This window comes from Triticum aestivum, chromosome 1B (assembly GCF_018294505.1).
Source record: "Triticum aestivum cultivar Chinese Spring chromosome 1B, IWGSC CS RefSeq v2.1, whole genome shotgun sequence".
In the NCBI taxonomy this organism is placed as follows: Eukaryota; Viridiplantae; Streptophyta; class Magnoliopsida; order Poales; family Poaceae; genus Triticum; species Triticum aestivum.
Genome location: NC_057795.1, coordinates 87,260,575 through 87,332,663, shown reverse-complemented (window position 1 = coordinate 87,332,663; position 72,089 = coordinate 87,260,575).

The following is a 72,089-nucleotide window of genomic DNA, read 5'->3' as shown; positions in this document are numbered from 1 at the left end:
CAAAAGCCGATTCCCCACCGAGCATTATTTTGAGGAAGTCCTGCAGGGCGCTCGTTTAATAGAGTCGTAGTGCTCGAAAGATGTTATGTTTGACTGACATTTATGATTTCTGAGATCGTGTTTATAATGCAATAGCTTTTTATACTTGTGCGTTCAAGTATTGAACTATCTCCTATGCGGATGTATATGTATGTATAATCTGAAAGATGGCAGTCTTTGGCTTCAGCCCCCACGCACATGGTGCAGGGGTGTTTGCAAAAAGAAAAGCGCTTTTCACACTTAATCCAACGTCTTGGTCCTTTTAAGGAGGTGATAGCGTAGCAAACTAGGCAACCGGACTATAATGCTTTATCACTTTCACTTAGCCATAGGAGCTCGAATGTGGGGCTACTATATAGCTCCTGGTGGCACCGCTCTTCTCCTAACTCGGGACGCGTATGTGCCTGACCGGGAAGCGGCCCTTCGTCAAAGCGGAGGAATTCTAAACATTCCAATGGTCGATCGAGTGGTTGACCAGTCTCTCGCTATATCATGACAGTCAGTTTTCGGCTTTCTCTACTGAGGTGCTCGCCCGGCCGAACCAGGGCACAATCGCAGTAGTTCTCCTGGTGCCGCGTTAGCCGATGATACGGAATGTAAGGCAGCAAAACACAGGAGCCGGGCAAATCCAACATTTGACCAAAGACATGATTCGGAGCTGATGCATATAAGGCCTAACTCGAGACGCCGAACACTCCCTGAGGTGTTCGGTCTTTATAATACCGGGCAGAACAATGCCCTAATCCCCTAGTGTCCAGGTACAGGCGGGAACTTCTGACGCAGCCGATGCCAAAACGCCAGTCACCTCCTCGGCTATGGTAGCAAACCAGGGGATGTGTATCAACAAGAGACAGTAAGAAAGGTTTACGCAGGGTCTTAATCTGAAAAGAATCCTTGCAACGGGTCCCTGCTGCACGTCCGCGCCTGTGTCTCCATTGTGCTGTATCCAGGACGGGTGTAGCACGTGCTTCATCTGTAAAAGAGAAGGACTTAGTTTCTAAGAAATATCGTGCAAAGGTTGTATTAAAATGAAGTATAATTATGAAGATGAAGAAAGTTCAGCTTTATTGGCTCTCATCATTTATACGCGCGGCCCTTTATAAAAAAAAGGGGGATATGTGGCTGGGAAGCCCCTTGTTAAGTTACGCCGGACTCGTCTAACCATGTCCGAGGTCTAAATGACTTGTTTTTAGGGGCTTTGACCTGCAAGGTCTGATTAGTGTGTGGCTGTCGAGGCAGTCGCACATTCTCCGTGGTCGAGGGACACTCGGAGTTTTGAGATTATGCCACGTGGACCGGGCATTTCTAAGCGTAAGAGACGCGTAATGTGGTATTGCATTAAAGCGGGCAAAAGCTTAGTGCCCCAGTACTGCTTAAGGGCTACTGCTAAATGGGGCGATGGAGAGTGAGCTTTTCGCGACGGAGGTTGTCGGATGAACCGAACACAACCTCTAGTGGTACAGAGCCTGTATAATTGGCTTAAAGGCCTGGCGTCACTCCTTTGAAGGAAGTGCTTGCTATAGTGAATTTTTGGTAGGTTCTATCCCCAGTCTGCGGACGGTCTCCTGGTATGGCAGGTGCTGCGCTGTGTGTTATCACATGAAGTGAGTTCACTGTTTTGACTTCTAGTGGGAAAGCCTTTTGTTTTCCGGAGTGCTGCTTTTGGTTTTCGTCACTTTCACTTGGCGTGTCGAGCCCCTTGTGTTCGACGTTAAGTCGGCCGGACTGCTTGAAGACCCAAAAATCTCTGTGGGTATGCTTTGCAGGCTTCTCGGAGGTACCATGTATTTGACACGGTCTATCCAGAATCTTGTTTAGGTTGGATAGCTCATCACTGTTGTCCTTTAGGGGCAGTGTTTTGTTGTTCGGCCGAGAGCTTTTGAATCCGGCGTTGACCGCCGTACTATTTGGGCCATTTTCCTTATTCCGGCGCTGATCTTTTCTGCTTCGTGATTTCCCATTTCCATCCCTGATTTCGGATGTACTCAGGTCGCTGGTGCTGCATCTAGCCAGCCAGCTGTCTTCCCCCACGCAAAAGCGGGTCATGAGGCTTGTTAGTGCGGCCATTGTTCTTGGTTTTTCTTGGCCGAGGTGTCTGGCGAGCCATTTGTCTCGGACGTTGTGTTTAAAGGCTGCTAAGGCTTCAGCGTCCGAACAGTCGACTATTTGGTTCTTTTTAGTGAGGAACCTGTTCCAGAATTTGCATGCTGAGTCTCCGGGCTGTTGAGTTATGTGACTTAAATCGTCTTCATCCGGAGGCCAGACATAAGTCCCCTGAAAATTTGCTCGAAATGCATCGTCAAGCTCCTCCCAACTTCCAATGGTATTTTCTGGGAGGCTTTTAAGCCAGTGCCGAGCTGACCCTTTGAGCTTGAGGGGTAGATATTTTATGGCATGGAGATCGTCTCCTCTGGCCATATGTATGTGTAGGATGTAATCCTCAATCCAGACTCCGGGGTCTGTTGTTCCGTCATATGCCTCTATGTTTACGGGTTTGAATCCCGCTGGAAATCCATGATCCAGTACCTCGTCGGTGAAACATAGTGGGTGTGCAGCGCCCCTGTATTTGGGTGTGCCGTTGTCTTCGAACGCTCGGCGGGTTATGTTGCTTCCTGGAGTCTTCTTTTTTGGCCCATAGATAGACCTGGCTAGGTCATACTTTTTCTGAGGATCTTTATGCTGATCGTGTGCCGGCTTGTGTGCGGCGCCTCTTGTTGCTCTTGGCCTGTCATCTGGCTGTCTATCCGGCCAGGCGGCTTCTTTCCTTTTTAACTGCGGGGGCTCTAAGGCCTCCTCGTCGAATTCGGGCAACAGCTTGCGCTTCGGGTAGCTCTTTTTCTGGTGACTAGTGCCATATTTATCTGCGGTGTTGAGTACTTTGCTCCCTCTCATTCTGAGTGCGTCCTCCGCTGTTTTAAGCTTCCGCTTTTGCTTCTTCAGGCTCCTTGCAGTGGCGACGAGCCTTTTATGAAGGTTCGTATGCTCCGATGATGTGAGATCGTTTTCGCCGGGGATTGGTTGCTTGTCCAGTTCATCATGTTCGGATGGCTGCTTGGTGGCATGTGCGTCGTCCACTGCTTCTCCCTGCTCTAGGGCCGGGTCCGCATGGGTGCCGTTTTTATCGAGGCCGGTCGTTGGTTGTTTGTTGGGGGAGTTGTCCTTTGCCACGTCCCGTTTTTCCTCATTGTCGCTTCCCTTTGGTGTATCCACCATGCATACGTCGTGAGTTGGGGTGGCTTTCCAATGCCCAGTAGGCGCTGGTTCTTGGTCGTCTCCAGCATCGTCGTCCATACCGTCGATGTCTTCGGAGTCGTAGTCTAGCATGTCGGTTAGATCGTCGACAGCGGCTACCAAGTGGGTGGTGGGTGGGCTTTGAATTTCTTCGTCGTCCGCATCCCAACTGTCCTGACCGCAGTCCGGCTAGGGCTCTCCTGATAACGAGAGATATTTTAGCGAACTCAAGATGTCGCTGAAAGGTGAGTGTTGAAAGATGTCCGCTGCGGTGAACTCCATGATTGGCGCCCAATCGGGTTCGATCGGAGGGGGCGCGGGAGGTTCGGAGTCCGGTGAGGAGTCCGGCACCTCGGAGTCACGAGCTTTATGAGGGACAAGGTCAGTGTTTGGCTCTATCGCCGTAGAGGTTGCAGCCCCCGAGGCGGTGTCTAGGCATCCGTTGTCACACCCTAGCTAGTCATGCATTAGAGTGCTGCATCATGTTTACTCTTTCATCAGAAACTTGAAATGGGGATGACAGAACCCCCAGTCCCCTCTGAAACCAACTAGGGTTTACTAAAATAATCTTCAATGAACCTGAAATGCCCTTCTAAAATGCCCATCATTTTTGCCTTGGCTCAGAACCTCTGCCAAAAGTGGTGCACATTTTCCTAGGCCATCCTAGGGTTTTGAATTAAATCATAGCTATTTGAATTTGGGCATTTAAAATAATATAAAATATTTAAATGCTCAAATATCTCCAAACTAAAATGTTTCATGTTGGAAATAATCCAACTATGGACCAGGAGTAGTTTGGTGATTTTTGGAGTTGCCTAGGTATTTTATTTAATTCAACAAAGTTGCAGATATATTAAATAAAAACAGAAAACAGAAAATAAATAAAGGGAGAAGCTTACCTGGCTCCTCCCTGTGCGGCCCAGCCCAGCCGGCCCAGCACTGTGCTGGCCCGTGCCAGCCAGCTGCTTCCCCTCGCCAGAGCAGGCAGGGAGGTGAGCATGGCGCGCCCGAGCTCGCCACGCACCACCCAGCCTCTCTGCATCGCCCTGGTCGCCGTTGCGCCGCGTGGATCGTCTTCTGGTCGTCGCCCCGACCTCGCCGACACCCTCTCACTCTCCCCCGGCTCTCCCTCGCTCTCTCTCTCTCACGGCCGAAGCTCACCGTCGCCGCCGTTCGCCTTAGCCACTGCCTCCGACCACCCCTCGCTCCCCCGACTAGCTCAGGAGCTCCGCCTCGACTCCCTCTTCCTCCCCACCGCTCCACGAGTCCCCGGAAGCCCTGCATCGCCGCCACGTCGCCGTTCCCTTCTTCGGGCTCCGATCACCGTCGCCGACGAATTCGCCGTCTCCAGCGCGTCCCCGAGCCCGTTTCGACGCCCACTGCAACCGCGGTGAGCTACGCCACCGTTTCCCCCTTCTTCCCTGCTCTCTCCCGACCCCTAGGCCCTAGCCCCACCGCGGCCGAAAGCTTCACGCCGCCGGCGATGTCGCCGTCGTGGCCACGGTCGCCGTAGCGCCCAACCGAGCTCACCATCGTGCTCCACATCTCACTAGGAGCACGTAGCACGCTCCAACCTACCCCCTAACGCCCTGCAACACCCTTCCCGTGCACGACCGAACCCCGGCGGCCGCAACCGAGCTCGCCGCCGTCGACTCCGGCCACCCCGACCCCAACGGACTCCGCCAAGAGCCGCGGGTCGTCCTCAGCTTCACTCCGGTGGCCTCCGCGGTTCATTTGGTGGCCGAAACGACCAAAACCACTATCGCCGCCGCACTGTTGGTCGCCGCCGGCCAGAACTCCGGCGAGCTGACGTGGCCTAGTTAATTAGCCACTAACCCACCACCTACTGACGCTGACAAGTGGGCCCCAGGGCTTAGTCAAAGCTAACCAGCCCGGGTCAACACGGGATTAGCCCCTGTGTCACTGACGTGTGGACCCCACACGTCAGGTTTGACCCGAGCCAGCCCTGTTGACCTGCTGATGTCACTGTGACGTCAGGCTGACGCAGTAAATGATATTTCTGGATTTAAATTAAATCAGGAAATTCCAGAATATTAATTAAACTTCAAAAATTCATAACTTTTATTCTGTAACTCCAAATTGGACAAATTATATATGAAAAATGATCAGAAAAATCCAATCTATCCATCTGTACTATTTTCATGCATGATCAAACAAGTTAAATTGATGTTTTAAACAGAACAAGAAAAGGCACTTTAAAAGGCCATATTTGAATTTGGAATTTGAATCTTTGATTCAAATTTGCTCAAACACTTCTGGCTTTAGTTGCATTAGCCCAACACACTCATATTGCCATGTTTCATGCATGCATCATATTGTTGCACATTGTTTGGTGATGCCTGTGTATCGTTATCCTTTGCGACAGGATCTGTCCCCGAGGAGTACCGTGACTACCCTAACGAAGAACCGTATCCGTGCAACGAACCATCAGGCAAGCAACCAACCATTTGATCATATCGATACAATCCCATGTTCTCGCTCCTGCTCTCTTTTACTGCATTAAGACAACGCGATTCAAACTGCTGTGTGCTACGGTAGTTGAACCCATTTCCTCTGCATGACCTGTCATTGCCACAGTAACTAGATGAAACCCACTAGCATGTGTAGGAGTTGATTGAGCCCTATGTATGTGTTGTTCCTACCTTGCTATGCCTGCTATGCTTAGAGTCGTGTCAGGTCTGGTTCATCTGGGTGATGGGCTAGAGTGAAATGATTATGTCGGTAATGAGAGTGGTGTGGTGAACACGATTTGGTAAAGGTATCGATGAGAGGCCATGTAGGAGTACATGGTGGGTTGTTTCATTGAAGCCGACCTTAAGCACTGAGATCTGTATGTGTGATTTAAGATTCAGCTACTACCATGCATTGGGCCCGAAACCAATGGACCCTCTCGACTTCTTATTCACCCTAGTTCTCCGTCCAGGAGTTGCAAGTAGTTTCTGGTGTTTGTAGCCTACTGGAGGCCGTGGACAGCGCTGACCGTAGGGGTGGGCTGTGATGCGGTAGGTACGTGGCACGGTGTACCGAATACCCGTTAGGTATCTCGGGAACCCTGTTCACATCGTTCGGGGCCGTATGGGAAACCTCGGCCGGACTCCCTGCGGATGGAACCTGAATAGGCGATAAACCTGGACTGGAGGCTTAGGTGATTAGGTAGGTCGTGGCCGACACCCACGTTGGGCTTCCGCTTGAAGGTTGCCGAGTACATGTCGTGTAAACGACGATAAGTGGTGAGAGCGTGTATGAAGAAGTACTCCCTGCAGGGTTAACATGATCTATTCGAATAGCCGCGTCCGCGGTAAAGGACTACTTGGTTGCCTATACAGTTCATAGACAAGTAAATGGAAACTGATAAAAGCCTCAAGATAAGTGTGAGTGCCGAGGATGGCTCTTCCGTAGGAAGACGGAGGTGGATCCTCGGTAGTGTATTGAAGTGGTGAATAGTGGACTCGTGTGCGCAAAACTGTTTCAAATGGAGTATCGTAGGATAGTCTAGCCAAGAGTCAAAGCTGGCTTGCTGCAATAACTCCACCAACCCTTCTTGATACTATGCATGTATGTAGGATCTGATGTAAGTCTTGCTGAGTACCTTTGTACTCATGTTGCTATAATCTACATTTTTACAGAAGACGCTGCAACCCCTTCTGATGGGTTCTATGTAGACGTTGACATCAACGAGTAGGCTAAAGACCCAGGTGGTGACCCTGAGCTTGTGAAGGACCACATAGTATAGCCAGGCTTTCCAAGCCTCTTTTATTTTACTAGTTGTCTGTACTCAGACAAGTTACTTCCGCTGTTGGCTTGTATGATTGTATGACTTGTATGTTGGGTCGTGAGACCCGTACCTTTGTGTGTATGTTATGTATGGCTCACTGAGCCTTAAATAAAGTACTTGTGTCGTAGAGTCATGTTGTGATGCTTCGTTGTATTTGCACATATCGAGCATATTGTGTGTATGATTGAAATGCTTGGTATGTGTGGGATCTGACTATCTAGTTGTTTATCTTTAGTAGCCTCTCTTACCGGGAAATGTCTCCTAGTGTTACCGCTGAGCCATGGTAGCTTGCTACTGCTCTGGAACACTTAGGCTGGCCGGCATGTGTCCTTCTTCGTTCCTGTGTCTGTCCCTTCGGGGAAATGTCACGCTTTGAGTACCGGAGTCCTGTTAGCCCGCTACAGCCCGGTTTACCGGAGTCCTGCTAGCCCAGTGCTACAGCCCGGACCCACTTGCTGATGACCGACACGTTCGAAGCTGGGTCATGGATGCCTGTCCCTGTAAGTCTGTGCCACTTTGGGTTTACGACTAGTCATGTCAGCCCGGGCTCTTTATCATATGGATGCTAGCGACACTATCATATACGTGAGCCAAAAGGCGCAAACGGTCCCGGGAAAAAGGTAAGACGACACCCGTGGGGATACCGTGCGTGAGGCCGCAAAGTGATATGAGGTGTTACCAGCTAGATCGATGTGACATCGAGTCGGGGTCCTGACAGCGTTGGCATCAGAGCCGGACTGCCTGTAGGTTCTCCAAGCCAAACTGGTCGATGTTGAGTCTAGAAATTCTTTAGTTATATGTAGGGGAATTGTTTGTGGGTTGGAACGTAAGGCTCTTTTTACTCCTTATACCTTATGACTTTCTGATCTGAGTCAGTCCATTCTTCCACCGGGGGTTAAGGAATTAGGATCTGTTCTCTCTATCAGGATCACGTGTTACTAATCAGTAGTACCTTATAAGTTTGATGGTTATCAGCCTAGTTCAGTTCTACTACCACATTATGTTGTAGGAATGGTTTCAGAACTTGATATGATGATGTTGAGTGTGTACGAAATCCTTTGTCAAATGTCTCAATATCCTTTTTGAGCATTTACAGCTGTTATGCTGCCGAAATTTTGCTAGAAATTCTAATGCCTTTGCATTATGATTATGCTTTCAGATGGCCACTCGCGACCTCAATCAAGTGGTTCGCCTGACTCGATGCCTAGATGTACCCGGCCATACTGCTAAGTTGGTCAGGGTAATGACTGAGGCTGGATACCGCTGGTATCCTGAGTACACGGTCGAAGAGCAATTCCGAGACTTTAATCAAAGCCAGTATCTCTGCACTGTCAGGATATTTCCATCTTATCCTGGATCCACTGAGCCTCTTCACTGCTCCTATGGACTCGGGGTTACTATCGAGATGGCTGTGCAGGATGCCGCCTACTCTATGATGACCATTATGCGAGTCAGATCTGGTCTATTTCGGGACTCTGATTTCCGGTATATGCCAGGATCACTTCCGGGAGCACAAGGGTATCTCCAGGCTATCTATGCTGACTCCACTCAGGAGGATTCACGGACTCGCACCACTGCTGAGATGCTCGAGGATAAGGACCGTGAAAATCGGGCCTTAAGGTTAGAGCTCTTCAATACCCGTGCCGACCACTGGGCCACTTTGACTCGGTTCGCACCGGCGGTGCAAGCTGGATATTCAGATATGCGCGATCTCTATCCAGTGAGATCTGCTCTGCCGGACGTGATGGTTTGGCGTGATGTAGGAGGCATCACCCCACCTCGCGGTCCCCGTAGGCCACCGTTTGTTGGTCCAAGGCCTCATCCTAGCCCCTATGGTCCACAAGCTCCGCGAGATCGTCTGTTTCCGGATGAACATGTTGAGCTTCCAGGCTATGGAGGTGACTTCTACGAGGACTACTACGGATCGGTCTGAGTTAGTAGTAGTATCACTAGTTCGCACTAGCTGTGTCGTCTATTGTCCTGCGTGTCTCGTGGGATATGACCTAGTTTGTACTCTTTCCGGAGATGTAGAAAAATAATGTATAGGAGCTTGGGATGCCTCCGATGAGATGTAATCCTCTTTTCACCGTATTAGTACTTTGCTTGGTCTTGTACTAAACCTGTATGGTGTGTATGACGATGGAATAAAGAAGCAGTTTCTGTATCTACCATGTCATACGGATGATCATCTTGCATTCCGAATTATTCCTTACATTATGTATCCTATGTCGGAATTTTATCATTCTGACTAAATCATTGTCTTGTTTACCTAGGATGGTCAACACGCGCGCTAACCCTGCTTCCCAAGAGCAGGCCGAAGGCAGTGAAGCCAGAAATGAACATCTGCCTCAACCTCCTTCACTAGCCGAGGTTATGATGGAAGCTGAGAGAAACAAGCGGGAGACAAACCGTTTGTTGGAGCGTATTGAACAGAACACAGCACACCATCAGAGGGCTAACGTGGTGTCACTCAGTGATTTTATCAAATTGCATCCACCCACGTTCCACCACTCCGTCGAACCTCTCGACGCTGATGACTGGCTTCGCAGTATCTCTCACAAACTGCGTTCCGCGCTGGTAGCGGAGGCTGACAAGGTCACCTTTGCTGCATATCATCTTGAAGGCCCCGCCAGTCTATGGTGGGAGAATTATGGAGCTATGCGCCCAGCGGGCCATGTCACAACTTGGGCTGAATTCAGCGAGGCTTTCCGTGAACATCACATTCCGGAGGGTCTCATGGACCGTAAGCGTGAAGAATTTTGCAATTTCACCCAAGGCCGACTTTCTGTGGATGTCTATAGCAGGGAGTTTGGTAATCTCGCACGATATGCAACTGAGGAAGTTTCTACTGACGCCAAGAAGCAAGCAAGGTTCCGTAAGGGCCTTAGTCCTGAGCTTCGCCGCGACCTCCGTCTGCATGAGTGCACATCTTTTCGAAACTTGTCAACAAAGCCATCAGTGCTGAAACTGGTCAGACTGACTATGACGCAACACGCAAGCATGGACGTGACATGGGTTCCTCATCCGGTGCTGGTCCTCAGAAGCGCCGCGTGTGGGTACCCAACACCGCCCTGCCACCCAGGTTCACACCGAGGCCATCTTTCCAGGCGCCTCGCCCCGCTCAACAGTCTGCTCCAGCCAAGCCCTATGGGGGTCCAACCAATAATGCTCCTCCACGTACCAGTTCCGTGACTTGTTTCAAGTGTGGGGAATCTGGTCACTATATGCGGGAGTGCCCCCAGACCAACCCCAATCAATCTGCTAAAGCTGTTGGCCGTGGCAAGCCGACAGGGAAAGTATTCCACGCTAAACCGGTCACCGCTTCACGTGGCCAGGTCAATTGTATCTCTGCCGAAGAAGCTCAAGAAGATCCCAACGTCGTTCTCGGTACGCTTCTTGTTAATTGCCACCCGGCATCTGTTCTTTTCGATACAGGAGCCTCTCATTCTTTTATATCTGAAAATTATGCTCGTTTGCATAACGTTGCATTCTGTGACTTGCCATCCTCCATGGTAATTCAAACTCCGGGATCCAAATGGCAAACTTCTAGAGTAAGCCATGGAAATGAAATCCAAGTCGATAGACTTGTTTTCCTCGCATCTTTGATAGCCCTTAAATCTTCAGATATTAATATCATTTTGGGTATGGACTGGATGTCAGCTCATCAAGCCAAAATTGATTGCTTCTCTAGGACCGTTCAACTCACCCATCCTTCGGGGAAGATAGTCAATGTTTTGACTCGAATAGCCAAGCGACAATTATATTCTCTTAACGCCAGCCCTTTGCCAGACCTTGAGGACGTTCCGGTAGTCCGTGACTTTCCGGATGTCTTTCCAGAGGAATTGCCAGGTGTTCCACCTGACAGGGATGTTGAGTTCGTAATAGACCTCATCCCCGGAACCGTTCCGATTGCTAGAAGACCTTACAAAATGGCACCCCTAGAACTAGCCGAGCTTAAGAAACAACTCGATGAATCCTTGAAAAAGGGTTTCATCCGCCCTAGCTCATCTCCGTGGGCTTGCCCCGTCCTATTCGTCAAGAAGAAAGATGGTACGGACCGGATGGTTGTAGATTACCGACCTGTCAATTTGGTCACAATCAAAACAAATATCCACTTCCCAGGATCAACGATCTGTATGATCAGCTCGCTGGATCCTCAGTCTTCTCCAAGATGGATTTGAGGTTGGGCTACCATCAAATCAAAATCAGAAACGGGGACATTCCTAAAACGGCCTTTGTTACTCGTTATGGCCAATACGAGTACACCGTCATGTCCTTCGGATTAACCAACGCTCCAGCCACTTTTTCTCGGTTAATGAACTCAATCTTCATGGAGTATTTGGATAAATTCGTCGTAGTTTATCTCGATGATATACTCATCTACTCCAAGAACGAGGAAGAACATGCCGAACATCTAAGGCTAGTGTTGAAGAAACTTCGAGAGCATCGCCTTTATGCCAAATTTTCTAAATGTGAATTCTGGTTATCAGAAGTGACCTATCTGGGTCATGTAATATCTGGTAAAGGTATTGCTGTTAACCCTGAGCGAGTTCAAGCCGTCCTTGATTGGACTCCACCCGAATCGGTCAAGCAAGTTCGGAGTTTTCTAGGCTTAGCGAGCTATTGCCGTCGCTTTGTCGAGAACTTCTCCAAGGTTGCTAAACCTCTAACCGAACTCCTCAAGAAAGATAAGAAGTTCGAATGGACTCCACAATGTGAGCACAGCTTTCAGGAACTGAAAAGACGCCTGACCTCTGCTCCCGTGCTGGTACCGCCAGACTTCTCCAAGGACTTTGTTATCTACTGCGACGCCTCGCGACAAGGACTAGGTTGCATTCTTATGCAAGATCGACACGTAATTGCTTACGCTTCACGGCAATTGCACCCACATGAGGAGAATTATCCTACTCATGATTTAGAACTTGCAGCCGTAGTCTATGCACTTAAGACTTGGCGACATTACCTTCTTGGTAATCGTTGCGAAATATTTACTGATCACCAAAGTCTGAAGTACATCTTCACCCAACCGGATCTGAATCTCAGGCAAAGACGTTGGGTTGAATTGATCACAGACTTCGACTTAGGAATAACCTACACCCCAGGGAAAGCCAACGTCATGGCTGATGCGCTAAGTCGTAAATCTTATTGTAACAACCTGATGTTACAACAAAGTCAACCGCTTCTCCATGAGGAATTTCGGAAGCTTAACCTTCACATTGTACCTCAAGGTTTTCTCTCCACCTTGGTGGCAAAACCTACCCTTACGGATCAAATTATCAAAGCACAGAAGGTAGATCCGGGAATCTCCCGCATCAAGAGAAACATTCAGAAAGGAGTTGCGAATTGTTTCTCCGTTAATGATCAAGGAGTCGTATACTTCGGGGATCGACTAGTGGTTCCCAAGGTGCGCAACCTGAGGCGATTGATCCTTAAGGAAGCTCATGAATCTCCTCTCACCATTCATCCCGGTAGTACTAAGATGTATCAGGACCTACGCCAGAGGTTCTGGTGGACTAGGATGAAGAGAGAAATTGCTCAGTATATTGCCAATTGCGACGTCTGTCGTCGTGTAAAAGCAGAGCATCAACGACCTGCTGGCACCCTTCAACCCTTAGCTATTCCTGAATGGAAATGGGATAAAATTGGTATGGATTTCATTACCGGTTTTCCCAGAACCAAAAGAGGGAATAATGCTATTTTCGTCGTGGTCGATCGTCTTTCCAAAGTAGCTCATTTCTTACCTGTTCGTGAGAGTATAACCGCTAGCCAACTGGCAGACTTATACATCTCCCGAATAGTGTCCCTCCATGGTGTTCCTTTGGAAATCAATTCGGATCGAGGAAGTCTTTTCACCTCTCGATTTTGGGAAAGTTTCCAAAATGCTATGGGAACTCGTCTCTCCTTTAGCACCGCTTTCCACCCTCAGTCAAGTGGTCAAGTGGAACGCGTCAACCAAATTCTAGAAGACATGCTTCGAGCCTCTGTTATCTCTTTCGGAATGGACTGGGAGAAGTGCCTTCCATTTGCCGAATTCGCTTACAACAACAGCTATCAATCTAGCTTGGGTAAAGCCCCTTTTGAAGTTCTCTATGGACGACGATGTCGAACACCCCTTAACTGGTCAGAAACCGGGGAAAGACAATTCTTTGGCCCGGATATGATTCAGGAAGCAGAAGAACAAGTTCGTATCGTTCGTGAGAAGTTGAAAACAGCCCAATCTCGTCAAAAGAGTCAATATGACCGAAAACATAAGGCTATGACTTTCGAGGTTGACGAGAAGGCTTATCTTCGGGTCACCCCTCTGAAGGGAACCCATCGTTTCGGTATCAAAGGCAAATTGGCTCCTCGTTACATTGGACCTTTTCGCATTCTTGCCAAACGAGGAGAAGTTGCCTACCAATTGGAACTACCTCCGCACCTCTCCAGAGTTCACGATGTCTTCCACGTCTCTCAACTCAGGCGTTGCTTCTCGGATCCTATCCGTGAAGTGGACCACGAAACGCTTGATCTCCAAGATAATCTTACATACCGGGAGTACCCCATTCGTATCCTCGATCAAGCCGAGCGTACCACCCGACGTCATAATATCAAGTTTCTCAAGGTTCAATGGTCGCACCATTCTGAAGATGAAGCAACTTGGGAAAGGGAGGATCGTCTTCGACTTGAATACCCCGCCTTCTTCTCGGAGGAACCCAAATCTCGGGACGAGATTCTTTTGAGTGGGGGTGAGTTGTCACACCCTAGCTAGTCATGCATTAGAGTGTTGCATCATGTTTACTCTTTCATCAGAAACTTGAAATGGGGATGACAGAACCCCCAGTCCCCTCTGTAACCAACTAGGGTTACTAAAATAATTTTCAATGAACCTGAAATGCCCTTCTAAAATGCCCATCATTTTTGCCTTGGTTCAGAACCTCTGCCAAAAGTGGTGCACATTTTCCTAGGCCATCCTAGGGTTTTGAATTAAATCATAGCTATTTGAATTTGGGCATTTAAAATAATATAAAATATTTAAATGCTCAAATATCTCCAAACTAAAATGTTTCATGTTGGAAATAATCCAACTATGGACCAGGAGTAGTTTGGTGATTTTTGGAGTTGCCTAGGTATTTTATTTAATTCAACAAAGTTGCAGATATATTAAATAAAAACAGAAAACAGAAAATAAATAAAGGGAGAAGCTTACCTGGGCTCCTCCCTGTGCGGCCCAGCCCAGCCGGCCCAGCACTGTGCTGGCCCGTGCCAGCCAGCTGCTTCCCCTCGCCAGAGCAGGCAGGGAGGTGAGCATGGCGCGCCCGAGCTCGCCACGCACCACCCAGCCTCTCTGCATCGCCCTGGTCGCCGTTGCGCCGCGTGGATCGTCTTCTGGTCGTCGCCCCGACCTCGCCGACACCCCATTCACTCTCCCCCGGCTCTCCCTCGCTCTCTCTCTCTCACGGCCGAAGCTCACCGTCGCCGCCGTTCGCCTTAGCCACCGTCTCCGACCACCCCTCGCTCCCCCGACCAGCTCAGGAGCTCCGCCTCGACTCCCTCTTCCTCCCCACCGCTCCACGAGTCCCCGGAAGCCCTGCATCGCCGCCACGTCGCCGTTCCCCTCTTCGGGCTCCGATCACCGTCGCCGACGAATTCGCCGTCTCCAGCGCGTCCCCGAGCCCGTTTCGACGCCCACTGCAACCGCGGTGAGCTACGCCACCGTTTCCCCCTTCTTCCCTGCTCTCTCCCGACCCCTAGGCCCTAGCCCCACCGCGGCCGAAAGCTTCACGCCGCCGGCGATGTCGCCGTCGTGGCCACGGTCGCCGTAGCGCCCAACCGAGCTCACCATCGTGCTCCACATCTCACTAGGAGCACGTAGCACGCACCAACGCTACCCCCAAACCCCCTGCAACACCCTTCCCGTGCACGACCGAACCCCGGCGGCCGCAACCGAGCTCGCCGCCGTCGACTCCGGCCACCCCGACCCCAACGGACTCCGCCAAGAGCCGCGGGTCGTCCTCAGCTTCACTCCGGTGGCCTCCGCGGTTCATTTGGTGGCCGAAACGACCAAAACCACTATCGCCGCCGCACTGATGGTCGCCGCCGGCCAGAACTCCGGCGAGCTGACGTGGCCTAGTTAATTAGCCACTAACCCACCACCTACTGACGCTGACAAGTGGGCCCCAGGGCTTAGTCAAAGCTAACCAGCCCGGGTCAACACGGGATTAGCCCCTGTGTCACTGACGTGTGGACCCCACACGTCAGGTTTGACCCGAGCCAGCCCTGTTGACCTGCTGATGTCACTGTGACGTCAGGCTGACGCAGTAAATGATATTTCTGGATTTAAATTAAATCAGGAAATTCCAGAATATTAATTAAACTTCAAAAATTCATAACTTTTATTCTGTAACTCCAAATTGGACAAATTATATATGAAAAATGATCAGAAAAATCCAATCTATCCATCTGTACTATTTTCATGCATGATCAAACAAGTTAAATTGATGTTTTAAACAGAACAAGAAAAGGCACTTTAAAAGGCCATATTTGAATTTGGAATTTGAATCTTTGATTCAAATTTGCTCAAACACTTCTGGCTTTAGTTGCATTAGCCCAACACACTCATATTGCCATGTTTCATGCATGCATCATATTGTTGCACATTGTTTGGTGATGCCTGTGTATCGTTATCCTTTGCGACAGGATCTGTCCCCGAGGAGTACCGTGACTACCCTAACGAAGAACCGTATCCGTGCAACGAACCATCAGGCAAGCAACCAACCATTTGATCATATCGATACAATCCCATGTTCTCGCTCCTGCTCTCTTTTACTGCATTAAGACAACGCGATTCAAACTGCTGTGTGCTACGGTAGTTGAACCCATTTCCTCTGCATGACCTGTCATTGCCACAGTAACTAGATGAAACCCACTAGCATGTGTAGGAGTTGATTGAGCCCTATGTATGTGTTGTTCCTACCTTGCTATGCCTGCTATGCTTAGAGTCGTGTCAGGTCTGGTTCATCTGGGTGATGGGCTAGAGTGAAATGATTATGTCGGTAATGAGAGTGGTGTGGTGAACACGATTTGGTAAAGGTATCGATGAGAGGCCATGTAGGAGTACATGGTGGGTTGTTTCATTGAAGCCGACCTTAAGCACTGAGATCTGTATGTGTGATTTAAGATTCAGCTACTACCATGCATTGGGCCCGAAACCAATGGACCCTCTCGACTTCTTATTCACCCTAGTTCTCCGTCCAGGAGTTGCAAGTAGTTTCTGGTGTTTGTAGCCTACTGGAGGCCGTGGACAGCGCTGACCGTAGGGGTGGGCTGTGATGCGGTAGGTACGTGGCACGGTGTACCGAATACCCGTTAGGTATCTCGGGAACCCTGTTCACATCGTTCGGGGCCGTATGGGAAACCTCGGCCGGACTCCCTGCGGATGGAACCTGAATAGGCGATAAACCTGGACTGGAGGCTTAGGTGATTAGGTAGGTCGTGGCCGACACCCACGTTGGGCTTCCGCTTGAAGGTTGCCGAGTACATGTCGTGTAAACGACGGTAAGTGGTGAGAGCGTGTATGAAGAAGTACTCCCTGCAGGGTTAACATGATCTATTCGAATAGCCGCGTCCGCGGTAAAGGACTACTTGGTTGCCTATACAGTTCATAGACAAGTAAATGGAAACTGATAAAAGCCTCAAGATAAGTGTGAGTGCCGAGGATGGCTCTTCCGTAGGAAGACGGAGGTGGATCCTCGGTAGTGTATTGAAGTGGTGAATAGTGGACTCGTGTGCGCAAAACTGTTTCAAATGGAGTATCGTAGGATAGTCTAGCCAAGAGTCAAAGCTGGCTTGCTGCAATAACTCCACCAACCCTTCTTGATACTATGCATGTATGTAGGATCTGATGTAAGTCTTGCTGAGTACCTTTGTACTCATGTTGCTATAATCTACATTTTTACAGAAGACGCTGCAACCCCTTCTGATGGGTTCTATGTAGACGTTGACATCAACGAGTAGGCTAAAGACCCAGGTGGTGACCCTGAGCTTGTGAAGGACCACATAGTATAGCCAGGCTTTCCAAGCCTCTTTTATTTTACTAGTTGTCTGTACTCAGACAAGTTACTTCCGCTGTTGGCTTGTATGACTGTATGACTTGTATGTTGGGTCGTGAGACCCGTACCTTTGTGTGTATGTTATGTATGGCTCACTGAGCCTTAAATAAAGTACTTGTGTCGTAGAGTCATGTTGTGATGCTTCGTTGTATTTGCACATATCGAGCATATTGTGTGTATGATTGAAATGCTTGGTATGTGTGGGATCTGACTATCTAGTTGTTTATCTTTAGTAGCCTCTCTTACCGGGAAATGTCTCCTAGTGTTACCGCTGAGCCATGGTAGCTTGCTACTGCTCTGGAACACTTAGGCTGGCCGGCATGTGTCCTTCTTCGTTCCTGTGTCTGTCCCTTCGGGGAAATGTCACGCTTTGAGTACCGGAGTCCTGTTAGCCCGCTACAGCCCGGTTTACCGGAGTCCTGCTAGCCCAGTGCTACAGCCCGGACCCACTTGCTGATGACCGACACGTTCGAAGCTGGGTCATGGATGCCTGTCCCTGTAAGTCTGTGCCACTTTGGGTTTACGACTAGTCATGTCAGCCCGGGCTCTTTATCATATGGATGCTAGCGACACTATCATATACGTGAGCCAAAAGGCGCAAACGGTCCCGGGAAAAAGGTAAGACGACACCCGTGGGGATACCGTGCGTGAGGCCGCAAAGTGATATGAGGTGTTACCAGCTAGATCGATGTGACATCGAGTCGGGGTCCTGACATCCGTCCTCGATCTGTGCAGCCGGCTCCGAATTGAAGGTCGGAGCGGTTTTGAGTGCGGCCTCCAGGGTACTGTCCGGCTGCAGAGCTAAATCATGCACGCCGTGCCAGTGCGGCACGCTCGGCTGTGGCTCGAATCCATCGAGGATCAAGTCCCCGAGGATGTCAGCCGTGAAGTTCAAACTTCCAAATCTGACCTGACGGCCAGGGGCGTAGCTTTCGATCTGCTCCAGTTGGCCAAGCGAATTGGCCCGCAGTGCGAAGCCGCTGAATACAAAGATCTGTCCGGGGAGGAAGGCCTCACCCTGGACTGCATCGTTGATGATGATCGAAGAAATCGAGCCTATCGGTGACGGCAGAGAGGAACTCTCATTGAAAGCACCAATGTCAGTGTCAAAACCGGCGGATCTCGGGTAGGGGGTCCTGAACTGTGCGTCTAGGCGGATGGTAACAGGAGACAAGGGACACGATGTTTTACCCAGGTTCAGGCCCTCTTGATGGAGGTAAAACCCTACGTCCTGCTTGATTAATATTGATGATGTGTGTTACACGAGTGGATCTACCACGAGATCAAGGAGGCTAAACCCTAGAAGCTAGCCTATGGTATGATTGTTGTTCGTCCTATGGACTACAGCCATCCGGTTTATATAGACACCGGAGAGGGCTAGGGTTACACAAAGTCGGTTACAATGGTAGGAGATCTACATATCCATATCGCCAAGCTTGCCTTCCACGCCAAGGAAAGTCCCATCCGGACATGGGACGAAGTCTTCAATCTTGTATCTTCATGGTCTTGGATTCCGGCCGATTATGATAGTTCGGCTATCCGGACACCCCCTAGTCCGGAACTCCCTCAGTTACCGAATGTTGTTTGGAGTCCCAGATGAGATCCCGGATGTCACGAGGAGTTCCGGAATGGTCCGGAGGTAAAGATTTATATATGGGAAGTCCTATTTTGGCCACCGAAAAATGTTCGGGAATTTTTGGTATTGTACCAGGAAGGTTCTAGAAGGTTCCGGAGTGGGGCCCACCTGCATGGGGGGACCCACATGAACGTGGGTAGTGGGGGCAAGGCCCCACACCCCTGGTCAAGGTGCACCAAGATCCCCCCTTAGAAGGAATAAGATCATATCCCAAAGGGATAAGATCAAGATCCCTAAAAAAGGGGGATAACAATCGGTGGGGAAGGAAATGATGGGATTTCTTTCCTCGCACCTTTGCCAACGCCCCAATGGACTTGGAGGGAAAGAAACCAGCCCCCTCCACCCCTATATATAGTGGGGAGGCACATGGGAGCTTCACCCTTGCCCCTGGCGCAGCCCTCTCCCTCCCCAACACCTCCTCCTCCGTAGTGCTTGGCGAAGCTCTGCCGGAGAACTACAAGCTCCACCACCACGCCGTCGTGCTGCCGGAGCTCTCCCTCAACTTCTCCTCTCTCCATGCTGGATCAAGAAGGAGGAGAAGTCCCCGGGCTATACGTGTGTTGAATGCGGAGGCGCCGTCCGTTCGGCGCTAGATCGGATCTTCCGCGATTTGAATCGCCGCGAGTACGACTCCATCAACCACGTTCTTGTAACGCTTCTGCTTAGCGATCTTCAAGGGTATGAAGATGCACTCCCCTCTCTCTCATTGCTAGTATCTCCATAGATTGATCTTGGTGATGCGTAGAAAATTTTGACTTTCTGCTACGTTCCCCAACAGTCCTATGGTGCCCTCCGTGTCGCGCAAGCATGAGGGGTTCCCGCTATAGGGTGTTGCAATACGTTCATGATTCGCTTATAGTGTGTTGGTGAGTGAACAGAAGCACAAACCCGAGTAAGAGGGATTGTTGCGTATGGGAATAAATAGGACTTGATGCTTTAATGCTATGGTTGGGTTTTACCTTAATGATCTTTAGTAGTTGCGGATGCTTGCTAGAGTTCCAATCATAAGTGCATATGATCCAAGTAGAGAAATTATGTTAGCTTATGCCTCTCCCTCATATGAAACTGCAATGACGATTATTGGTCTTGTTAACAATTGTCTAGGACAATTCAGCATACTGATCCACCATTATTACACACTCGCTATTTATATTATTTAGTATTTTATTCTAACTTTGTGATAATAGCACCTACTTTTATGTATTAGCTCTTTGATACCATACAAAGTTATCCTCTCCATATCCACAACGTAGTTTTATATCTCGTTGCTAGTTGGAAGCAAACGTTCGGTGCACGTAGAGTCGTATCAGTGGCAGATAGGGCTTGAGAGAATATTGATCTTACCTTTAGCTCCTTGTGGGTTCGACACTCCATACTATCACTTCCATCTTTGGAAAGTGCTACGATGATTCCTTGCACTTGGGGATTATCAAGCTCTTTTCTGGCGCCGTTGCCGGGGAGCAATAGCGTGGGGTTGATATTCTCATGTGTGCTTGTTTGCTTTATTCACTAAGTAGATTTTGTTTTTCCTTTTTGTTTCTGTTTAGTTGTGGGTGAAACATACAAAAAATTTAAAAACGAAAATACAAAAAATATTACTTGCCTCTCATGCCTAAAAAGTTTTTCAAAAAGAGAAGTGATTGGAAGGTTTTGCATTGAAGAAGTGAGGGTTGACCTTGAGCACTTGTGCTCATGCTCACGGAAACAATGTAGAATTTTTCATGGATGTTTCTATGTAAATAATTTTCCCCTTGTATATATTCCTTGTATTATAAAAATAATATGCCAAGCTTTGGTTTTATGATGATTAGATTGCTTGTTTGCTTTGTGCAAAACAAAAACAGAAACTTTGACTGTAGTGCATGAATTTACGTTTTAACTGGAAAGTCAAATGGTTATGATTCTTTTTGCACATTACTTATGTACAAATTGTTCAAATTGCCAAATTTAGTTCATAATATTAGGAGTTACGGAAGTTTGCCAAACTTCCAGATTACTACAGACTGTTCTGTTTTTAACAGATTCTGTTTTGCATGTGTTGTTTGCTTATTTCGATGAATCTATGAGTAGTATCGGAAGGTATGAACAATAGAGAAGTTGGAATATAGTAGATTTAACATAAATACAAATAAATAATGAGTTCATTACAGTACCTTAAAGTGGTAGTTTGCTTTATTACACTAACGGATCTCACAAGTTTTTGTGAATGAAGTGTTTGAAGAACGAGGAGTTACCAATGTGAGAAGAATAAAGAGAGACAAGATTTCAAGCTTGGGGATGCCCAAGGCACCCCAAGTAAATATTTCAAAGAATACTCAAGCATCTAAGCTTGGGGAGGCCCCGGTTGGCATCCCATCTTTCTTCTTTAACAAATATCGGTATACCTTGGTTTTTGTTTTGTTCACATGATTTGTGTCCTTTGTGTTTTTCCTTTTCTTCAAGAACCATGCTAGCATGTGATAGCCCTTCATTTATTTATAGAATACTTCATGTGCTTCACTTAAATCTTTTTAAGTATGATATTATAGAATTGCTCTTCGTGCTTCACTTAAATCTTTTGAGTATGGTTTTATAGAATGCTTCATGTGCTTCACTTATACATTTTGAGCTTGGATATTGGTCAGTTGTAGAATGCTCCATGAAATTCACTTATATCTTTTGGAGTATGAATAATACTATCATTTAAAGTGGGTTTGGAAGAGTGTCAACTTTAGGAATTAGTGATCCCACTATTTTGGAAGATATTGAATCTTAGTGTGATATTTATGAAAGTGGATTTGGAAGAGTGTCAACTTTAGTTAGTAATGATTCCACTATTTCGGAAGAGGTTCCAATTGAGTATGAGAACAAAGTTGTTATCCATGATGCCTCTGAAAATTATTATGAGGGAGGACTACGTGCGTGTAGGAGTTGCAATAATATTAAGTTTCCTCCCTATGTGCTTAAAGTTTTGAAAGTTATGCTTGTTTTGCCTTCCTATGCTAGTTGATTGTTGTTCTTATAAATTGTGTACTCCCAAAGTCCCTAGGCATAGGAAGTGCGTTAGGTTTAAATATTCTAGTCATATTCTTCAAGATGCTCTCATTGTGCTTTAATTCCTATCTTTTATGTACGCATCATTGAAATCATCATGCCTAGCTAAAAGACATTAAAGAAAAGCGCTTGTTGGGAGACAACCCAACATTTACCCTTACTGTTTTTGTGTGTATACATGATTAAGATACTGTAGTAATCATGTTTTATAGATTTTGTTTCAATAAAGTGCCAAGTAAGACCTTTGGGAAGACTTGGGTGAAGGTTAAAGTGATCTTGATGCAAAAAACAGAAACTTTGCGCTCACGAGAATAGATATCATTTTTTACAGAAGAGCTATTTTGAGTTGATTCTTTTTTCAGAAGATTAATAGACAAATTCCTCCCGTCCAACAACTTATTTCATAATTTTTGGAGTAGCAGAAGTATGGTTATTGTTCAGATCATTACAGACAGTTCTGTTTCTGACAGATTCTGTTTTCATTGCATAGTTTGCTTGTTTTCTAGTTTCTATGACTTATATTTCTCAATATAAATTGTAGAAATGATATGGTACAGTAGGCATTGTGTGAGAACAATTATGAACCTTGTCTTTGACAGTACCCAAGTGCATGGTTTACTCTTTATCATACTAACCTATCTCACGAAGTTTGGATGAGTTTTGTGTGATTGAAGTTTTCAAGTTTTGGGTAAGATATCGATATGAGGAGAATAAGGAGTCGAAGGACCCTAAGCTTGGGGATGCCCGAGGCACCCCAAGGTAATATTCAAGGAAGACTCAAGCGCCTAAGCTTGGGGATGCCCTGGAAGGCATCCCCTCTTTCGTCTTCAAAACTATCGGTACACCTTACTCGGAGCTATATTTTTATTCGTCACATGATACGTGTTTTACTTGGAGCGTCATTTTCTTTTGTTAGTATTTGCTTGATGTTTGAATAAAATCATTGGATCTGAAATATTGAATGAAAAAGAGTCCTCCCATGGCTAGTTAGTAATTATTTGCCTACTCAGTGCCCTTCACTCAAATCTTTTGGAGTAGTTTGTCATTTACTCTTGTGCTTCACGTATATCCTATGAGTAAATGGGGGAATGAATTGAATGTCATAAATGTGAATTTTTTATATGTTTCATATGCTTATAACATGGTTAGTAATGACTTCACACATAGAAAGTATGAGGCATAAAAGTTGTTGAGAGTTGGCAACCGTAGTTTTGGTCATCATTGCAATTAATAGGAAGTAATAAGGAAAGAGAGGTTCACATACAAATATATTATCTTGGACATATTTTATGATTGTGAAGAACTCACTAAGTATGACATGCTAAAAGAGTTGACGTTGGACGAGGAAGACAACGTAATGGTTTATGTTTTCCGACATCTCAGTTAAAGTATATTGTTATTGACCTTCAAAACATGTTGAGCTTGCCTTTCTCCCCCATGCTAGCCAAATTCCTTGCACCAAGTAGAGATACTACTTGTGCTTCCAAATATCCTTAAACCCAGTTTTGCCATGAGAGTCCACCATACCTACCTATGGATTGAGTAAGATCCTTCAAGTAAGTTGTCATCGGTGCAAGCAATAAAAATTGCTCTCTAAATATGCATGACTTATTAGTACAAAGAAAATAAGCTTTGTACGAACTTGTGCTGTAAATATGCATGTTTTTACTTTATGCTTGAGTCAAGGTGATCCTCACCTTTCCCTTTTTGATTTTATCCTTTGGCAAGCTCCTCGTGTTTTAAAGATCATGATATATATATCCAATTGGATGTAAGTTAGCATGGGATATTATTGTTGAGATCACCTAAAGGTGAATACGTTGGGAGGCAACACAATAAGCCCCTATCTTTCTCAGTGTCCGGCTGAAACTCCATAACCACAAGTATTGCGTGGTTGTTAGCAATTGGAGAAGACTATATGATAGTTGAGCATGTAGGCTTGCTGAAAAGCTCTATTCTTGACTCTTTCTGATGTTATGATAAATTGCAATTGCTTCAATGACTGAGATTATAGTTTGTTAGTTCTCCAAGAAGTTTCTGAACCATGCTTGACATTGTGAATAGATTGTTACTTGATCATGAAAAGTTTTATGAGATAAGCTGCTATTATGACACATATTGATGCTAGAAAAAGTGATTGGAATTATCATTGATCAAACTTAAGCACTTACTAGCACTCCGCATAAAAAATTATCATTTTATCATTTACCTACTTGAGGACGAGCAGGAATTAAGCTTGGGGATGCCTGATACGTCTCCAACATATCTATAATTTTTGATTGCTCCATGCTATACTATCTACTGTTTTGAGCAACATTGGGCTTTATTTTCCACTTTTATATTATTTTTGGGACTAACCTATTGACCGTAGACCCAGAATTGTTGTTTTATGCCTATTTCAGTGTTTCGAGGAAAAGGAATATGAGATGGAGTCAAAACGGAATGAAATCAACTGGAGAATTTATTTTTTGGAAGGAAAGCAACCCAGGGAACTTGGAGTGCACGTCAGGGGAGATACGGGCTGCCCACGAGGGTGGGGGGCGCGCCCACCCCCCCGGGCGCGCCCCCTGCCTCGTGGGGCCCCCGTAGCTCCTCCGACGTACCCCCTGCACCCATATATACTCTCGTACCCTAAAACTTCCAGAACAGAGATTAGATCAGAAGTTCCGCCACCGCAAGCCTCTGTAGCCACGAAGAACCAATCGGGGCCCTCTCTGGCACCCTGCCGGAGGGGGCCATCATCACCGGTGGCCATGGAGGAGTATCCCGGAGGGGTCTTCATCACCATGAAGGCCAAGGACCAGAAGGTGGAGGCCATGGAGGAGGAAGCACAAGGGGAGAACCTCTCCTCGTCTCTTCCGGTTGCGCCGGAGTGTCATCAGGAGGGGAATCATCGCCACGGTGATCGTCTTCATCAACATCACCATCCTCATCTCTTTTACGCGGTCCACTCTCCCGCACCCCGCTGTAATCCCCTACTTGAACATGGTGCTTTATTCCACATATTATGATCAATTGATGTGTTGCCATCCTATGATGTTTGGAGTTGATATCTTTTGTCTTTGGGTTGATTGATGATCTAGATTGGTATGAGTTGTATGTTTTACTTTGGTGCTGTCCTATGGTGCCCTCCGTGTCGCGCAAGCGTGAGGGGTTCCCGTTGTAGGGTGTTGCAACTCATTCATGATTCGCTTATAGTGTGTTGGTGAGTGAACAGAAGCACAAACCCAAGTAAGAGGGATTGTTGCGTATGGGAATAAAGAGGACTTGATGCTTTAATGCTATGGTTGGGTTTTACCTTAATGATCTTTAGTAGTTGCGGATGCTTGCTAGAGTTCCAATCATAAGTGCATATGATCCAAGTAGAGAAAGTATGTTAGCTTATGCCTCTCCCTCATATGAAACTGCAATGACGACTATTGGTCTTGTTAACAATTGCCTAGGACAATTCCGCACACCGATCCACCATTATTACACACTCGCTATTTATATTATTTAGTATTTTATTCTAACTTTATGATAACATCACCTACTTTTATGTATTAGCTCTCCGATACCATACAAAGTTATCCTCTTCATACCCACAACGTAGTTTTATTTCTCGTTGCTAGTTGGAAGCAAACGTTTGGTGCACATAGAGTCGTATTAGTGGCAGATAGGGCTTGAGAGCATATTGATCTTCCCTTTAGCTCCTTTTTGGTTCGACACTCCATACTTATCTCTTCCATCTTTGGAAAGTGCTATGATGATTCCTTGCACTTGGGGATTATCAGAGATCGAGTCTTGCGGGGAAAAGTGCGCAAACCTCAGTAGAGTGTATAAACTAATCATGGTTAGCCGTGTCCCCGGTTATGGACATTTTGAGTATCTAGTACCTGGATTATTATGTGGATCTCATCATGTTACTTATTTTAATTTGATTGGGTTAATGATGATGCTTAATTGGGATTGAGTTGGAGGAACCTTCTCAATGTTTAACAACCACCATGATAGTTAAATAAAATTTACTCCTTTGTTGTAGGGAAAAACTGGCTTTATGCAAAACTATAACCATAGAGCTTTCCACCAGCCATATATGCATGTAGTGATTGCATTATCCTGTTCATTACTCTCTATGTGTTACATTGCCAGCATATTCCATGTGCTGACCCGTTTTCGGGCTGCAACGTTCATGTTGTAGACTTTTCAAACGACGAGTAATGTGCCTTAGGTCGTGATATTTCACTCAGTGATGCCATTGGAGTTGATGGACTCGCTTTGTCTTCCAAGCCTTCTGCTGTAATCATTTTTAGATGGCCTTAAGCCATATTTATTGTAATAGTTCTCTTTTGAGACGTTCAATGTAATAAGTGTGTGATTGCTACTCTGTTATAAATCCTTCAAGTATTGTGCGTGTCAGCATTACCGATCCAAGGATGACACTGATGCACAGAGATCAGACTGTTTGAGGTCTGGTCGCTACAAGATGGTATCAGAGCACACGCTGACTGTAGGACACGACCACTAAGCTAAAGCCCGAGGTCACTAATCTCTTCTCATTTCTGACTCCTCACCTTTTCTACTCTTTAGGATGGCGGATGCAACGAACAAGTTCACGCAACCAGATGAAGATACACCCTTTAGACGCCACTTGAAGGAAGTCACTAGATATCTGAACATCGGAGTACCAAGCTTCACCGGGACCTACATCGCCACTTTACCAGAAGAGGAGCGTTGGATGATTCAAGTTCAAGTTCCAGGAAGGACGTTCATGCCCGTCACTGAGCCCATAGTGTTTTCCTTTGATGCACCAACCTGCAGTCTAGGAAAGAGCATGGCAGCCCACATCACCATGGGACGCATTGGAGAAGTTTACCACAAGGATCTCAAGGATACTATTACCAAATTTTTGGGCGCCGAGATGAGCAATGGGAGATGATCAACACTAGGAAGGATAGGTCCATTGCAGCTTTCATCCAGGAGTTAAACAAACACATCCGTCGCCAGGAGAACCAGATGTGCTCAGGCATGATAGATCTGAAGAAGGCAATGACCAAGATCACGGAGCTGGGGGAAGAACTCAAGTCTACACGCGATGGATATGAGGAGGAAATAAAGACACTCGTGGAGATGAATGATGATCTGAAGAAGAAGCTAAAAGTATTCATGGGATTCCCCGCGTCAAGACGAGATGAGAACAATTGCACTTGCCCGGAGAACTACATCATCTTCGACGACACTGACTCGGACCCCGACGATAGCGATGATGACTTTGTTGATGAAGCTGGAGCAGATATCTTGGAGTCTTCGACCGATCAATTTTTCTAGCCGACCACCATAACAGTAGTAGTATTCCCCCATGTATATAGTATAGTCCGAGCACTTTTGTAATGATAGTTAGACCATTGTATGCCCTTGTTTGAATTGATTGAAGTGATATGATTGTGTTTGTCTCATGTGCATATGGGTAGTGTTTTTTTATCTAAACCTCATTCTATTCTATATTCTCATCTTTTCTAAACCCTCAGATGCCTCTGCGACGTGACAATGGATTCGCTTTCCCGCCGGAGCTCACTCAGTTGATCCAGCAGTGGAATGCATTGATGCAGATACTAGTCCAAAATCAGAATCAGGGGAACAACAACAACAATAACAACAACAACCCACCACCACCACAACCTGTTGATCACTTAGCCCGTTTCTTGAGGCTGAATCCGCCGGTGTTCTCTAATAGCACCGAGCTGATAGCTGCAGATGATTGGCTCCGCAAGATGGGAAGGGAGTTGACCACTACAGGATGCACAGATGCGGAGAAAGTGTGTTTTGCCGCACATCAGCTTGATGGACCCGCAGCATCATGGTGGGAGAATTTCACAGCCACTTATCCCATCGACACTATCACATGGGACTAGTTTCAACAGGCTTTCCGTACTGCCCATGTGTTGTGCCTTTGGCGCGCCCTCCTTGGCCGGCCGCCCCCTCCCCCTTGGCTCCTTTATATACGGGGGCAGGGGGGCACCTCTAGACACAACAATTGATCTTCAAGATCTCTTAGCCGTGTGCGGTGCCCCCCTCCACCAAAGTCCTCAATAATATTGTAGCGGTGCTTAGGCGAAGCCCTGCGACGGTCGAACATCAAGATCGTCACCACGCCGTCGTGCTGACGGAACTCTTCCCCAACACCCTGCTGGATCGGAGTCCGGGGATCGTCATCGAGCTGAACATGTGCTAGAACTCAGAGGTGCCATAGTTTTGGTGCTTGATCGGTCGGGCCGTGAAGACATACAACTACATCAACCGCGTTGTTCTAACGCTTCCACTTTCGGTCTACGAGGGTATGTGGACAACACTCTCCCCTCTCGTTGCTATGCATCACTATGATCTTGCGTGTACGTAGGAATTTTTTTGAATTTACTACGTTCCCCAACATTTACAAGTACGACCCATACAAGTTACACAGAATCGGCCCATCAAAGGCCCATTCTAGATTCTACAATTTCCAGCCCATCATCAGTTTAAGCCCGTTAACGACCCACTATGTTTTGGGGCCCAATTGTGGCCCTAGATTCTTTCGACCTGGTAGCAACCCATCGTCAGTTCCAGCCCATTAACAGCCTGGAACGTCTTTCAGCCTTTTCTCGGCCCATTCTGTAGTTGGGCTAATTCTAGCCCACTGCGACTTTAGGCCTGTCTTTGGCACACTCGGTAAATGGGACAACTCTTAGCCCATTTTATCCCTCGGCCTGTTAACGGCCCGCACAACACTTGGGCCTTTGACTTTAGGTCCATTAGGGGCCCATGTTCCGCAGGGCAAAGGTCCATTAGGGGCCCACGTTCCGCAGGGCATCATTTCAGCCCAACACGAATCTCGGCTGTTAAAAGCCTAGTTTGGAAATTGGGCCTCCTCTGGCCCATAACACTTTCGGCCTCTTACTGGCATGTAAAGTAAAAGGGCCGAGACACAATTGACATTTATTTCAGCCTGCTAAAGGCCCGCGTGCCATTTCCATTTGTACGACCCTATCGAGCTTTAGGCCTGTTGACGGCCTCCTAACAGCCGTTGTTACGGTGGGCCACATCATTTGGGATCCACTTAATATTATTTTGACTAGCCTAATTAAGGCCCCGCTTTGACAACACATGTTTGTTTGTATAGAGTCCGGGAAATGTTTGGGCGTACTGGCCCCCGTTTCAACAATATAGCATATTCAAGAAATATCCTACTCTATACTATCGCCTCTAAAAAACATACACTATATAATAAAAAGACGACATAGAAACGTAGAATAATCCTACACTATAAAATAAAGAAATTACAGCCGAATATACCCACTGGGCATTATAGTTCGGCACCAGTGACACTAAAGCGTACACCAAAAGCAAATTACATACACTTGACAAATAAAGCTCATACATCATGGACACGCATCAACAGAACTTACCATTTGAACTATAATCTCTTCAGAAAATAGGATTGGCTGGATTCAGATAGCACAAATTTCAGTCTGCAAAATTTCCTATTCCTTCGTGGTTACCTCAATGTCTTGTTTCATTCTTTTGAGTCCTGCATCTAATACCCGCATGTCTAGTCTCAACTTGTTGATTGTACGTTGAGAATCATGTACACGTTGTCTTGCCACCTCTAGTTGATGCTCGAGAACATCAGCACATTCCAATTCCAATCCATAATCATTCGGTAATGGCCATGCCACACTGCTCACAGATCTTTGTGTTGATGTCAATTCATCCTGAAATGTTTCTGTAAGTACACATGACAAGGGAAAAAATATAGTTACAACAGTGAAGCAAGCAAGACAGACTATTTTGTACATGGCAAAACAGGACTAACAATAATGTTACACGTCATGAAGCATAAGTAGGTGATATTTTAAAAATTATAAAAAGGTAGTATGTGCAGCCTGCATACAGAAATCTCTCTTAGCTCACCAGAGGAGCATGATGTTGGGGCCCAAACCAAAGCACAGACAAGTTACAAATTTAGACAACACGTTGCGTATAAGTAAGCAAGTAGTTGGCCATTCTGTAGCTCAATTGAAGTCTTAGGGAGGATAATGAACAACAGAGGGATTCATACAAACCTACTACAGCAACCAAAACTAGGCAATCATTAGCCTAGTATAAACTAGATTGTGAGCCTCATGCAATAATAGTTGGTTAATAGACTTCAAAGCTTCAGGCACACTTTGGCAGAGTAATTAAATGGTAAGGCCTTTTATTATGTCAACTAATAGTTATACAAGTACCCAACATCATGCATCATTTTTTGGGCATCTCACTAACTGAGGACAAATAAATAAATTGAAAAGAGCAAATTAACTATGCCTGAAACGAACAAGGAATTGAACTGTTGAGTTGGATACAGTGACTTACCTTAACTGGTTGAAGAGGCTCAGTGCAGTCCCCTACTTCTCTTGCAAGGATCCTTCCTAACATCTTGTACTTCTAAATCCTCAATCTTATCTTCATTGCACCCCCTCTGTTGGGTGACACAAACTAGTTACTCGTCTCCTTGGAAGATAAATATGCATACTTTCCAGTATGTTAACACAAAAGGATGAGATTATAACAAAACAACAACACATAATGAAACATGCCGCATCTCTTGCAGTTGCACACAATGAAATGATCATTTCCTATGTCTGCACTATGTAAAAACTAGGCATACCTTCGAACTGGATCTCCGGGTACTCTTGGAGAGCCTACTTTAGTGTACAACCAAACCTTTATGTCACCTATGAGTTAGACAAGGCCCCACTACAACAACCCTTAGTGTTTAAATTGTTGACAAACTCTGTTAGAGTGTTAGGTCAAGAACAACAAGTAGTTGATACGACTCCGTCGTATCTATAATTTTTGATTGTTCCATTCCAATATTATTCAACTTTCATATACTTTTGGCAACTTTTTATACTATTTTTGGGACTAACATATTGATCCAGTGCCCAGTGCCAGTTCCTGTTTGTTGCATGTTTTATGTTTCGCAGAAAGCCCATATCAAACGGAGTCCAAACGGGATACAAACGGACGAAGAATATTTTGGAATATTTATGATTTTTGGGAAGAAAAATCAACGTGAGATGGTGCCCGAGGGGGCCACGAGGCAGGGGGGCGCCCCAGGGGGGCAGGCGTGCCCCTGACCCTCGTGGGCACCCCGTAAGGCGGATGATGCTCTTCTTTTGCCGCAAGAAAGCTAATTTACGGGGAAAAATCATGGCAAAGGTTTCAATCCAATCAGAGTTACGGGTCTCCGGATATATAAGAAACGATGAAAGGGTAGAATTTGCGAACGCAGAAACAGAGGGAGACAGAGAGACAGATCCAATCTTGGAGGGGCTCTCGCCCCTCCCACGCCATGGATACCATGGAACAGAGGGGAAACCCTTCTCCCATATAGTGAGAAGGTCAAGGAATAAGAAGAAAGGGGGCTCTCTCCCAATCGCTTTCGGTGGCGCCGGAACGCCACCCGGGGCCATCATCATCACTGCGATCTACACCAACACCGCCGTCATCTTCACCAACATCTCCATCACTTTCCACCATCTATATTCAGCAGTCCACTCTCCCGCAACCCGCTGTACCCTCTACTTGAACATGGTGCTTTATGCTACATATTATTATCCAATGATGTGTTGCCATCCTATGATGTCTGAGTAGATTTTCGTTGTCCTATCGGTGATTGATGAATTGCTATGATTGGTTTAATTTGCTTGTGGTTATGTTGCTGTCCTATTGTGCCCTCTGTGTCGTGCAAGCGTGAGGGATTCCCGCTGCAGGGTGTTGCAATACGTTCATGATTCGCTTATAGTGGGTTGCTTGAGTGACAGAAGCATAAACCCGAGTAAGGGGGTTGTGGCATACGGGATAAAGGGGACTTGATGCTTTAAATCTATGGTTGGGTTTTACCTTAATTATATTTAGTAGTTGCGGATGCTTGCTAGAGTTCCAATCATAAGTGAATATGATCCAAGAAGAGAAAGTATGTTAGCCTATGCCTCTCGCACATAAAACTTGCTATCGGTCTAGTAAAGTAGTCAATTGCTTAGGGATAATTTCAAAACTCCTACCACCACTTTTCCACACTCGCTATGTTAACTTTATTGCTTTTTTATCTAAATAGCCCCTAGTTTATATTTACGTGCTCTTTTTATTATTTCAAACCTGTCCAACAACACCTACAAAGTCCTTCCAGTTTCATACTTGTTTTAGCTAAAGCAAACGTTAAGCATGCGTAGAGTTGTATTGGTGGTCGATAGAACTTGAGGGAATATTTGTTCTGCCTTTATCTCCTCGTTGGGTTCGACACTCTTACTTATCGAAAGAGGCTACAATTAATACCCGATACTTGTGGGTTATCAAGACCTTTTTCTGGCGCCGTTGCCGGGGAGTCTAGCGTGGGGTGAATATTCTCGTGTGTGCTTGTTTGCTTTATCACTAAGTAATTTTTATTTGCTGTTCTTAGTTGTTTTCTATGTTTAGTTATGGGTAGGAAACGCAAAATACCAAAAAAATTAGTTGTACCTACTACACCAATGGTTGAAGAACCACTCAAAATCTATCACACTCCTGAAGCTTTTTACTTGGATCATCTTCGATCCCTTTGTGCTCGTGCTGAAGCCCCAACTAGCTTAGTTGAGGGCAAATCTTTAGATGAGCATGCTTGTCATGTGCGATAGCGCCTATCTCAAAAAGGGGAACTTTTATTGGATCAAATTCATCGGTTGCAATGTTATTCTTGGAATTTATGATGTTACTTGTTGTTCCGAAAACCCTAAGAAACACCTTCCCTACCAATGTGAGTTTAGTGATAATGGAATCGTATCTTCGTATGCTAAAGGTGTTCATAATTACTACGATTTTCAACAAATTGAGGAATTTGTTGCTTTTAAGGGTGCTTATGAAATTGCTTCTTTGATTGAAAAGTATGATGCTACTCTTTACAAATCTGAAAATTTGGCCATACTTAAATATTGCTACGATAATTACGCTTCTAATTCTTATATTAAACCATATATTGAGGACTCCTCCGCTGTCCAAGAAGAGACTAATATTTTGCAGGAGTCTATGGAAGAAGAAATTTATGAAACTGTGAGCCCACTGGATGAAAAAGATGATGAGGAGAGCGAAGAACAAAAGGAGGAAGAGCGGATTAGCTACCCGTGCCCACCTTCTAATGAGAGTAACTTTTCAACTCATACATTGTTTAATTTCCCTTCGTGCTTACCGAAGGATGATTGCTATGATGATTGTGATGATCCTGTTGATTCTCCTGAAATACCCCTTTTTGATGATGCTTGCTATGCTTGTGGCCATGATGCCAATATGAATGATGCCTATGGAGATGAACTTGCTATAGTTACTTATGTTAAACATGAAATTTTTGCTATTGCACCCACACATGGTAGTCCTATTATCTTTTTGAATTCTCCAGACTACACTATATCGGAGAAGTTTGCCCTTATTAAGGATTATATTGATGGGTTGTGTTTTACTACTACACATGATGATTTTGATAAATATAATATGCATGTGCTTGCTTCTCCTACTTGCAATTATTATGAGAGAGGAACTATATCTCCACCTCTCTATGTTTCCAATATGATAAAATTGCATGAAACTGTTTATACTATGCATTGGCCTTTACTTGGTGTGCATGAATTGTTCTTTTATGACATGCCAATGCATAGAAAGAGAGTTAGACTTCGTTGTTGCATGATATATGTTACTTTGTTCTCACTACTAAATCACAAATCATTGTTAATTAAAATTGGCTTTGATATACCTTGGGATCTGGGTGGATCCATTACTTGAGCACTATATGCCTAGCTTAATGGCTTTAAAGAAAGCGCTGCCAGGGAGACAACCCAGAAGTTTTAGAGAGTCATTTATTTTTGTTGAGTGCTTTTATATAGTTTTAAAACAAATAAATAAAGAGGGGAACCCAAAACTTTTCAAAAAGGAAAGTGAAAGTGAGAGAGACAAGCATTGTTGAAGTGGGAGAGCTCCTTGAACTTTGTTCATGCTCACAGAAACTTTTTCAATCTTAATTACATAAACTTTCATCAAAAATAATTATCCCCTTGTACAATTCCATTGTATTATAAAAATAATGTGCCAAGGTTTGCCTTTAGGATGTTTAGATTGCTTGTTGGTTTGTGCGGTGCAGGACATAAACTTTGGCTGTAGTGAGCGATTTTACATTTTTTACTGGAACGTCAAACGGTTCTGATCCTTTTTGCACTGTCTTTCTACACAAATTTTTTATTTTTCCTAATTTTGGCAGAAGTTTTGGGGTACCAGAAGTATGGTTAATGTTCAGATTGCTACAGACTATTATGTTTAAGACATATTCTGTTTTTGATGCATAGTTTCCTTGTTCTGATGAAACTATCAATTTCTATCGGTGGATTAAGCCATGTAAAAGTTATATTACAGTAGCTACAATGCAAAACAAAATATGAATTGGTTTGCAACAGTACTTAGAGTAGTGATTTGCTTTATTATACTAACGAATCTTACCGAGTTTCTGTTGAAGTTTTGTGTGGATGATGTGTTCGAAGATCGAGGAGGTCTCGATATGAGGAAAAGGAAGAGAGGCAAGAGCTCAAGCTTGGGGATGCCCAAGGCACCCCAAGTAAATATTCAAGGAGACTCAAGCGTCTAAGCTTGGGGATGCCCCGGAAGGCATCCCCTCTTTCTTTAACAAGCATCAGTATGTTTTCAGATTCGTTTCGTTCATGCGATATGTGCAAATCATGGAGCGTCTTTTGCATTTAGTTTTCACTTTTCTTTCATGCACCATGCTGGTATGATATAGTCCATGGTTGATTTATGTAATGCTCATTGCACTTCACTTATATCTTTTGAGTATGGCTTTATAGAATGCTTCATGTGCTTCACTTATATCATTTGAAGTTTGGATTGCCTGTTTCTCTTCAAATAGAAAACCGCCATTTGTAGAATGCTCTTTTGCTTCACTTATATTTGTTAGAGCATGGACATATCTTTTGTAGAAAGAATTAAACTCTCTTTCTTCACTTATATCTATTTAGAGAGACGACAGGAATTGGTCATTCACATGGTTAGTCATAAAATCCTACATAAAACTTGTAGACCACTGAATATGATATGTTTGATTCCTTGCAATAGTTTTGCGATATGACGATGGTGATATTAGAGCCATGCTAGTGGGTAGTTATGGATTAGTAGAAATACTTGTGTTGAGGTTTGTGATTCCCGAAGCATGCACGTATGGTGAACCGTTATGTGATGAAGTCGGAGCATGATTTATTTTTTGATTGTCATCCTTTGTGTGGATGTCGGGATCGCACGATGGTTAACTCCTACCAACCCTTCCCTAGGAGCATGCGTGTAGTACTTTGTTTCGATGGCTAATAATTTTTTTGCAATAAGTATGTGAGTTCTTTATGACTAATGTTGAGTCCATGGATTGTACGCACTCTCACCATTCGATCATTGCTAGCCTCTTCGGTATCGTGCATTTCCCTTTCTCACCTCGAGAGTTGGTGCAAACTTCGCCGTGCATCTAAACCCTGTGATATGATACGCTCTATCACACATAAGCCTCCTTATATCTTCCTCAAAACAGCCACCATACCTACCTATCATGGCATTTCCATAGCCATTCTGAGATATATTGCCATGCAACTTCCATCATCATTATATACATGACTTGAGCATTCATTGTCATATTGCTTTGCATGATCTTAAGATGGCTAGCATGATGTTTTCATGGCTTGTCTGTTTTTTGATGTCATTGCTATGCTAGATCATTGCACACCCCGGTACACCGCCGGAGGCATTCATATAGAGTCATACCTTTGCTCTAGATATCCAGTTGTAATATTGAGTTGTAAGTAAATAAAAGTGTGATGATCATCATTATTAGAGCATTGCCCCAGTGAGGAAAGGATGATGGAGACTATGAATCCCCCATCGGGATGAGTCTCTTGACTTCATGAAAAATAAAAGAGGCCAAAGAAGCCAAATAAAAAAAGAGGCCAAAGAAGCCCACCAAAAAAAGAGAAAAAAATGAGACAAAAAGAGAGAAGGAGCAATGTTACTATCCTTTTAACACATTTGTGCTTCAGAGTAGCACCATGTTCTTCATATAGAGAGTCTCTTGAGTTATCACTTTCATATACTAGTGGGAATTTTCATTATAGAACTTGGCTTGTATATTCCAATGATGGGCTTCCTCAAATGCCCGAGGTCTTCATGAGCTAGAAAGTTGGATGCGCAGCCACTTAGTTTCAGTTTGAGCTTTCATACACTTATAGCTCTAGTGCATCCGTTGCATGGCAATCCCTACTCCTCGCATTAGCATCGATCGATGGGCATCTCCATAGCCCGTTGATTAGCCGTGTCGATGTGAGGCTTTCTCCTTTTTGTCTTCTCCACATAACCCCCACCATCATATTCTATTCCACCTATAGTGCTATATCCATGGCTCATGCTCATGTATTGCGTGAAAGTTGAAAAAGTTTGAGAATACTGAAGTATGAAACAATTGCTTGGCTAAAACCGGGGTTGTGCATGATTTAAATACTCTGTGTGGTGAAGATGGAGCATAGCCATACTATATGATTTTGTAGGGATAACTTTCTTTGGCCATGTTGTTTTGAAAAGACATGATTGCTTTATTAGTACGCTTGAAGCATTATTGTTTTTATGTCAAATGTGTAACGCCCTCGATGCGGCTATAGCTCCCACGTGTCGAGGCACGGCTTAGAGGCATAACCGCATTGAAAGCAATGTCGCAAGTCAGGCAATCATTACAACATCCCATGTAATACATAATAAAAAGGGGGAGATAACATAGTTGGCTTACACTCGCCACGTCACATCAGAGTACATAAATAACATCCATCAAACAAGCACTCATGGCCCGACTACGGCGCCAAAATAGAAAAGACCCCCAACATGCGACAAGGTCCTGAATCGATAACCCCAACTAGGCACCACTACTGATCATCCGGAAAAGAAACATAGTATCGCTGAGAGTCCTCGTTGAACTCCCACTTGAGCTCGTACTCGTCACCTGGAGCGGACTCACCTGGACCTGCATCTGGAGTTGTAGTATCTGTGAGCCACAGGGACTCAGCAATCTCACACCCACGCGATCAAGACTATTTAAGCTCATAGGAATGGATAAGGCCAATATGTGTGGAGCTGCAGCAAGCGACTGGCATATGTGGTGGCTAACTTATACGCAAAAGAGAGCGAGGAGAGAAGGCGAAGCACGAGCGAGAAGCTAAAGGAACATCCTGCGCAAGCATAACTCCAACACCGTGTCCACTTCCCGGACTCCGCCGAGAAGGGGCCATCACGGTAACACACACGGTTGATTCATTTTAATTAAGTTTAATTAAAGTTATCTACAACCGGACATTAACAAATTCCCATCTGCCCATAACCGCGGGCACGGCTTTCGAAAGATCAATCCCTGCAGGGGGGTCCCAACTTAGCCCATAACAAGCTCTCACGGTCAACGAAGGAATAGACCTCCACCCAAGACACACCGATCAGACTCGGTATCTCGGTACAACAAGATGATTCGGCAGGTTAAAACAAGTCCAGCAACACCGCCCGAATGTGCCGACAAATCCCGATAGGAGCTGCACATATCTCTTTCTCAGGGCACGCTCGGATAGGTCAAGCTACGAGTAAAACCAAACCTCAAGTTTCCCCGAGGTGGCCCCGCAGGCTGCCTGGTTCGGACCAACACTCAGAGGAGCACTGGCCCGGGGGGGGTTAAAATAAGATGACCCTCGGGCTCCGGAAACCCAAGGGAAAAAGAGGCTAGGTGACAAATGGTAAAACCAATGTTGGGCATTGCTGGAAAAGCTTTAATCAAGACGAACTATCAAGGGGTTCCCATTATAGCCCAACCGTGTAAGGGACGCAACATTCCGGGAACATAACACCGATATGACGGAAACTAGGGCGGCAAGAGTGGAACAAAACACTAGGCGAGAGGCCGAGCCTTCCACCCTTTACCAAGTATATAGATGCGTTAAGATAACATAGCAATATAATGATATCCCAACAAGCAATATAAATGTTCCAACAAGGAACGGCTCCAATCTTCACCTGCAACTAACAACGCTATAAGAAGGGCTGAGCAAGCGGTAACATAGCCAATCAACGGTTTGCTAGGACAAAGGTGGGTTAGAGGTTCAACATGGCAATTGGGAGGCTGACAAGCAAAAGGTAGGCATCGAAGCAGTGGCAAGCAAAAGAGCGAGCAAACTAGCATAGCAAAGATAGTAGTGATTTCGAGGGTATGATCATCTTGCCTGCACAGTTGTCAGAGTTGACTGGATCCTCACAAGCAAACTCAACGGGCTCCTCGGTAGCGAACTCGTCTCCCGGCTCTACCCAAAGACAAACAAGCAACAAGGACACAATCAACCACGGGCAAGACCAAGCAACATGATGAAATGACGATATGCTATGCGGGATGCGATGCGGGATGCAAAATGCAAGATATGACAGGAAATGCATGAACCTGGCATCAACTTGGAAAACCAAGTGTGCCACTGGATAGAGGGGATGAAATCGCTTGAAAACGATATAAAGATCATAGGAATCGGAGCTACGGTTTGGAAATGGCAAGCGTTTTAAGATATGACACCGGTCTGCGATTTATAGCAAGTAGGCATCTAAATGCAACGAAAAGAACATGCTACAGCCACCAAACATGAAAACAAAATATATGGCAGTGATGTACACAAGATGGTTGACAAAACACTAGCACTGAGCCATAGGCAAATTCATCCATTAAGAGGTTCAAACAAGCATGGCTAAAACGCAAATGCAAAACAGATTTCAGACTTAGTGAAATTAACACTAGTCTGAAATTTCAGATCACGAAGCCCTCTTCGGAGCAGCAAAACAACATGATAGAAAACCTGAACATGACAAGTAAGAACATGGCATGGAGCTACTCAACAAGCTTAACAAAACACCCAAAGTGACCTGGGGCCAAAAGGGTTCACAAAATACTCTACCGAGCTCACGAACATCGCTCGAACACAATCAGTTTTCAGACTTAGTGAAAACTGAGACATGCTGAAATTTAACTCACGAAGGCATGTAAACGAGCTCGATGCACTCACTACGGTGCAAGTCATGGCAAGGAAAGCATATCACCAGCAAGAAGGCACAAAGTGCTAGCTACACATGGCAAGAACGAAGGCATAGCATGCATGGAACGCTAACGGTAGCATCGGCGAAATCGCAAACAAGTTGACGATCTGCCCAGATTAACAATGAAGCAAAAGTTGAGCTCGATTGAGTCAACCTAGAGCACTCCACAAATGCAAACAAAGACATGGATGGATAGAGCATAACATAAATATCAAAACTCCCTTACTGATCATCCTCAAAAGAGGCACGGATCACTAGGAAACAAGCTGGACATATAGCATCATGAACTAAAATATCCCAGACTTAGCGAAAATCGCTAAGTCCCTGAAATCTGCAATCTCAGGTACCTCTCTTCGCAAGCTTGCACAAGACAACACACACATCCTAAAAATGCATGGGTGGCACCTCTGGAAAGAAGACAAAATGCTTCCCAATTCATCCCAAAGGGGCACAGGCATATCATGCACGAATTAAATATAGCAAAAATGACAAAAGTGCATGATGAACTAACGGATCTGCAATTTAACTCACGAAGCCTCCTTCTAACAGCATTTTGGGTATCAAGATGACCTCAAATGCAAATGATGCAATGGAATGAAATGATGTACATGTCGAGACGAAGATTTTGATATATCATACGCCCAAAACGGAGCTACGGTTGCAAAGTTACGGGACCTCGAACAGAGCAACATGGATCAAAAATCTAGGGACTTAGAAAAATCGGAGGGGGGTTAGGGTTTACTGTACACGCGCGGATCTGGATCTGGGCTCGCCGGGGCACGGAAGCCGAGGCGGCGCCGGCGGCGGAGCTCGAGCTCACCGGAGCGGCGGGGTGCGCCGGCGGGGAGGAGGTCGCCGGGGGGGGCGGCGCCGGCAAGGAGGCAGCGGAGGGGCGCGGGAGCCGAGGCGGGGAGCGGCCGGGCGGCGAGGTGCCCGCGGCGGCGGCAACCTCCGGCTGGGGCGGCGACGGCGGCCGCGGCGGCGGCCGGCCGGGGAGAAGACGGCGGCGGGGCGCGGGACAGGGCGCGGCGGCGGTTCGGGCCGCGGGGGCCCCGCACGGGCCTCGCGGGCCCGCGGGCGGCGGCGAACTGGGGACCGGGCGGCGCCACTAGGAGGCCGACACGTGGCGGCGGACGGGGAGGCCGGACATGTCCGTCGGCGGCGGTTGTGTCCGACGGCGGCCGGAGGAGTTTTTTAGGGTTTCGGGAAGAGGGAGAGATCCGAAAACGGAGGGGTGTATATATAGGCATAGAGGGAGCTAGGAGAGTCCAAATGAGGTGCGGTTTTCGCCCACACGATCGTGATCGAACGCTCTAGGACATGGAGCAGAGTTTGGTGGGTTTTGGGCCAAATTTGGGGGGTGTTGGGCTGCAACACACACGAGGCCTTTTCGGTCCCTCGGTTAACCGTTGGAGTATCAAACGAAGTCCAAATGACCCGAAACTTGACAGGCGGTCTACCGGTAGTAAACCAAGGCCGCTTGGCAAGACTCGGTCCAATCCGGAAATGTTTAAACCCCACACGAGAAAGAAAGGTAGAAATGACCACCGGAGGAGAACGAAACGCCGGAATGCAAAACGGACAACGGGGAAAATGCTCGAATGCATGAGACGAACATGTATGCAAATGCAATGCACGTGATGACATGATAAGAGATGCACGAAAAAGAAAACAACACACGGAGACAAAGACCCAAACCCGAGAAATAAATATAACTTAGCGCCGGAGACGGCAAGAGTTGGATACAAAAAATGGAAAGTATATCTGGGGCGTTACAACACTCCACCACTACGAAAAGATCTCGTCCCGAGATCTAGGACTGAAAGAACTCCGGGTACTCAGAACGGAGGTGATCCTCGCGTTCCCAGGTAGCTTCACGGTCGGAATGGTGTGACCACTTGACTTTGAGAAATTTGATTGACTTGTTGCGAGTTTTGCGTTCAGTCTCTTCAAGAATAGCAACTGGGTGCTCACGATAGGAGAGATCTTCTTGGAGCTCAATGTCCTCGAAGTTGACGGTGCGGTCAGGAGTCTTGAAGCACTTTCGAAGCTGAGAGACGTGGAACACATCATGAACATTTGCAAAGTTTGAAGGAAGCTCGAGTTGATAGGCGAGGTCGCCTCTCTTGCTGACAATCTTGAAAGGTCCCACGTATCTAGGGGCAAGCTTCCCTTTGATACCGAAGCGACGAGTACCTTTCATGGGAGAGACGCGGAGGTAAACATGATCTCCGATCTCGAAAACCAATTCACGGTGCTTACTATCATAGTAGCACTTCTGGCGGGATTGAGCTGCTTTGAGGTTATCACGAATGACTTTGCACATGTCTTCTGCTTCTGTGATTAAGTCATTACCCAGCAGCTGACGTTCACCGGTTTCGGACCAGTTGAGAGGGGTACGGCACTTCCTGCCATACAGAATTTCAAAGGGGGCCTTGCCCGAACTTGCTTGAAAGCTGTTGTTGTATGAGAATTCAGCATAAGGAAGACAATCCTCCCACTTCATGCCGAAGGAGATCACACAAGCCCTGAGCATATCTTCAAGAATCTGATTGACACGCTCGACTTGACCGCTTGTTTGAGGATGGAACGCTGTGCTGAAGCGGATGTTGGTGCCCATGGCCTTCTGAAAAGAATCCCAAAACTTGGAGGTAAAGATGCTGCCACGGTCTGAAGATATCACTTGAGGAATACCGTGCAGAGAGACAATGCGAGAGGTATAGAGTTCCGCCAATTGAGCTGCAGTGATTGACTCTTTGATAGGTAGAAAATGAGCCACCTTGGTGAGCTTGTCGATGACGACAAATATAGCATCATTGCCACGCTTGGACTTTGGAAAACCAGTCACGAAGTCCATTTCAATGTGGTCAAACTTCCATTCTGGAATGGCAAGAGGTTGGAGGAGACCAGCTGGCCTTTGGTGTTCTGCCTTCACTCTTCTACAGACATCACATTCGTTCACGAATTGAGCGATCTCGCGCTTCATTCGAGTCCACCAATAAGCTTGCTTGAGGTCCTGATACATCTTCGTACTACCAGGGTGGATGGAGAGGAGAGAGTTGTGAGCCTCGTTCATGATCACCTTACGAAGTTCACCTTTGGGCACAACAATTCGATCCTCGAAAAAGAGAGTGTCCTTGTCATCAAGTCGGTAGCACTTGTACTTGGACTGACTCTTTGCAATACCAATCTTCACCTTCTTCACCATAGCATCAAGAAGTTGGGCTTGGCGAATCTGGTCTTCTAAGGTAGGAGAGACTTGAAGGTTGGCGAGGGAACCTTGAGGAACAACTTGCAGATTAAGTTTGCGGAAAGCTTCACAAAGCTCGGGTTGACAAGGCTTGAGAATCAGACTGTTGCAATATGCTTTTCTGCTCAAAGCGTCAGCAATCACATTAGCCTTGCCTGGAGTATACTCGATACTCGGATTGTACTCTTGAATCATTTCGACCCATCGAGTCTGCCTGAGGTTGAGATTAGGCTGAGTGAAGATGTACTTGAGACTCTTATGATCAGTGAAAATATCCACTTTCCTTCCCAATAGAAGATGTCTCCAAGTCAACAAAGCGTGTACAACTGCCGCCAACTCGAGATCATGAGTGGGGTAGTTCTTCTCATTAGGTTTCAACTGGCGAGAGGTATAAGCAACAACTTTCTTCTCTTGCATCAGTACAGCACCGAGACCTTGGAGAGAGGCGTCACAAAAGACCTCGTACGGCTTGGTTTCATCAGGTGGAGTCAGAACTGGAGCAGTGATCAATTTCTCTTTCAAAGTGTTGAAAGCAATATCACACTCCGGAGACCAAATGTACTTGACGTGCTTCTGAAGAAGATTTGAGAGAGGCTTGGCGATCTTAGAAAAGTTTTCAACGAATCTTCTGCAATAGCTTGCGAGACCGAGGAAACTGCGGAGTTGCTTTACGTTCTGAGGAGGTTCCCAATTCACAATTGCAGACACCTTCTCAGGATTCACGGAAATGCCCTTGGCAGAGATGATATGACCAAGATACAGAACCTCGTCGAGCCAAAATTCACACTTGGAGAACTTGGCGTAGAACTGATGTTCTCTGAGTTTGTCAAGAACCAAACGCAAGTGCTTGGCATGATCTTTCTTGTTCTTCGAGAAAACCAGAATGTCGTCGAGATAGACCAGAACGAATTCATTGGTGTAGGGGTTGAAGATGAAGTTCATCATGCGAGAGAACGTCGGAGGAGCGTTGGCGAGGCCAAAAGACATGACGGTGTATTCATATGAACCAAAGCTTGTTCTGAACGCCGTCTTGGGAATATCTTGCTCACGAATACGAATCTGATGATAACCCATACGGAGATCGAGCTTGGAGAATACTTGAGCACCCTTGAGTTGTTCGAACAGCTCATTTATGTTGGGAAGTGGGTATTTGTTCTTGATGGTCTTCTTGTTTACTGGACGGTAATCAACACAAAGTCGACTCGATCCATCCTTCTTCTTCACAAAAAGAACACCACAACCCCACGGAGAAGTACTAGGCCGAATGAGACCCAATCTTTCTTGCTCATCGAGTTGTTTCTTCAGCTCCTTCAACTCTTCGGGGCCGAGCTTGTAAGGGCGTTTGCACACAGGTTCCGTGCCAGGCTCAAGTTCAATAACAAATTCAACCGGCCGGTTTGGAGGCATCCCTGGAAGTTCTTCTGGAAAGACGTCTTGATATTCGCAAACGACAGGAATTTGCGAAATAGCATCCAATTCACCCTTCTCATTGAGAGAAAACAACCGGATGGAATTATCTCGAGCGGCAAAGACAATGACATCCTCAGACGAATGAGTCAGTTGAATCTGCGTGGCTGCACAATCAAGCTGAGCTTTATGCTTAGAGAGCCAGTCCATCCCGAGAATAAGATCGATATCGGAATTACCAAGAACCATAGGAGAAGCAAGAAACTTGAAATCGCCCATCGTGATAGCGACATCTGGCACCTCCAGACTTGCGCTCAAACGTTTGCCCGGAGAAATGATATCCATATGTTTACCCAAATGAGAAGAAAAGAACTCATGCTTGGTAAAAAATGGCTTTGACATGAAACAATGCGATGCACCCGTGTCAAAAAGAACTTTTGCAGGAATATCATTAATAGGAAGGTTACCCATAATGACATCTGAAGAATCCTCAGCCTGAGCTGCATTCAGCATATTGACCTTGGCGTGCTTGGGATTGTGCTTGACCACAGCTGTACTTGCCGATCTGACAGGAGGAGGAGGAGGAAGACGCCTCTGGTTGGTACACTTGTTGGCATAGTGACCCTTCTGTTGGCACTTGTTGCACGTGACCTCTGAAAGCGGACGGTGATACGGAGCACTCGATCTTGGCGCTTGAGACGAAGATTTGTTCTGAAAGCCTGGGTTGGGTGGGTGGGAGAAACCACTGCCACCTTTGCTCTTCTGCTGATACGGCTGACGGAACGGAGGAGGAGGAAGCCAATACTTCTGCTGCTTGACCACTTGAGTAGAGGAAGAAGGAGTAACCTCTCTGGCACGCTTCCTGGAAGCATCACATCTCATCTGAGCAGCCTCTTGCTTCAGTGCCATGTTGTAGAACTCATCGTATCTCAACGGCTCAAAGAGGACAAGAGCGAGCTGAATTTCCTCACGAAGACCACCCCTGAACTGATAGATCATACTCTTCTCATCAGGAACATCCTGCTTGGCAAAACGGGCGAGCTTCTGGAACAACTTGTTGTAGTCATAGACAGACAAAGAGCCTTGCTTCAGATTGCGGAATTCCTGACGCTTACTCTCAATCACACTTTGAGGGATGTGATGAGCGCGGAAATCTTGACGGAAATCGTCCCAAGTGATAACACGTCCACCTCTGGAATCCTTGTACTGCTGGAACCACTCTGCAGCCTGATCTTTGAGCTGGAAAGAAGCGAACTTGACGAAATCTTCAGGCCTGACGTTGCTGCATTCAAAATGCTTGCCCAGATCCACTAGCCAATCGTCAGCGTCGGTAGCCTCAACACAACCGCTGAACGTCTTTGGGCCATTAGCAAGGAACTGGTTCAGAGTAGCAAAGTGGTGCTGATTATGGCCTTGATTCCCTTGATTGCCTTGATTGCGCTCTTGAAGGATTTGCATGATCAACTGTGTGTTTGCATTAGTAGCGGCCATCACAGCTTGCCATGCTTCCGGAGGAGGCGGAGGTGGAGGCGGATTAGGATTCGGAGTCGTGCGCGTTGGAGGAGCCATCCTGAAGAGGTTGACCACCATTAGCACATAGATAGACAACAATATAGAAGCTGAATCCAACGGAATGAAAATTGCAACATATAGTCTTCACATCCGAACAAAATGAACGAATGCATCCCTCTTCAAAAGATCACACATCCATAAATTGCGAAGCCACGAAGAATTAAGGTAGAGAGATAAATCAACAAGGTACGGATCAAGAACGAATAATCGGTAAGAAATCCCAATCTCAAACCAATATCCGTGGAAGAAGAACTAGAGCTACTAGATTTCCCACCTATGAAACTCCCGAACCTTTCCGGTTATGCAATCAGGTGTTGGGGATACAGGGGAAGCACAATATCTCACCCAAACTAGCAAACCCTACATCCAGCTGTATCCATCCTTCAACACATAACCAGGAAAACTTCGGAAACCATCTACCTCAACCTTCGAAAAGCATCCGTTATACAAGTTATGGCGATACTCCCGAACTCCCGCCCCAGTACTGGGTGGCGTCGAGGTTATCTCACCAACGAACTGCATAAAAGAGATTTTCGATGTCGGCGAACATATCTCAAGTATACCAGAATTGCAACTGTAAAATTGTGACGACAACACCTCGGAGCTCAACTCCCCGGGACACTGCCACAACCCCTAAAGACAGGAGGCACCAAGAACAATGTTCTCGTCACAAAACCATCGGAACAAAACCAAGATACTCGCGTGAACCTAAAAAAATTTTAGTGAAATTTGAGAAGAGAAGAGTCAAAACTCTACGCCAGGATGCCTTACCAGAGCGATGAGGAGACTGGGAAGTAAAAGAATTCCTAAGCTCTCCGAAATATAATTCCTAAGGACTCAAAACATTTTTCTAGACACAACTCGGCTGCTAAAAACGATCAAGCAATGGGGCTCCTAAGGTCGGGGATGGCTCTGATTACCAACTTGTAACGCCCTCGATGCGGCTATAGCTCCCACGTGTCGAGGCACGGCTTAGAGGCATAACCGCATTGAAAGCAATGTCGCAAGTCAGGCAATCATTACAACATCCCATGTAATACATAATAAAAAGGGGGAGATAACATAGTTGGCTTACACTCGCCACGTCACATCAGAGTACATAAATAACATCCATCAAACAAGCACTCATGGCCCGACTACGGCGCCAAAATAGAAAAGACCCCCAACATGCGACAAGGTCCTGAATCGATAACCCCAACTAGGCACCACTACTGATCATCCGGAAAAGAAACATAGTATCGCTGAGAGTCCTCGTCGAACTCCCACTTGAGCTCGTACTCGTCACCTGGAGCGGACTCACCTGGACCTGCATCTGGAGTTGTAGTATCTGTGAGCCACAGGGACTCAGCAATCTCACACCCACGCGATCAAGACTATTTAAGCTCATAGGAATGGATAAGGCCAATATGTGTGGAGCTGCAGCAAGCGACTGGCATATGTGGTGGCTAACTTATACGCAAAAGAGAGCGAGGAGAGAAGGCGAAGCACGAGCGAGAAGCTAAAGGAACATCCTGCGCAAGCATAACTCCAACACCGTGTCCACTTCCCGGACTCCGCCGAGAAGGGGCCATCACGGTAACACACACGGTTGATTCATTTTAATTAAGTTTAATTAAAGTTATCTACAACCGGACATTAACAAATTCCCATCTGCCCATAACCGCGGGCACGGCTTTCGAAAGATCAATCCCTGCAGGGGGGTCCCAACTTAGCCCATAACAAGCTCTCACGGTCAACGAAGGAATAGACCTCCACCCAAGACACACCGATCAGACTCGGTATCTCGGTACAACAAGATGATTCGGCAGGTTAAAACAAGTCCAGCAACACCGCCCGAATGTGCCGACAAATCCCGATAGGAGCTGCACATATCTCTTTCTCAGGGCACGCTCGGATAGGTCAAGCTACGAGTAAAACCAAACCTCAAGTTTCCCCGAGGTGGCCCCGCAGGCTGCCTGGTTCGGACCAACACTCAGAGGAGCACTGGCCCGGGGGGGGTTAAAATAAGATGACCCTCGGGCTCCGGAAACCCAAGGGAAAAAGAGGCTAGGTGACAAATGGTAAAACCAATGTTGGGCATTGCTGGAAAAGCTTTAATCAAGACGAACTATCAAGGGGTTCCCATTATAGCCCAACCGTGTAAGGGACGCAACATTCCGGGAACATAACACCGATATGACGGAAACTAGGGCGGCAAGAGTGGAACAAAACACTAGGCGAGAGGCCGAGCCTTCCACCCTTTACCAAGTATATAGATGCGTTAAGATAACATAGCAATATAATGATATCCCAACAAGCAATATAAATGTTCCAACAAGGAACGGCTCCAATCTTCACCTGCAACTAACAACGCTATAAGAAGGGCTGAGCAAGCGGTAACATAGCCAATCAACGGTTTGCTAGGACAAAGGTGGGTTAGAGGTTCAACATGGCAATTGGGAGGCTGACAAGCAAAAGGTAGGCATCGAAGCAGTGGCAAGCAAAAGAGCGAGCAAACTAGCATAGCAAAGATAGTAGTGATTTCGAGGGTATGATCATCTTGCCTGCACAGTTGTCAGAGTTGACTGGATCCTCACAAGCAAACTCAACGGGCTCCTCGGTAGCGAACTCGTCTCCCGGCTCTACCCAAAGACAAACAAGCAACAAGGACACAATCAACCACGGGCAAGACCAAGCAACATGATGAAATGACGATATGCTATGCGGGATGCGATGCGGGATGCAAAATGCAAGATATGACAGGAAATGCATGAACCTGGCATCAACTTGGAAAACCAAGTGTGCCACTGGATAGAGGGGATGAAATCGCTTGAAAACGATATAAAGATCATAGGAATCGGAGCTACGGTTTGGAAATGGCAAGCGTTTTAAGATATGACACCGGTCTGCGATTTATAGCAAGTAGGCATCTAAATGCAACGAAAAGAACATGCTACAGCCACCAAACATGAAAACAAAATATATGGCAGTGATTTACACAAGATGGTTGACAAAACACTAGCACTGGGCCATAGGCAAATTCATCCATTAAGAGGTTCAAACAAGCATGGCTAAAACGCAAATGCAAAACAGATTTCAGACTTAGTGAAATTAACACTAGTCTGAAATTTCAGATCACGAAGCCCTCTTCGGAGCAGCAAAACAACATGATAGAAAACCTGAACATGACAAGTAAGAACATGGCATGGAGCTACTCAACAAGCTTAACAAAACACCCAAAGTGACCTGGGGCCAAAAGGGTTCACAAAATACTCTACCGAGCTCACGAACATCGCTCGAACACAATCAGTTTTCAGACTTAGTGAAAACTGAGACATGCTGAAATTTAACTCACGAAGGCATGTAAACGAGCTCGATGCACTCACTACGGTGCAAGTCATGGCAAGGAAAGCATATCACCAGCAAGAAGGCACAAAGTGCTAGCTACACATGGCAAGAACGAAGGCATAGCATGCATGGAACGCTAACGGTAGCATCGGCGAAATCGCAAACAAGTTGACGATCTGCCCAGATTAACAATGAAGCAAAAGTTGAGCTCGATTGAGTCAACCTAGAGCACTCCACAAATGCAAACAAAGACATGGATGGATAGAGCATAACATAAATATCAAAACTCCCTTACTGATCATCCTCAAAAGAGGCACGGATCACTAGGAAACAAGCTGGACATATAGCATCATGAACTAAAATATCCCAGACTTAGCGAAAATCGCTAAGTCCCTGAAATCTGCAATCTCAGGTACCTCTCTTCGCAAGCTTGCACAAGACAACACACACATCCTAAAAATGCATGGGTGGCACCTCTGGAAAGAAGACAAAATGCTTCCCAATTCATCCCAAAGGGGCACAGGCATATCATGCACGAATTAAATATAGCAAAAATGACAAAAGTGCATGATGAACTAACGGATCTGCAATTTAACTCACGAAGCCTCCTTCTAACAGCATTTTGGGTATCAAGATGACCTCAAATGCAAATGATGCAATGGAATGAAATGATGTACATGTCGAGACGAAGATTTTGATATATCATACGCCCAAAACGGAGCTACGGTTGCAAAGTTACGGGACCTCGAACAGAGCAACATGGATCAAAAATCTAGGGACTTAGAAAAATCGGAGGGGGGTTAGGGTTTACTGTACACGCGCGGATCTGGATCTGGGCTCGCCGGGGCACGGAAGCCGAGGCGGCGCCGGCGGCGGAGCTCGAGCTCACCGGAGCGGCGGGGTGCGCCGGCGGGGAGGAGGTCGCCGGGGGGGGCGGCGCCGGCAAGGAGGCAGCGGAGGGGCGCGGGAGCCGAGGCGGGGAGCGGCCGGGCGGCGAGGTGCCCGCGGCGGCGGCAACCTCCGGCTGGGGCGGCGACGGCGGCCGCGGCGGCGGCCGGCCGGGGAGAAGACGGCGGCGGGGCGCGGGACAGGGCGCGGCGGCGGTTCGGGCCGCGGGGGCCCCGCACGGGCCTCGCGGGCCCGCGGGCGGCGGCGAACTGGGGACCGGGCGGCGCCACTAGGAGGCCGACACGTGGCGGCGGACGGGGAGGCCGGACATGTCCGTCGGCGGCGGTTGTGTCCGACGGCGGCCGGAGGAGTTTTTTAGGGTTTCGGGAAGAGGGAGAGATCCGAAAACGGAGGGGTGTATATATAGGCATAGAGGGAGCTAGGAGAGTCCAAATGAGGTGCGGTTTTCGCCCACACGATCGTGATCGAACGCTCTAGGACATGGAGCAGAGTTTGGTGGGTTTTGGGCCAAATTTGGGGGGTGTTGGGCTGCAACACACACGAGGCCTTTTCGGTCCCTCGGTTAACCGTTGGAGTATCAAACGAAGTCCAAATGACCCGAAACTTGACAGGCGGTCTACCGGTAGTAAACCAAGGCCGCTTGGCAAGACTCGGTCCAATCCGGAAATGTTTAAACCCCACACGAGAAAGAAAGGTAGAAATGACCACCGGAGGAGAACGAAACGCCGGAATGCAAAACGGACAACGGGGAAAATGCTCGAATGCATGAGACGAACATGTATGCAAATGCAATGCACGTGATGACATGATAAGAGATGCACGAAAAAGAAAACAACACACGGAGACAAAGACCCAAACCCGAGAAATAAATATAACTTAGCGCCGGAGACGGCAAGAGTTGGATACAAAAAATGGAAAGTATATCTGGGGCGTTACAAAATGATAGACTATTGCCTTGAATCACTCATGTCTTAATATTCATGCCATGATTAGAGTACATGATCAAGATTATGCTAGGTAGCATTCCACATTAAAAATTATCTTTTTTATCATTTACCCACTTGAGGACGATCATGAATTAAGCTTAGGGATGTTGATACGTCTCCTTCGTATCTATAATTTTTGATTGTTCCATGCCAATATTATTCAACTTTCATATACTTTTGGCAACTTTTTATACTATTTTTGGGACTAACATATAGATCCAGTGCCCAGTGCCAGTTCCTGTTTGTTGCATGTTTTATGTTTTGCAGAAACCCCATATCAAACGGAGTCCAAATGGGATAAAAACCGATGGAGAATATTCTTGGTATATTTATGATTTTGGAAGAAAAATCAACGCGAGGCAGTGCCCGAGAGGGCCACGGGGCAGGGGGCGCGCCATTGACCCTCGTGGGCACCCCGTAAGGCGGTTGATGCTCTTCTTTGCAGCAAGAAAGCTAATTTCCGGGAAAAAATCATGGCGAAGGTTTGAATCCAATCGGAGTTACGGATCTCCGGATATATAAGAAACGGTGAAGGGGCAGAATCTGGGAACGCAGAGACAGAGAGAGACAGAGAGACAGATCCAATCTTGGAGGGGCTCTCGCCCCTCCCACACCATGGAGACCATGGACCAGAGGGGAAACCCTTCTCCCATATAGGGAGAAGGTCAAGGAAGAAGAAGAAGAAGGGGGGCTCTCTCCCCCTCGCTTTCAGTGGCGCCGGAATGCCACCGGGGGCCATCATCATCACGGCGATCTACACCAACACCGCCGTCATCTTCACCAACATCTCCATCACCTCCCCCATCTATATTCAGCGGTCCACTCTCACGCAACCCGCTGTACCCTCTACTTGAACATGGTGCTTTATGCGTCATATTATTATCCAATGATATGTTGTCATCCTATGATGTCTGAGTAGATTTTCGTTGTCCTATCGGTGATTGGTGAATTCCTATGATTGGTTTAATTTGCTTGTGGTTATGTTGCTGTCCTGTTGTGCCCTCTATGTCGTGCAAGCGTCAGGGATTCCTGCTGTAGGGTGTTGCAATACATTCATGATTCACTTATAGTGGGTTGCTTGAGTGACAGAAGCATAAACCCGAGTAAGGGGGTTGTGGCGTATGGGATAAAGGGGACTTGATGCTTTAATGCTATGGTTGGGTTTTACCTTAATGATATTTAGTAGTTGCAGATGCTTGCTAGAGTTCCAATCATAAGTGCATATGATCCAAGAAGATAAAGTATGTTAGCCTATGCCTCTCCCACATAAAACTTGCTATCGGTCTAGTAAAGTAGTCAATTGCTTAAGGACAATTTCAAAACTCCTACCACCACTTTTCCACACTCCCTATGTTAACTTTATTGCTTTTTTATCTAAACAGCCCCTAGTTTATATTTACGTGCTCTTTTTATTCTCGCAAACTTGTCCAACAACACCTACAAAGTCCTTCCAATTTCATACTTGTTTTAGGTAAAGCGAACGTTAAGCGTGCGTAGAGTTGTATCGGTGGTCGATAGAACTTGAGGGAATATTTGTTCTACCTTTAGCTCTTCATTGGGTTCGACACTTTTACTTATCGAAAGAGGCTACAATTGATCCCCTATACTTGTGGGTTATCAGTAATCAAAGAAAACAGTCCTAGAATGGCTGGCTGATGCAAGCAAGCAATTGAACAAACATGTGAGCTAATCTTACATATCAAGAAAACAAGCAAAGAAGGAGGCTTAAAGATCATCACTTGACTGACAAGATTTAAGGGGCATTAGAACATCATGTGGAACGTATGAACTAACATAACCATTGCATATTCCAGATTCTACAATGGAATGCACATCTATTAGGTTATGCCATGTATGATGATGCCTAAATGTACACTATAGCAGGCATGAGTGATTCATCATTGCACGCACAATTGAATTGCAGGTTAAGGGCCAGTTTGATTTCGCCTTTTCAGGGCTTATTGTCAAATACGCCATAAAATATGCAAAGAAGTCATTTTTGATCTATGGGCTTGGGCTTAACTTATTTCGCTTTGGAGGGGGGTGTTTCGGGTAGAACCTCACAAAAAAATTGAAGCGAAGGGGAATAGTGAAATGACTCTGTTGTCTTCCTATATTACACTCAAAATGCAACTGCTGACGTCCGCGTCCCACCTGACCATCAAGTAAAAACAAACATGGAAGCGTTCATTGCACTGCCCGCTTGCATCTCCTCTCCCCTTTCCCTGTACCTCGATCCCCTGCCTGTAGCACTAGGGTTCCTCCAGCGAGCCGTTGCCACTGGCCCCATCTGGCCTGGTCCTCGATGATGCTCTGTCCAGCTAGGCTACATGGCCGGCGGGTAGGGGCAAATCTCCCTGGCTGCTCCTCCCTCGGGCGCCGCCCCTCATTCTCATGGTCTCCAGCAGCTGCTCCATTGTGGTCCGTCCAACGCACTACTCCGGCGGGCGCCGCACAACTATGACTGATGCCACACTGTGGCAGAAGGCACCTTATTCCCCCTCCCCGCCTCCCAAGCCGTGGCCTTGAGGTGCTGTTGAAGGATGAGCTCATCCAACAAGGTGAGGATCTCCTTTGATTTTTTGCCAAATTTTCATTTTAATCCACTATACGATGAATTTCTATGAGCTGCTTCTGCTGCTGCTATATGATGCATTGCTATGAGCTACTCCTGCTGGTGCTATATGATGAATTGCTATGAGCTTCTCCTGCTGCTCCTATATGATGAATTGCTATGAGCTGCTGCTGGTATATGATGAATTGCACACTACTGCTGCTGTATGATGAGTTGCTATGAGCTGCTGCTGCTGCTATATGATGCTTTCAGGTGGTGATGCTATATGATAATAACCAGCCACTTGGACCGTCGAATTTCAATAAATAATTGTTCTTCATTTAAATGTGGGTCGTGCGTTCTTCATTTAAATTAGGCAATGTGATCTCTATGGAAGATATTGACCAAAGTAGATTGTGCCAAGTAGATGGTATCTTTGTATTTGTATTTTGAACAAATAGTGATGGTCTGTTTTCCTATCATATTAATTACTGCACTGGGTTCAATTTGTGATGTTTGCAAGTCAAATTAATTTTTATATGGGCAGCAAAATGAAAAAAATATAATGCAATTTAGACTTTTCATTGATCATACCAAAGATAAGCTGAAAAAGAAGGCCGTGAAAAGAACTGGTTGGCTTATTAATTACATGGAGCTTATATTCACAGGTGCTTATTTTCTTGATAACTCGTAATAACTGTCCCTAAGAAACTTGGCCAATAGAACTGACATACAAATAACATGTCACGATGATTGCAATGGAGGAGTGATGTACCTTAGCACACTGTATAGGCTCACCGTTGCCTCTCCCTTTTTTGCTATATTCCATGAAATTGCCACATACATATTCTACTTTTTCATTGTGTAACCCTCTCTACAAGTTGACACGGGTAATTTCAGATATCCACTACAAAAAAAAGACACATCCGTGACATTTTGGGCTGAACGAATTTTTTTCCTGTCATACTTATGACACTTCTATGACGATAATTGTGACAAAACCCGATATCATCATAGAGGTGGTGGGCTCCTACTTCTATGACAAAAAATCATGACAGAAAATGGGTTTTTCATCCTGGGCAGGCTGGAGACGCAGCTACATGACATTCTTTGGGCCGTCCATGATGGAAACACCATGGTAGATGCGAGGGCAAGGAAAATTTCGGCGAGTTCCTGGTTACGGTGGGTGGTCGGGGGCCGAGCGATGTGCATTTCTCTCGTACACGTACGCGTGTGTGTGCGAGGCGTTGGGTGTAACTTAACCCGAGCGAGGCGTTTGGCTCTAACTGAACCTGAGAGATTGCACTGCAGGATTCGCGTCACGGAACCCGAGCGATCGATCGATAGCTGTTAACTGAACCCCAATCGAGCGATTCCTTCGCTACTGCTGCTAACTGAAGCCGGTCGATGCTGCATCTGGATGAACAGTGAGCGTTGCGGGGGGGGGGGGATGGATGAACAGTGAGCGGTGGGGGTGGATGAACAGGACCCCGTGGTGTTGCCTCTGGATGAACAGGACCCCGATTAATTGAGCCGGTTGGGGCTGGATGAACAGGACCCCCTAGAGGGTTGGATGAATAGGATGACCCCATGGAGGGCTGGATGAACAGTATACGTTGGAGGGATGGATGAACAGCAGCCCATGGAGGGGTGGTTGAACAGGAGCCCGTGGAGAGGGGTGGTTGAACAGTAGCCGGTGGAGTAGCGCGCGAGGGAGGCTGGATGAATAGGAGCCCATGGATGAACAGGAGCATGTGGAGGCTGGAGGAGGTCGACGGTGGATGAACAGTAGCCCATGGAGGTTGGAGGAGGTCAACGATGGAGATGAACAATATCCCGTGGAGTCCCATTTTGCGGTACAACACACCCCTCCCGATGAACAGGACCCCCATTTTTACCGTAGCGCTCCAACACAAGTCTGTTTCCTCCGTTTTGCGGTATGCCACACCCCTCCCATTCAACAGGACCCCGTTTTGACCGTAGGAGGTCCAACACAAGTTAGTTTCCTTCGTTTTGCGGTACGCCAGACCCCTCCCGATGAACAGGATCCCATTTCGAACGTGACCGGTCGAACACAAGGCCGTTTCCTCCGTTCTGCGGTACGCCAGGCCTCGTTTCCATCGCCTGTTCTGTCCAAGCCGGTTGTCTCCCACGCATTCCGTTGCCTCCCGATGAACACGACGCATTCCGTTGCCTCCTGATGAACACGATGCATTCCGTTGCCTCAACATGAACACGACGACGACGCTGTTTCTCCGTTTCGACTAATGCTACGTGCGCGCTTCTACTACGACACGTGCGCGCCTCTACATCGACCAGTATGCACGTACACGTCCTTGACCAGATTAACAATGCTACGTACGCTTCGACCAGGTGGGTCCCGATGTCAGGCACTTCCTTGCGTGCGAAGATGTAGCTGGTGGGTCCCAGCAGTCAGGGGGCGAATCACTTTTTTTGCCCGGACGCAATTCCTTGCGTGCGAAGGTGTAGCTGGTGGGTCCGAGGAGTCAGGGGGAAACGTTTTTTTCGCGAAATACGGTGGCCCGTCCGGTGGGTTCCTGCTGTCAGGTGGAGGAATAATTATTTTGCGCGTAATAAGGAGGCACTTCCTTGCGGCCGCTGTGAACCTAGTTGTCAGCCTCTCCACGTACAGTACTCTTCCGATGGAAGTCGTTCCTTGACAACGTTGACGACGCCGCGCGGAGAGCACCAGGGTAATGGACGACGCCGAGGCCTAGGAAGGGGATGACGTGGAGCCGGGGAAGACGAGGCAGTGGAAGCCCGCGCTGAGAGGAGTACGAGGGTTCACTGGTTTGGCTGCGGTGTGAGCCTGCCGCCGCCGCAGTGGCTGGCCAGCAGTGGGAATGGTAGGGGGCGGTGAAGCCTCCACGGCAGCACAACCAGCCACAGGAGGCAGGAGCATGCGGCATGACCGGCGCTGCTTTTGGTGGCTGGAGCAACAAGACCAGAGGTTGAAGAAGCATTACGGCCATTGGATGGACATCGTACGGTCACTGGAGCTAGAATTGTTAATATTGACTAAGTTGACAAAACCCTCCATCCCCGTCAACTTAGTAGGCCCAAAAGTCAGCCTCCCACCAAGGTGGGTCCCAGCTAGTAGGGGCAGTATTCGTTTTTTTGCGTAATAATGAGGCACTTACGGTGGGTCTGAGCTGACAGCAGGGGGAACATTTTTTGCGAAATATGGTGGGTCCACAAGTCAGCCACCAAATCTGCCGGGTCCCAGCTGTCATCGGAAGGAATAGTTTTTTCGCCTAACAAGGAGGCACTTTCTTCTGTGCGAAGATATAGCCGGTGCGTCCCAGCTATCAGGAGATGGAAACAACTTAATAAGGAGGAACTTTCCTTGCGTGCGACCATGGACCTCGTGGGTCCCAGCCGTCAGGCTCTCACGTACAGTACTCTTCCGATGACTCTCGTTTATTGACCATGCAGCGCCGAGCGCAGCAACGCGGTGGACGATGGTGAGGCCCCTGACTGGAACGACCCAGAGATGGGGAAGACACGGCAGTGGAGTCGCAGACGAAGAGGAGTGGGACACTTGATTGGTTCAGGTGCGGGGTGGGCCTACACTCGGTAGAGAATAACAGGAGGTGGGGAGTGGAGGGATGGCCTGCTCGTCGGCGAGGTAGCGTTTCGCTGCGAGGCGTGCAAAACAACACCGCTGGATGCCGGAGGCTGGAGCAGGCGGTCCCGGCAGCGTTGGGGAAGAAGACGAGAGATTGAAGAAGAATGCCGGCCGTTGAATGTAAATCCAACGCCTTGCTTAGGCTTCGACGTACTGGCCCACATGTCAGCCAGTCCATTTGTTTTTTTAGTCCATTTGGTGGGCTGGGTGAAACAACGATGTAACATCTATGCAACCCGTTTATATATATGGTAGAATTTAAAGCCCATTTGCATTTTTCTCGAAATCCGCGACTTGCTGGGCTGGGTGAAAATATCATGTTGGGCTGGACGGAGAAATGTTATAAAAACGTAAACACATGATCGCACATCTATTACTGCATTGGTCAGTAAAATCTTTGCAAGCTTATTTACACAATCACTAGGAGTTAACTTGCCAAGTTATATATAAAAAATTATTATTATTATTTTGTAAGAACTTTCAATTTATAAAATAAAATATCATTTTAATTTGATGAGTTAATAGGATGTGGAGTATTATTATTTTTTAGGCTAGACGTGGGACAATTGAGTTTGTTCTAGGGAAATGTACTGAGAGAAAACTCAGTTTACATCGAAAAAGAAAGAGGAAGAAAATTCAGATATAGGATTAATGAAAACAAAAAATAAAGGAAGTGGGAAGGTCTATAAAATGGTTGGACAAACGACAGGTTTAATGGAACCTTATGTTACATATATATCTATGTAATAAAATAAGATACATATATATATATATATATATATATATATATATATATATATATAGGGAAAATCCATCCTACCACCCAGTGGTAGTTACCCCTTATGTCTCATATACTACCATGTGGTACTATATATACTATTTTATTATTTTAAATATGTTCATATACTATATCTAAGATATTTCAAAGAAAGTTACATGAAAAAATTGCATATGAACCCATAGTTTTTGTTATATTTATGAAATACGTACATATTTTACGTAAAAAAAGCATACTTAAAACATGATACATACTACCTAAAAATTAGTATATATACTACCTAATCATTGTTATATACTACATACTACACGTACATACTCTCGATTTCGACAGATACTACATACAATATACAAACGCAAGTGGTGGTAACTACCACTGCTTGTAGTAAACATTTGTCCTATATATATATATATATTATTGAAGGGAAAACATAGGTTCATTTTTGCATTCTTATAGAAAAAAGAACTGAGCTATGCGTCGTCTTGAAAAAACAAACATAACTTTGGCTGCTGATGTTATAAACAAGCTAGGTTGGGAGGCCCAGAGGCCGCTAGATCCAAAAAACGTTGAAACATGTCATGGGATGCCCATGTTAAAAAAAGTGAGACCAACCCAAGGGCTAACCCTCGTTGGCATTTGTTTATAGGAGATACTCCGCGAGCACCACACGTCCAAGCCGGGACTTGAACTCGGGTGGGCTGGCAGCAACCTCAAGCTGCCCAGCCAATGGGTCGACGGCCCGTCCTCGTGGGCTGCCCATGTTAAACAACAAAACCTAGGGCATGGACCTCGTGGGCCCAGGACTGTCAGCCTCTCGACAAACAGTTGTCTCCCGATTCCTCTTATTTTGCTGACCATGTTGGGAACGACAGACGGCGACGCCACGGCGACAACACCAAGGTGGAGGACGAAGTCAGATCGTGGACCGAACGAGCCAGAGTAGGGGAAGACGCAGGCGAAGGGGAGTACGAGGGTTGACTTGTTCGGATGCAGGGTGGCCGGTGGAGCTCCTTGGTATCGATGTCTTCTTTCATGTTGGCGTAGCAGGGGTTGATGATGCTCTCGGCGAGGTCAACCACGGAGTCCTTCTCCTGCCCCTTGCCGATGATCTTGTATTGCTTCTGGATGTCGACAAGCTTGCTGCACCAGATGGCCGAATCGTCGCGTTCTTCCATCTCTCCACCATAGCGAAGTTGCAGTTGGTGTTGCCGATGAAACGGGCGAATGCTCTAGAACCTCTGATGCCCTACAACAATGGTAGACGAGAACCTCGTCCCGCACGCATTCCTGGGCGACCGCGGTCGGCGGGTCCCTGTCAGGAGACGAATGGATGGGCACAAGGTCTAGCCCTGCGACCTTGTGCTTTCTCGTCCTGTAGGTATTGCTTGAACTCGGCGAGGCAGAGCTTCACCGAGTCCGGATCATTGGTGTATGATAAGTCTCCAACGTATGTATAATTTCGATTGTTCCATGCTATAATATTACCCGTTTTGGATGTTTATGGGCTTTACTTTACACATTTATATCATTTTTGGGACTAACCTACTAACTGGAGGCCCAACCCAAATTGCTCTTTTTTTTGCCTATTTCAGTGTTTCAAAGAAAAAGAATATCAAACGGAGTCCAAATGGAATGAAACCTTCGAGAGAGTGATTTTTCAAACAAACGTGATCCAAAGGACTTGGAGTGGAAGTCACACAACAATCGAGGCGGCCACGAGGGTGCAGGGCGCGCCCCTATCTCGTGGGCCCCTCGGGAGTCCACCGACCTACTTATTCCTCTTATATATATATCCATGTACCCCGAAAACATCAGGGGAGCAAACGAAAAACTATTTCCACCGCCTTAACCTTCTGTATCCGCGAGATCCCATCTTGGAGCCTTCACCGGCGCTCCACCGGAGGGGGAATCGACCATGGAGGGCCTCCACATCATCTCCAAGGCCTCTCCGATGAGTTGTGAGTAGTTTACCACAGACCTTCGGGTCCATAGTTATTAGCTAGATGGCTTCTTATCTCTCTTTGGATCTCAATACCATGTTCTCCTTGATCTTCTTGGAGATCTATTCGATGTAACTATTTTTGCGGTGTGTTTTTCGAGATCCGATGAATTGTGGGTTTATGATCAAGTTAATCTATGAGAAATATTTGAATCTCGTCTGAATTCTTTTATGTGTGATTAAGTTATCTTTGCAAGTCTCTTCGAATTATCAGTTTGGTTTGGCCTACTAGATTGATCTTTTTTGCAATGGGAGAAGTGCTTAGCTTTGGATTCAATCTTGCGGTGTCCTTTCCCAGTGACAGCAGGGGCAGCAAGGCACATATTGTATTGTTTCCATCGAGGATAAAAAGATGAGGTTTATATCATATTGCATGAGTTTATCCCTCTACATCATGGCATCCTTCTTAATCCGTTACTCTGTTCTTTATGAACTTAATACTCTAGATGCATACTGGATAGCGGTCGATGTGTGGAGTAACAGTAGTAGATGCAGGCAGGAGTCGGTCTACTTGTCACGGACATGATGCCTATATACATGATCATGCCTAGATAATCTCATAATTATTTTCTTTTCTATCAATTGCTCGACATTAATTTGTTCACCCACCGTAATACTTATGCTATCTTGAGAGAAGCTACTAGTGAATCTTATGGCCCCCGGGTCTATCTATTATCATATAAGCTTTCAATCTACTTTTATTTGCATCTTTACTTTTCCTATATATATCATCAAAATATGAAAAATATATTTATCTTATCGTACTATCTCTATCAGATCTCACTTTCGCAAGTGGCCGTGAAGGGATTGACAACCCCTTTATTGCGTTGGTTGCGAGTTCTTGTTTGTTTGTGTAGGTGCGTGGGACTTTTGAGGAGCCTCCTACTGGATTGATACCTTGCTTCTCAAAAACTAAGGGAAATACTTACGCTACTATTGCTGCATCACCCTTTCCTCTTCAAGGAAAACCAACGCAAGCTCAAGACGTAGCAAGAAGGATTTCTGGCGCCGTTGCCGGGGAGGTCTTCGCTCAAGTCAAGACATAGCAAGTGCCCATCACAAACTCATCTCCCTCGCATTTACATTATTCGCCATTTGCCTATCCTTTTCCTCTCCCCCACTTCACCCTTGCCGTTTTATTCGCCCTCTCTTTCCCAATCTCCTCTTTTTTCACTTGCCTCTTGTGTGCTTGTCTCTATGGCTAGTTCCTTATCCCCACCTATGTCTCCCGAGTTTGAAGTTCTTCACTTCAAGCAAAGGCAAGGAGAAAACTTAAAATATGCTTGGTATAGGATGATGGAATCTTATCGTAATTGCACCCTAGAGGTGAATTTAAGAATTCTACTTCGCAATTTTTATGTTGGTCTAAATATGTCTCATAGACAACTCTTGGATTGCATTGCCAAGGGAAATTTTATTGAAATTGATCCCAGTATTGCGCATTAAATTATAGAGGGAATAGTGGGAACACTACCTCAAAAGGGGGGCCACATCCTACCCAAGAAGAAATGCAAGTGTTTGAAAAGATTTGTGAAGTAACAAAAATCTTACAAAAGTCTCTTGACCCTCTTAAAAGTGTTAGCAGAAATCTTCACCACATGAATATGTTGATTACTCTTTGCAATAAGCGGTTGGATTCTTTAGATCTTAAAATTTCCGAGTATGAAGGGAAATGAAAAGAACCTTCCGGATTCGAACATGACTCCGCTAAAAAGCTGAAAATTAAAGATGGCACTACCTAAATTTATCCTCGCTTTTATGCCTAGCTAGGGGCGTTAAATGATAACGCTAGTTGGGATGCAACCCAATTTTATTTATGTTTTTTTGTTTTTGCTTCTGTTTAGTAATAAATTTTGCATCTACCTTCTGTTTACAAGTGTTTTTATGTCTTAATTAGTGTTTGTGCCAAGTAGAACCTATAGGATAACCTATGGTGATAGTTAATTTGATTCTGCTAAAAAACAGAAACTTTGCACACACGAAAATAATTTTGGTAATTCACAGAAACGTGTTTTTGCGTTGATTCTTTTTGCTATAGATCAATAGATAAATTTCTCAGGACTTCCTATTTTGGTAGGATTTGTAGAGTTCCATAAGTATTCGAGAGTTACAGATTGCTACAGACTGTTTTGTTTTTGAAAGATTCTGCTTTTCGTGTGTTGTTTGCTTATTTTGATGCATCTATGGGTAGTATGTAAGGGTATGAACCATAGAGAAGTTGGAATACAGTAGGTTTAACACCAATATAAATAAAGAATGAGTTCATTACAGTACCTTATGTGGTGGTTTTGCTTTCTTTCACTAATGGAGCTTATGAGATTTCCTGTTGAGTTTTGTGTTGTGAAGTTTTCAAGTTTTGGGTAAAGATTTGATGGACTATGGAATAAGGAGTGGCAAGAGCCTAAGCTGGGCGATGCCCATGGAACCCCAAGATATTCAAGAATATCGAAAAGCCTATTCTTGGGGATGCCCCCGGAAGGCATCCCCTCTTTCGTCTTCGTTTATCGGTAACTTTACTTGGAGCTATATTTTTATTCGCCACATGATATGTGTTTTGCTTGGAGCGTCTTGTATGATATTAGTATTTGATTTTTAGTTTACAACAATCATCCTTGCTGTACACACCTTTTGGGAATAAGCCCACTTGATTGAAATTTATTAGAATACTCTATGTGCTTCACTTATATCTTTTGAGCTATATAGTTTTAGCTCTAGTGCTTCACTTATATCTTTTAGAGCATGGCGGTGGCTTAATTTTGTAGAAATTGTTAGTCTCTAATGCTTCAATTATATTATTTTTAGAGTCTCTTAGAACAGCATGGTATTTGCTATGGTTATAAAATTGGTCCTAGAATGGTGGGCATCCAAGTTGGGTATAATAAAAACTATCAGTGGAAGTGAATTGGATGCTATGATAAATTTGATACTTGATAATTGTTTTGAGATATGGAAGTAGTGATATTAGAGTCATGCTAGTTGGGTGATTATGAATTTAAAGAATGCTTGTGTTGAAGTTAGCAAGTACCGTAGCATGCACGTATGGTTAAAGTTGTGTAACAAATTTGAAACATGAGGTGTTCTTAGATTGTGCATCCTTATGAGTGGCGGTCGGGGATGAGCGATGGTCTTTTCCTACCAATCTATCCCCCTAGGAGAATGCACGTAGTGCTTGATTTTTGATGACTTGTAGATTTTTGCAATAAGTATATGAGTTCTTTTTGACTAATGTTGAGTCCATGGATTATACGCACTCTCACCCTTCCATCATTGCTAGCCTCTACGGTACCGTGCATTGCCCTTTCTCACCATGAGAGTTGGTGCAAACTTTGCCGGTGCATCCAAACCCCATGATATGATACGCTCTATCACACATAAGCCTCCTTATATCTTCCTCAAAACAGCCACCATACCTACCTATTATGGCATTTCCATAGCCATTCCGAGATATATTGCCATGCAACTTTCCACCGTTCCGTTTATCATCATGACACACATTATCATTGTCATATTGCCTTGCATGATCATGTAGTTGACATCGTATTTGTGGCAAAGCCACCATGCATAAATTTTCATACATGTCACTCTTGATTCATTGCCCATCCCAGTACACTGCCGGATGCATTCATATAGAGTCATATCTTGTTCTAGTATTGTGTTGTAAGTCATGAGTTGTAAATAAGTAGAAGTGTGATGTTCATCATTATTAGAGCATTGTCCCCAAATAAAAAAAGAAAGGCCAAATAAAAAAGGGGAAGGCAAAAAAAGGCCAAATAAAAAAGGCCCAAAAAAATAAAAAATAAAAAGGGGGCAATGTTACTATCTCTTTTTCCACACTTGTGCTTCAAAGTAGCACCATGTTCTTCATATAGCAAGTCTCATATGTTGTCACTTCAATATACTAGTGGGAATTTTTCATTATAGAACTTGGCTTGTATATTCCTATGATGGGCTTTCTCAAAATGCCCTAGGTCTTCGTGAGCAAGCAAGTTGGATGCACACCCACAAGTTTCTTTTGTTGAGCTTTCATACATTTATAGCTCTAAATGCATCTGTTGCATGGCAATCCCTACTCCTCATGTTGACATCAATTGATGGGCATCTTCATAGCCCAGTGATTATCCTCGTCAATGTGAGACTTTCTCCTTTTTTGTATTCTCCACACAATCCCCATCATCATATTCTATTCCACCCATAGTGCTATATCCATGGCTCACACCCATGTATTGCGTGAAACTTGAAAAAGTTTGAGATTATTGAAGTACGAAACAATTGCTTGGCTTTTCATCAGGGGTGTATAAGATGGGAGCATTTTTGTGTGACGAAAATGAAGCATAGCCTACCTATATTATTTTGTAGGGATGAACTTTCTTTAGCCATGTTATTTTGAGAAGGCATGATTGCTTTGATTAGTATGCTTGAAGTATTAGTATTTCTTATGTCAATATGAACTTTTATTTTCAACAATTTGGATCTGAAAATTCATGCCACAATAAACAAAAGTACATTGAGAATTATGCTAGGTAGCATTCCACATCAAAAACTCTGTTTTTATCATTTACCTACTCGAGGATGAGCAGGAATTAAGCTTGGGGATGCTTGATACATCTCCAATGTATCTATAACTTTTGATTGTTCCATGCTATTATATTACCCGTTCTGGATGTTTATGGGCTTTACTTTACACATTTATATCATTTTTGGGATTAACCTACCAACCGGAGGCCCAGCCCGAATTGCTTTTTTTGCCTACTTCAGTGTTTCGAAGAAAAGGAATACCAAACGGAGTCCAAACGGAATGAAACCTTCGGGAGCGTGATTTTTTGAACAAATGTGATCTAGAGGAATTGGAGTAGAAGTCACGCAACAATAGAGGCGGCCACGAGGGTGGAGGGTCCGCCCCCCCTACTGGGCGCGCCCCCTATCTTGTGGGCCCCTCGGGAGTCCACCAACCTACTTCTTCCTCCTTTATATACCCATGTACCCCGAAAACATCAAGGGAGGCAACGAAAAACTATTTCCACCGCCGTATCCTTCTGTATCCGTGAGATCCCATCTTAGAGCCTTCGCCGGCGCTCCGCCGGAGGGGGAATCGACCATGGAGGGCCTCTACATCATCTCCAAGGCCTCTCCAATGAGTTTAGAGTAGTTTACCACAGACTTTCGGGTCCATAGTTATTAGCTAGATGGCTTCTTCTCTCTCTTTGGATCGCAATACCATGTTCTCCTTGATCTTCTTGGAGATCTATTCGATGTAACTCTTTTTGCGGTGTGTTTGTCGAGATGCGATGAATTGTGTGTTTATGATCAAGTTTGTCTATGAGAAATATTCGTATCTCCTCTGAATTCTTTTATGTGTGATTAAGTTATCGTTGCAAGTCTCTTCGAATTATCAGTTTGGTTTGGCCTACTAGATTGATCTTTCTTGCAAAGGGAGAAGTGCTTATCTTTGGGTTCAATCTTGCGGTGTCCTTTCCCAGTGACAGCAGGGGCAGCAAGGCATGTATTGTATTGTTGCCATCGAGGATAAAAAGATGGGGTTTATATCATATTGCATGAGTTTATCCCTCTACATCATGGCATCTTTATGAACTTAATACTCTAGATGCATGCTGGATAGCGGTCGATGTGTGGAGTAATAGTAGTAGATGCAGGCAGGAGTCGGTCTACTTGTCACGGACGTGATGCCTATATACATGATCATGCCTAGATAATCTCATAATTATTCGCTTTTCTATCAACTGCTCGACAGTAATTTGTTCACCCACCGTAATACTTATGCTATCTTGAGAGAAGCCACTAGTGAAACCTATGGCCCCCGGGTCTATCTCTTATCATATAAGCTTTCAATCTACTTTTATTTGCATCTTTACTTTTCCTATCTATATCATAAAAATACCAAAAATATATTTATCTTATCATACTATCTCTATCAGATTTCACTTTTGCAAGTGGCCGTGAAGGGATTGACAACCCCTTTATTGCGTTGGTTGCGAGTTCTTGTTTGTTTGTGTAGGTGTGTGGGACTTTTGAGGAGCCTGCTACTGTATTGATACCTTGGTTCTCAAAAACTGAGGGAAATATTTAGGCTACTATTGTTGCATCACCCTTTCCTCTTCAAGGAAAACCAACGCAATATCAAGATGTAGCAGTGTACATAACATTCAACTTGGTGCCACCATGGGACTGGATGGAGAACTCAAAGGTGAACTCCTTGCTGAAGTCCATATCCAGCAGGCTCATCCATTGGAGTCTCTTCAAGTGAACGAGTGAGTAGGCGGCAACAGCAATTAGTTTTCCAGCTCTTGGGGAACTGGATTCAACAGTAAACTAAGTGTGTATAGGTGACAACAGTTACAACCCATCCCTCACCCACTGCACGCCCTACAGAATATGCACCCTCGGTGCATTCAAATGCCTCCATTAAGAAACCTATTCCGTCCACACATGTTGGTTCACGAGCGAGTCTGTATTGGTACTGTAATAACAAGTGTTCTTAAAACAAGCAATGCATTGGCTCGTTCTATCAGTGCCACAGGATCAACATGCACAACAATTAGAATTATTATTCTCAGGACGGACATGATTAGCACATTGGCCGCACTTTCACACAGACAATACTACCAAGTTTGAACAGTTTGTTATGGTAGCTGTCCTCTGCATCATCATGCCGTGTTTCCCAGCTTGCAAGATTCAGAATCAACAAATAATATTCAAATAATAAGTACAACAAAGATGCCTACATATCTCATTGATTCCCAGCTTCCAAGATTCATAACCAACAAATAGGATTCAAATAATAACTACAACAAAGATGCCTACACATCTCATTGATTCCCAGCTTGCAAGATTCAGAACCAACCCATTAGAGCCTTTTGATAAAGTGAATATCGGGATTAAATCCATCTTGGCTGGCCGTGTCATACAACCCAAGAACTTGGCGAATGCTCTTGATCATCACAACATCTGTTGTAGAGTCTTCCTGTTTGCACAGATAAGAAAGAGCGTGGGTTTAGGACTCTAGCAGCCGTAGAGATGGATGTACAAACATTGGCCATTTCTTTTGGCCACCAATTCTATCTATGTTCCTGATGCGTCAATCCTTGACGCATCCCTTGAAATTACCATAATAGTGGCACTAGTTGAAGCAAACTTTATTTCCAAAACGAGAAAAGATTGCAATAGAATAGCTTTATTTAAAAAATACAACGTTGGCACAACATGACAAAGCACAATCATGTTGATAAAGGACAATAGTGACTGGTGTGAGGGGCCCTATGCCGCCACGACTCGATCTGGTGAACCTGCAACTCCACTCGGATGAGGTCAACCTCCAGCTCCATGATTCAATTCATGCCCCTTTTTCGGCAGTTCACCTGAAATGAAGCAAATATTGCATCATTCAGCTAGCAAGAAGTACTTGCTCTCGTGAGCTGGCAGGTTCTTCTTTAGTAGTTGCACTAAAATTGAGCAACATTTAGGTTGGCTATCCTGCTCATGTAAGGTGCAACAATAATTTGCTTATCCTTTTGTGCAATTCCACTAAAATAAAGTGGCATTGTGGTGATAGTGACGACTCATCTTGCAAAGGCTAATAAAATGTTGCACAAGATTACCAACAGAATTTGATGGAGATTTTGGGAACTCCAGTCACCATTTTGTGCAGTTCCACCAAAATTGAGAGATGTTGCCCACGTGACATTTTAGTTGAACTACACAAGACACTCATTCCAAAAAAGTGTTTTGTGCAGTTCACCAAAAGGTCACAATAGCAATAAGGTGAAATGGATATCCCTATCTACACAAAAAGATAGAAAGTAAATAGTTGCTGGTAAATAAGAATATACGAAACATACACAAATTGAAAAGAAGAATCTTAATTATGTTCATGGCAATCACGCAAGGACAGTAGAAATTTTAAAACGTCAGTAATGCTTCAAGTTACCGGAAGCATTACGGTCAACTATGATATTTGTCAAATATGGGATTACTTTAATTGTGGCATTGCTTGTTTACTAGATATAGTAAATCAACAGCAACTAAAGAGTTGGTTTAAGGGCATGGGACCATGGGGACACTAGGTCACTAAGCAGTGTAAAGAAGCAACTTACTTATCATACTTGGGAAAACAGCAGGAGTACCATTTGTTAACACAGTTTAATTGCACCATATCACTGGAGGCATTAGATTAACAATAACACTGGTTAGACATGTCCTTAAGGAAACAGTGTGATCGCTTCATTTACGTGCACCCTTACATTAACAACAGCAAAAGGTTGGTAAAAGGACATGCGACAGTGGACGCATCAGCACAATGTACCTACAAAGAGGCATAAAGTGGTGATGCCAAGTTTGTTCATGCTCTGTGAGGGCAACAAATCTAATCCTGGAGAACTTTTACTATGTGAGGGCAGCAAATCTAATCCTGGAGACCTTTTACTATGTGAGGGCAGCAAATCTAATCCTGGAGACCTTTTACTATGTGAGGGCAGCAAATCTAATCCTGGACATACTCTATTGACTTGTCCACCAGCCGCCACTTTCTGTCCATTTTTCAACCAATAATAGATCTGTTCCTTATCCAGTTTGTACTGAGTTTTCCCATTATTAAGTGGGATATCTCATTTGTATGGAGAAAGTAAAAATTATCATGTTTTGCATGCTTGATTTCTAAAGATTGTTCGTTTATGTCAATTGTGAGTGGGAGGAGGCCACAGAAGAGCCGGCCACAGCAAATCCGGCAGGAAATAGGGTCCAAAGTAGTCAAATGATTGAGAAAGAGAATTTATTGTCAATCTAACCCTGCCATCCATACACCTCTTTGGTTTAGAGTTAGTTCAGGGTTAGAATCTAACTCTAAGCTCTAACTGAGTTAGAGTTCTCCTCGTCTCGGTTCATCGCCATCATACTTTCCCCATTCCTGTGTTTTCAGTATCCTACGAATCAAAGACGCCCTTTGACTGGTCTAGGTCCGGTCATTTTTTATAAACGTGTTATGTCCAAAATTTAATGAACGTGCTCCGGTTTCTATGAAAATCATCCGGTTTCATGTAGTAATTCATTCATTTATTTATTCTTCTATGAGGGGTTTGCATGTAATTCGTGAGGTCTGAAATGTAAAGTACCCCGGCATATGGTCTGATTCGTGCATGCACTATGACCCAAATGCTCTATGTCCCACATGTCGGTGAATGGGAGCATGTGGAAATATCCTAGAGTACATATAGGAGGAGAAATGCGTGAAAAAATATGTACTGTGAAGGGTAGCTGCGGTTCGAAAAGGAGACCTAAAGTGATGACAGCTATAGGTCGTACGCACCCAACAAGTGGTACTAGACATACGACTAATTTTCCCTAAAAAAAGAGGCACGAGTGCTCAGTACTCCTATTCTATCAACACGAGTCCCATCTGACAACAGCGTCCGTGCTACAGCTAGCTCTCCACCCTCGTTTCTCTCTTCTAATTCTAAACTCGGCCGACGCCCGGTGGGCGGGGTGGGTTTGCTCAACTGCGGCCCCACCTCACAGTGAAAACGTTACGACTGGAATAAAAATGCCATATACTCCCTCTGTTCCTAAATATAAGCCTTTTTAGATACTATTTCAAATGGAATACATCATACAAATGTATGTAGACATAGTTTAGACTGTAGATTCACTCATTTTGCTCCGTATGTAGTAGCCACTTGCTGGAATCTTTTGAAAGACTTATCTTTGGGAACGGAGGGAGTATTATACTAATAACATTAAGGCCACGAGGCGATGCAGTGCTGGTTACAGGAGGCAAGAAGAAGAGATGCATCCATCGACGACGTCCACCTCCTCGACTCAGGGCACTGGCCCACCGAACGGCGCCTATGTAGCAGTGACTTTCGTGGCTAGGTCGACGTGCTTCTAAACAATGGCGTCAAAAGGTTCCAACCGATGGACGAAGGCCAACATCTTTCTGTCCTCGCTTGGCTTGTAGTGGCCTATGTAGAAGATTTCCTCGTAGACGTGGATGTGCAGGTCGACGGTTTCTTGCATGGCGAGGCGCTGCGCGGCGAGCGCGGCCTCGAGGTGCACATTCTTCGTAGTGACATCCGGCACCTGCAGGGCCACCAGGGCTTGAAAAATTTCGTCACCATGGTGGCCGATGAGGGTGGTAGGCAATGAGGAGCCTGGGCACGTGGGCTGGAGCAGTACGGCAAGGTCGTTCGCGCGCTTCTTGATGGAGGTGAACTGGCAGATGAAGTTGACCATCATGTCGTCCATGCGAGAGGCGAAGCCGGCATTGGTGAGGGCTATGATGCCGGCGGTCGCTAGCACCGTCTGGAAACGCTGCGCGGTGCGGGGCCGCAGGCCAGCGCCTTGGATGATTTGGCGCTGCCGACTGCCGCTCGGGTCCATCACCTCCATAGGTGCTTGTGGCTTCTGATCACTTGGTCTTGGATTGGAGTGAGCAGTGTTGCACAGAGACTTGGGAGTAGATGGATTGGAGCGGTGGGGCGCCTTTATATGAGAGTCCATACTCTATTGCATTCACATCGTGCTGGCTCTATTCTGCTTCTCCAATTAATTCCCTCTGCATGTAATAGAGGATGCATCATTGACCGTTCAACGTCTCGAGAACCGCTACCCTCTCCCTCCTTGGCATTCAAGCACCTATGGAGGCGACTGCCACTCGCGTCTATCGCATGTCAGGAGACATTCCCATCAACGACGAGGTGCCTATGGTGACTTCGTAAATTTCAAAATGATAGTGTCGTGCGTGTGTGCATTCATAGGGGTGAGTGTATGCGCGTGTATATGAGCGCTTGCATCTGTACTATGTCAAAAAAACATAAATGCATGTCAAAAAGAGACTAGTCAGTATACTCAATATTGTGCACCTCGGAGAGGAAACGATAGAACTACGTATTTATTTATGGTGCATATTCACTCATTTTTATCCATATGTACTCCGTCTCGGTGTAGTCTAGTCACTTGTTGAAATCTCTAGAAAGGCAAATACTCCTTTCTGGTTTACAGGGCTATACTAGCATGTAGTTATATGTACTAGTACAATAGTGGGCTCACATAGCAATTTTGTCTCATGCAAGAGCCTGACTATATGCGTGCTCCAATGTTCGCAACTTCCACGTTGGGTTGCACTTGGCTCTTCGCCTCTTCGAGAAGACAAACAATGATGTTACTACTACTGCTTCTACATCGTCGAATCCACTACTGCATGTCCATCCACCGCGAGAGAGAGGGATAGCTTGTTGTAGAAGTACTATAAGCAAAAGCCTGTCCTTGTTTGCGAGCAACCGCGCGCATGGGCGAGGGAGAAGGCGTGTAGTAGTAAAATCAAGCTTCTCCTCATTGTACGAGTTGACACGACACATCATAGCACTGGCCCCACATGCTTGCCTCTAAACTTGGTTGAAAGACCCGCATTGTACAATATATTTGCTGCAACCTCTAACATTTACCCACCACAAATTAAAATATATATTCATGTCTTGACCAGATGAGCGTGCAAACTACAATCACTAGGGTTACAAGTAGGGCCAGAAGACTATTTTAATTTTCTTTAAAAACTTCAAGACGGCCCCATAGCATGGAGCCGACCCCAACGATTTTAAGCTTACAAACACGGTACACGCTATCCTAGACTACTCTACACATGAAACTGTCACACGAGAGTCCGGGCTGCGCTTGGCTCTTCGCCTCTTCGGGAAGTCGAACAATGATGGAGTACTACTGCACTGGAGGAGTACTACAGTACTCTTCTGGCCATCTGACACCGATTGAACTGCTGCATGTCCACCGCATGCGGGAGTGAGAGCGTGTAGCGAAAGCTTCTCCGAGTCTTGCCAGCCACCACACTCATGGGCGAGGGAGGGACGCTCCTGCCTTTGCATGTATGACAGGTGGGCCCGATAGGTGGGTGGCCAACCTGTCATACAGCCAAAGATAGGAGCAGTTAAGTCTTCGAGGGAGAGGATAATCAAACTTCTCGTTGATGTATGCTACATCTTGAGCTTGCGTTGGTTTTCCTTGAAGAGGAAAGGGTGATGCAGCAAAGTAGCGTAAGTATTTCCCTCAGTTTTTGAGAACCAAGGTATCAATCCAGTAGGAGGCTCCTCAGAAGTCCCACGCACCTACACAAACAAACAAGAACCTCGCAACCAACACAATAAAGGGGTTGTCAATACCTTCACGGCCACTTGCGAATGTGAGATCAGATAGAGATAATATGATAAGATAAATATTTTTGGTATTTTTATGGTATAGATTGGAAAGTAAAAGATGTAAATAATAGTAGATTGAAAACTTATATGATAAAATATAGACCTGGGGGCCATAGGTTTCACTAGTGGCTACTCTCAAGATAGCATAAGTATTACGGTGGGTGAACAAATTACTGTCGAGCAATTGATAGAAAAGCGCATAGTTATGAGATTATCTAGGCATGATCATGTATATTGGCATCACGTCCGTGACAAGTAGATCGACACCTGCCTACATCTACTACTGTTACTCCACACATTGACTGACTCCTACCTGCATCTAGAGTATTAAGTTTATAACCACAGAGTAACGCATTAAGAAAGATGACATGATGTAGAGGGATAAACTCATGCAATATGATATAAACCCCATCTTTTTATCCTCGATGGCAACAATACAATACCTGCCTTGCTT